The sequence below is a fragment of the Oryx dammah genome, unplaced genomic scaffold (genome assembly GCF_014754425.2).
Source record: "Oryx dammah isolate SB20612 unplaced genomic scaffold, SCBI_Odam_1.1 HiC_scaffold_20, whole genome shotgun sequence".
Taxonomy (NCBI): domain Eukaryota; kingdom Metazoa; phylum Chordata; class Mammalia; order Artiodactyla; family Bovidae; genus Oryx; species Oryx dammah.
This window is the reverse complement of record NW_024070204.1, coordinates 71,046,219-71,114,058: the sequence shown is the minus strand read 5'-3', so window position 1 is coordinate 71,114,058 and position 67,840 is coordinate 71,046,219. Positions and strand designations below refer to the sequence as shown.

The 67,840-nt window shown below is 41.4% G+C and overlaps 1 non-coding gene and 1 pseudogene across 1 annotated transcript; one reads left to right on the top strand and one right to left on the bottom strand.

The window, feature by feature from the left end:
* The first annotated feature begins 8,736 nt into the window (after nucleotides 1-8,736).
* LOC120879722 lies at nucleotides 8,737-8,843 on the top strand. The gene has a single exon (XR_005724868.1). It is a non-coding gene; the product is annotated as a U6 spliceosomal RNA (small nuclear RNA).
* Nucleotides 8,844-17,983: 9,140 nt separating this feature from the next.
* Nucleotides 17,984-43,894, bottom strand: LOC120879255 (annotated as a pseudogene).
* Nucleotides 43,895-67,840: the final 23,946 nt, after the last annotated feature.

Below are 67,840 nucleotides of genomic sequence, written 5' to 3'. Positions count from 1 at the left end.
GGTGAAATCACCAGGCAGGATAAATCCCTTGGACTTCCAGCAGGCACTAGGCTGCTTGGGAAAACCGCGCAGGTCTGAGCTTTATGAGAAGGGGTAAAGCGGTAAAAGGCTTGACCCCAAAGGCGAGGCCTTTCTGCGGCCGCCAGGTTAGGGGGCTCCAAGACTGTGCCGACAGAGAGGGCGGAAAACGTGGTTCCCTGCTCCGCCGAGTCCCGGTTCCCTTACCTGTGGTCCACACCCCTCCACTCCGCTCACTGGATGCCGATCGGTGGGGACCCAGGAGCGCAGGAAATGGGCGTTCCCAGCCGCAATGGCGAGCCCTGAGAGCACAACTGGGACGCCCCGCCCCCACGCTTCCAGGAGAGCCCCGCGGGCCTCGCTACTGCCGCCAGGTGAAGCACAAGGACAAGCAAACCCACCCCACAGAGACAATCCAAGCTTTTTATCAGCTCATCTGTCTATGATTCAGGGATAAAACTATGACTACAGAAAGCAAAGATGACCTGACCTAGGACGGCCATGATATTCTATAGAACCAGACAAAAGTGGTTACGAGGAAGCTTCTTTTTTTCTTGGAAACTGTAAAGCTGGTTCTTTTGCTTATGCAATTAAAAACAATTAGCTTGTTACAAAGGCCTGCCTAGGGCAACGCTTGAAGTTAACCTTTGCCACAGAATTCAACAGCTTCCCTGGTGGCTCAGACGGTAAAGCGTCTGCCTACAATGCGGGAGACTTGGGTCCAATCCCTGGGTCGGGAAGATCTCCTGGAGAAGGGACGGGCAACCCACTCCAGTATTCTTGCCGCCAACCCACCTCCCCGCCTCCCCCAGCCCCCCACCCCGCCCCCGCAAAAAAAAGGCGGCTCAAAGAAATATTTTAAATCTCAGGCGGAAAACTATAAGATCTCTTGCCTGTGTGTCTGGATTTATGTATGTCTCAGTGTGAGTCTTCTGTTTTTTGATAATATTGCTCAAGTACTGAGTTCTTATTTAAATGGTCTCAAGAAAAGGAAGCCCTTACAAATCAAACAGTTGGAAATACAAGAAAACATTGACTTAAGTGAATTTCAGATTCATGGGAACTGGGAAATAGTCAATATTAAATATCTAGTATTTTTTTTTCCCTACTCTACTATAGACATATTTAAGAGTCATGAACATTAAACACAAAATTTTCACAGTGCCTAGGTTTATTATAAGTTAAAAATTGCTATATTTTTATATCTGTCACAAGCTTGTCAACAAAGAAAGTACCGCTAAAAACAACAAACTCCTAAAAAATGTAAATGTGATACGAGCTTTTAGATAAACTATTAACAATAATTATACTCTAAAATATCAGTCTATAATAGTCTCAATTGAAAGCAAAGGAGAAGGGGACGACAGAGGATAAGATGGTTGGATGGCATCACTGACTCAATGCACTTGAGTTTGAGCAAGCCCCTGGAGTTGGTGATGGACAGGGAAGCCTGGCGTCCTGCAGTCCCCAGGGTCACAAAGAGTCAGACACAACTGAGCAACTGAACTGAACTGAATTTAAAATAGTGTCTCCAGATTTTGGTTTCTATCGTTGTGCTAAACTAAGTGACGACACTGTATTGAATAGCTAGGTCATTTCCAAATAAATGAAGGTTGTGAAATATTCAGTACTTGAAAGGACCTCCCTCTTACACAGAAACGAAACAGATTTTTGACTATCCATGAATAGTGTCTGGTGCCATCCTGACATGTTCAGTGTAAGAAAGCAATTTTTTTTTTTTTCTGTTATCACTGATACATACATTCACCAGTCTATACAATGCCAATGTAAAAGTCAATTCTTAGTTCCTTAAGGGGAATGTATGACTTGTTATTAAAGAAGGTATGAGGAATGAAATTGCATTTTATGAAGGAAAACAAAGTAGTTCTTTCTTACAGGTGGCAGTTTCAGGACGGGAGAAGCAAAGGAATGGATACAGAATGGGATAAGGAGGTTTTATAGAAAGTGGACCCCCAAAAAGAGTTTTGTGCCTAGTACACGTTTTCTCGAGATGTTGAACTGCCTTTGCTAATAGATTTTAGGTTTCTTTACTTCCTAAGTGATCGGTTCTAGGTTTACCTTTGAAATCTTTTGTTAACTTTGGCTAAGTGGAGAAGTATTGTTTCACGGTGACTTATGTGATCATCAGTTCAGTTCAGTTGCTCAGTCGTGTCCGACTCTTTGCGACCCCATGAATCGCAGCACGCCAGTCCTCCCTGTCCATCACCAACTCCAGGAGTTCATTCAGACTCACGTCCATCGAGTCGGTGATGCCATCCAGCCATCTCATCCTCTGTCATCCCCTTCTCCTCCTGCCCCCAATCCCTCCCAGCCTCAGAGTCTTTTCCAATGAGTCAGCTCTTCACATGAGGTGGCCAAAGTACTGGAGTTTCAGCTTTAGCATCATTTCTTACAAAGAACACCCAGGGCTGGTCTCCTTTAGAATGGACTGGTTGGATTTCCTTGAAGTCCAAGGGACTCTCAAGAGTCTTCTCCAACACCACAGTTCAAAAGCATCAGTTCTTCGGCGCTTTTGATTTCTTCACAGTCCAACTCTCACATCCATACATGACCACTGGAAAAACCACAGCCTTGACTAGACGGACCTTTGTTAGAAAAGTAATGTCTCTGCTTTTGAATATGCTATCTAGGTTCGTCATAACTTTTCTTCCAAGGAGTAAGCGTCTTTTCATTTCATGGCTGCAGTCACCATCTGCAGTGATTTTGGAGCCCCCAAAAAATAAAGTCTGCCACTGTTTCCCCTGTTTCCCCATCTATTTCCCATGAAGTGATGGGACCGGATGCCATGATCTTCATTTTCTGAATGTTGAGCTTTAAGCCAACTTTTTCACTCTCCTCTTTCACTTTCATCAAGAGGCTTTTTAGTCCCTCTTCACTTTCTGCCATAACGGTGGTGTCATCTGCATATCTGAGGTTATTGGTATTTCTCCTGGCAATCTCAATTCCAGCCTGTGCTTCTTCCAGCCCAGCATTTCTCATGATGTACTCTGCACAGAAGTTAAATAAGCAGGGTGACAATATGCAGCCTTGACGTACTCCTTTTCCTATTTGGAACCAGTCTGTTGTTCCATGTCCAGTTCTAACTGTTGCTTCCTGACCTGCATATAGGTTTCTCAAAAGGCAGGTCAGGTGGTCTGGTATTCCCATCTCTTTCAGAATTTTCCACAGTTTATTGTGATCCACGCAGTCAAAGGATTTGGCATGGTCAATAAAGCAGAAATAGATGTTTTTATGGAACTCTCTTCTCTTTCCATGATCCAGCGGATGTTGGCAATTTGATCTCTGGTTCCTCTGCCTGTTCTTAAACCAGCTTGAACATCTGGAACTTCACAGTTCATGTACTGCTGAAGCCTGGCTTGGAGAATTTTGAGCATTACTTTACTAGAGTATGAGATGAGTGCAATTGTGTGGTAGTTTGAGCATTCTTTGGCATTGCCTTTCTTTGGGATTGGAATGAAAACTGACCTTTTCCAGTCCTGCGGCCACTGCTGAGTTTTCCAAGTTTGCTGGCATATTGAGTGCAGCACTTTCACAGCATCATCTTTCAGGATTTGAAATGGCTCAACTGGAATTCCATCGCCTCCAATAGCTTTGTTCGTAGTGATGCTTTCTAAGGCCCACTTGACTTCACATTCCAGGATGTCTGGCTCTAGGTGAGTGATCATACCAACGTGATTATCTTGGTCATGAAGATCTCTTCTGTACAGTTCTTCTGTGTATTCTTGCCACCTCTTCTTAATATCTTCTGCTTCTGTTAGGTCCATACCATTTCTGTCCTTTATCGAGCCCATCTTTGCATGAAATACTCCCTTGGTATCTCTAATTTTCTTGAAGGATCTCTAGTCTTCCCCATTCTGTTGTTTTCCTCTGTTTCTTTGCACTGATTGCTGAGGAAGGCTTTCTTATCTGTTCTTGCTATTCTTTGGAACTCTGCATCCAGATGCTTATATCTTTCCTTTTTTCCTTTGCTTTTCGTTTCTCCTCTTTTCACAGCTATTTGTAAGGCCTCCCCAGACAGCCATTTTGCTTCTTTGCATTTCTTTTCCATAGGGATGGTCTTGATCCCTGTCTCCTGTACAATGTCACGAACCTCACTTCATAGTTCATCAGGCACTCTATCTATCAGATCTAAGCCCTTGAATCTATTTCTCACTTCCACTATATAATCATAAGAGATTTGATTTAGGTCATACCTGAATGGTCTAGTGGTTCTCCCTACTTTCTTCAACTTTAGTCTGAATTTGGCAATACAGAGTTCATGATCTGAGCCACAGTCAGCTCCCAGTCTTGTTTTTGCTGACTGTATAGAGCTTCTCCATCTTTGGCTGCAAAGAATATAATCAGTCTGATTTCGGTATTGACCATCTGGTGATGTCCATGTGTAGAGTCTTCTCTTGTGTTGTTGGAAGAGGGTGTTTGCTATGACCAGTGTGTTCTCTTGGCAGAACTCTATTAGCCTTTGCCCTGCTTCGTTCCGTATTCCAAGGCCAAATTTGCCTGTTACTCCAGGTGTTTCTTGACTTCCTCCTTTTGCATTCCAGTCTCCTATAATGAAAAGGACATCTTTTTTGGGTGTTAATTCTAAAAGGTCTTGTAGGTCTTCATAGAACCATTCAACTTCAGCTTCTTCAGCATTACTGGTTGGGGCATAGACTTGGATTACTGTGATATTGAATTATTTGCCTTGGAAATGAACAGAGATCATTCTGTCGTTTTTGAGATTGCATCCAAGTACTGCATTTCGGACTCTTTTGTTGACCATGATGGCTACTCCATTTCTTCTAAGGGATTCCTGCCTGCAGTAGTAGATATAATGGTCATCTGAGTTAAATTCACCCATTCCAGTCCATTTTAGTTCGCTGATTCCTAGAATGTCAACGTTCATTCTTGCCATCTCCTGTTTGATCACTTCCAATTTGCCTTGATTCATGGACCTAACTTTCCAGGTTCCTATGCAATATTGCTCTTTACAGCATCGGACCTTGCTTCTATCACCAGTCACATGCACAACTGGGTATTGTTTTTGCTTTGGCTCCATTCCTTCATTCTTTCTGGAGTTATTTCTCCACTGATCTCCAATAGCATATTGGGCACCTACTGACCTGGGGAGTTCCTCTTTCAGTATCCTATCATTTTGCCTTTTCATACTGTTCAGGGTTTCTCAAGGCAAGAATACTGAAGTGGTTTGCCATTCCCTTCTAAAGTGAACCACTTTCTGTCAGACTTCTCCACCATGACCCACCCGTCTTGGGTTGCCCTGCAGGCATGGCTTATTTTCATTGAGTTACACAAGGCTGTGGTCCTAATGTGATTAGATTGACTAGTTTTCTGTGATTATGGTTTCAGTGTGTCTGCCCTCTGATGCCCTCCTGACTGTTATAAACCCTTTTGATATCTATGAACAAGCCTGCCTAAATAATTGACTTCTAGCTAACTTTGGGATGCTTCAGAGGGCCCCTGAGATCACCCCAAGAGAGATATTAAACAACCTGAGTTCATTTGGCATGTTAAACTACATGGGAAGTGCTGTCAGGAAGAGTGGTGAATCTTCCCAAGTTATATTATATGGTGGATGTTACTGTAAGGTATAGTTTGGGCCGAGGCAGAAAAGAAGGAGAGAGAGATGGCATTTGTATTTGGGCAGGGGCTGATAAGTCCCAGATAGATACAACCAGCCTGGAGCCTCAGGGCAGGACCTAAAGTTCAGTTTTGTTTTCTCCGAAGTTGGATGATTCAGCAAGGGCCTTTGAGACTGTTGTTTTCTTTCTAGGCCCAAAGACTCCTTCAGTTACTAATATAGGTATCCTAGAAATGATGTGACATCCATGAAAATCTGATGAGTCCTGGAAAAAGCTGTCAGTTATCACTCTAGTTATCATAGCCAAGTGTTTCAAGTCACAGCAGTGACCAGACTGCTTTGTCAATTTCTATATAATCAGGTTTGAAACATCCCATCTATGGTTTCACACTGATGCCTTTGCCAAAATACTGCTACTTCAAATTATCTGTGGAAAAGACTTTTCTAAGCTTACCTGTAAACAATTTTGTCTGTTTCTTACCTGGTAAGCTGGTACCAGACTGGAATTTAGTCTCCTCTCTAGGTTAAGAGAACAAAGTTTCCTTAGAATGCAGCTTTCGATCACAGATGATGAGTTTCTTTACCTTTCAGTGATTTACATTTGTTTTTATCATCTGTTTTTTACTTCGGTAAAGAAAATAAGCATTGTTTAAGATTATGGTGCATGTAGGATGGACCAAGCTTTCCCTACTCCTGCAAATTCCCTTAAGCCCTCAGATTCTTCTCATGGGACCAAGGTCTCACTTCCCTCCAGAAGCACAATCTTAGCTTTTGATCAGCTGATCTGCCCCTGATATCAGAGTCCATTTGAGCATGAGTTGGTCTATAATTTAGGCATGAAACTATGACTACATAAAGGAAAGATGACTTTTTGATGCAGGATGGCCACGATATTCCTTGGACTTCAGAGAAAATTGGTTAAAATGAAACTATTTTTCCTTGGAAACTACAAAGCCAGTTCTTTTAGCATATGCAATTGAAAACATCTAGGTTGTTAGGTCAGTTTTCATTCCAGTCCCAAAGAAAGGCAATGACAAAGCAGGTTCAAACTGCCGCACAGTTGGACTCATCTCACACACTAGTAAAGTAACGATCAAAATTCTCCAAGCCAGGCTTCAGCAATACGTCAATCATGAACTTCCAAATGTTCAAGATGGATTTAGAAAAGGCAGAGGAACCAGAGATCAAATTGCCAACATCCACTGGATCATCAAAAAAGCAAGAGAGTTACATAAAAACATTTATTTCTGCTTTATTGACTATGCCAAAGCCTTTGACTGCGTGTATCCCAAAAAACTGGCGAAAATTCTGAAAGAGATGGGAATACCAGGCCACCTGACCTGCCTCTTGAGATATCTGTATGCAGCTCAGCAAGAAAAAGCTAGAACTGGACATGGGAACAACAGACTGCTTCCAAATAGGAAAGGAATATGTTAAGGCTGTATAGTATCACCCTGCTTATTTAACTTACATGCAGAGTACATCGTGAGAAACGCTGGGCTGGATGTAGCACAAGCTGGAATCAAGATTGCTGGGAGAAATCTCAATAACCTCAGATATGCAGATGACACCAGAAAGTGAAGAGGAACTAAATAGCCTCTCGATGAAAGTAAAAGAGGAGAGTGAAAAGTTGGCTTAAAGCTCAACATTCAGAAAGCAAAGATCATGGAATCTGGTCCCATCACTTCATGGGAAATAGATGGGGAGACAGTGGAAACAGTGTCAGACTTTATTTTTGGGGGCTCCAAAATCACTGCAGATGGTGACTGCAGCCATGAAATTAAAAGACGCTTACTCCTTGGAAGGAAAGTTATGAGCAACCTAGATAGCATACTGAAAAGCAGAGACATTACTTTGCTAACTAAGATCCGTCTAGTCAAGGCTATGGTTTTTCCAGTAGTCATGTATGGATGTGAGAGTTGGACTGTGAAGAAAGCTGAGTGCCAAAGAATTGATGCTTTTGAACTATGGTGTTAGAGAAGACTTCTGAGAGTCCCTTGGACTGCAAGGAGATTCAACCAGTCCATTCTAAAGGAGATCAGCCCTGGGTGTTCTTTGGAAGGAATGATGCTAAAGCTGAAACTTCAGTACTTTGGCTACCTCGTGTGAAGAGTTGACTCATTGGAAAAGACTAGGATACTAGGAGGAATTATGGGCAGGAGGAAAAGAGGACGACAGAGAATGAGATGGCTGGATGGCATCAGCGACTCGATGGATGTGAGTTTGAGTGAACTCCAGGAGTTGGTGATGGACATGGAGGCCTGGTGTGCTGTGATTCATGGGGTCGCAAAGAGTCGGACAAGACTGAGTGACTGAACTGAACTGAACTGAACTGAAAGGCGATGGCACCCCACTCCAGTACTCTTGCCTGGAAAATCCCATGGATGGAGGAGCCTGGTGGGCTGCAGTCCATGTTTTCGTGAAGAGTCGGACACGACTGAGAGACTTCACTTTCACTTTTCACTTTCATGCATTGGAGAAGGAAATGGCAACCCACTCCAGTGTTCTTGCCTGGAGAATCCCAGGGACAAGGGAACCTGGTGGGCTGCCGTCTAGGGGTCACACAGAGTCAGACACGACTGAAGCGACTTAGCAGCAGCAGCAGCAGCATAGCCAAAAAACAATTTAAAATATCAAAAAAAAAAGAAAAGTGGGGCAAATAAAGGTCAAGAAAGAGAAGGATGGAGCCTCCTCCTGGCCACCTGGCTGACCCCTTGTCAGCAACTCAGCAGCCACTCAGCATCAACACTCTCTCAGCATCCCTGCTGTCTCCATGGTGATTTAATGTGATTCTGATGGATGTGACTAGTTCATGAATGCTTCCTGGAGCTGGGCACTGTTGTTGCTAACTCCATTTCCCAGACGAGAAAACAGTGCTGAGATTGTTAACAGCTTGTCCCAAATCACTGAGTTACTAAAACTGTGGGATCAGGCCATTGAACCTAGGCTGTTTCAGGCCCAAGAGTGTGCTCTTGTTGAGCAAAGTAAAAAATAAGATGGTGTTTAATGGAGGAGAACGTGAACATGCATTGAGTACTTAATATCTGGCATGTGATCCTCACAACAGTCCTGCAAGGGAGGTATCATTCCCATTTCATAGATGAAGAAATTGAGGCTCAGTGCTCACTTTGGCAGCGCATATACTTAAATTGGAATGATACAAAGAAGATTAGCATGGCCCCTGCTCAAGGATGACACGCAAATTGGTGAAGCATTTCATGTTTTTATGGCAGAAACCATCGCAACATTGTAAAGCGATTTGCCTCCAATTAAAAAATAAAGTTAAAAAAGTATGAATAAAACAGGGAAATTTCTTTAAAAATTGAGGTTCAGAGAGGTTAAGTAACTTATCTAACGTTGCACTGCAAAGACCCGGTCTGGGGCACTTCACCTCCTCTGTGTCTATGCTGAGAGTTTTGTACTTTCTCTCTGAAATAAAGCCTGTTTGCTTGCTACCATAAAAAAGAAAAAGGCCAGGTCTCTCAGACTGCAAAGCCCATATTCCATTAAAATATATATATATATTGTTGTTTTGCTCCTAAATTTTATTTATTTATTTATTTGGCTTCTTCAGGTCTTCACTGCGGCACGTGGAATCTAGTTTCATGACCACGGATCAAACCCAGGCCCCTACACTGGGACTAGTGTCTTAGCCGCTGGACCACCAGGGAAGTCCCCCATATTCCTTCTTATTCTTTCTTCCAGATGGAATTCTCAGGAATTGCACGGATTGAACTAAGTAATTAAAAATCTCTCCTTTAGATAGTTTTAGTTCTGCATATCCAAACCAAACACCTAGGATATTTGTCAGAATTTGAAAGAAGTCTATTAAAGACTGCTTGCAAGAAAACCACTGTATAAACTATGTTATATAAGTTCTTCTGTTTTAATTAATTAGGTTTTCTAAAGTTCGGAGGAAAAACAAAAAGGAGACAGAAACCAGTTTTTAATGATTTAGAATTAGGATTCATGAACACACTGGATTCTTTCTTGGTACCGGGGGAAAGCAGAGAGTAAATGTGGTGGGAAACTATGAGGGTCCAGAGATTCAGACTTTAGCCTGGAAGAGACATTAAAGAGGTATTTCAGGGACTTCCCTGGTGGTCCAGCGGCTAAGACTCTGTCCTTCCAATGCAGTGAGTGTGGGTTCGATCCCTGGTCAGGGAACTAGATCCCACATGCCACAAGGAAGACTGAAGATCTCATGTGCTGCAACTAATACCCAGTGCAGTGAAATAAATACTTAATAAATAAAATAAATATTTAAAAGAAACCTCAGTTATTAAAAAAAAAAAAAAAGATGCAATTCTAATTTATTTTAGAAATAGCTTGAGTGACTGCTAGTCAACAGTAGAGCTAAGGCCGGAACTTGGGGTTTCCCAATTCTTAAACCATTGTTTTATCTTAAACATGAACCATGAATCACTTTAGAGAATACTCCTTTCTCCTCCTCTCTTAATCCAGATAGGGGGGAAAAAAGTGAGAAAGCTTAAAGACTACTAAAAAACAATCAGAACATTAAGAATCAAGTTATCCTGGAAGGAGGTCAAGACGGTAACCACAGAGGCTGGAGTTAAAGGGAGGAGCAACAGGCAAGATAAGGTCTTATCTAAAACAATTAGAGTAAGCAGGCAAGCTTTTGTTACTTGTATTTAGCTGAAAGCTGTGAACAGAAAGCTTCTTGAAACCCTTGGCTAAATCAAAACCTGGAAAGTGAGGACTTCTAACCTTCAAGAAAAAAATGCTGAGTGTGAGACAAAAAGTTATTTGTTTTTATACTTAATTTGGTAGGGAAAAGGAAAGAAAAAAACAAGATGTCAGTTCAGCTGGGTCCCAATTCCAGCCCCGGGAAGCCCAAAGCCCACCCCTCTTGGTTTTATTTTTAAGGATAGTGTTTTTTTTCCCTCCCTTGGCCAAGTTCAGTGTGTAGGATCTTAGCTCCCTTACCAAGGATCAAACCTTCACCCCCTGGAAGCATGAAGTCTTAACCACTGGACTGCCAGGGAAGCCCCGCCCTCCCCACCTTGGTTTTTGTAAATAGTCCTGAAGGGCTTTCTTGGTTTCTAGACTACTGAGATCTTGCTTCCATGTGTAAATTGAGTACAATTTTCTCAAGAGATGGAAGGCAGGCTTTACATCTTAGTAATAGGGAACAAATTTGATTGGGAATGGCTGGGTTACCATCTAACACTGACATGTCAATTTCCCCTGCCTGGGCTCAGCTTCCCTCCATCAGGCTTGCTTTTCTGGCTTTTCTTTCGTGGTCTTATTTCTTTCCTTTCCACCCTCTACCCCTCCTCTCCTCTCCTTGCAGGAGCAGAAACAAGAAACTCTTCCTCTAATCTCCAGCCGGGCAGGTTTTCCCTCCCCTGGAGTCCAGGTGCCTGTAGCATTTGCTCCTCAGTGGCTTTCCCCCAAGGAGACAGCTCCCTCCTTCCTCTTCCCAAAAAGGAATCGTGGGGCCAGCTGTTAAGATTTTTAAAAATTATTTTTTTCACGTCTTTACTCAAGATGGGAAAATCTCTGAAGTTTAAGGTGGCACCTGGCTGTCCTGTTGTGCTTGTATTTTTTCAAGGCTTTGTTCCATCTGGAATTTTATTATAACTAATGATGGGACTTCCTTAATGGTCCAGTGGTTAAGATTCTGAGCTTCCAATGCAGGGGGTCACAGGTTCAATCCCTGGTCAGGGAATTAAGATCCCACATGCCACATGGTGTGGCCAAAAAGCAAAACAAACAAACAACCACCACAACAGAAAACTAATGGGAATGAACATACCTTGATGTTTACATAATTTTAATAAATCATCTTCAAAATGATAAAGCATTAGTAATCAAATAGAGATTCACTCAGTCATGTCCAACTCTTTGGGACCCCACGGACTGTAGCCCGCGAAGCTCTTCTGTCCATAGGATTTTCCCAGGCAAGAATATTGGAATGGGTTGTCATTTCCTCTCCCAGGAGAATCTTTCTGACCCAGGGATCAAACCCGTGTCTCCAGTATTGGCAGGTGGATTCTTTACCACTGAGCCACATGGGAAGGCTACCTTCTATCAATGATTCATACCAAAAGGTGGTTCAATGAAGCAGCTATGATGAGGCAGTGCTAGTATTCAAAGGGCAATGAGGTACCCTTGAAACTCAAACCTAATAATAGTAGAAAACATCACCCACTCACAGCAATATACACAGATTTGAAACTCTTTCTTTGAGAATGTTTCTGTTTGGGGGGATAATTCTATTTTTTGAAGCCTCTAAGTAATGACAGGCAAACAGAGAAGATACCTCAGTGACCTGAGAGCCATGCCCTGGAGCGAGAGCCAAGAAAGGGGTGGCCAGCCTCTGGGATCTAATACCTGATGATCCGAGGTGGAGCTGATGTAATAATAATAGAAATAAAGTACACAATAAATGTAATGCACTTGAATCATCCTGAAACCATCCCCCCTTCTCCAATTCATGGGGAAAATTCTCTTTCATAAAACTGGTCCCTGGTGCCAAAAAGTTTGGGGATATTCAAAGGAATGTTCTTTGTCCTTCACACCAGCACTGTTTTTCTTCTAAGCGCCCCATCTCACAAAGCTTGAACCTCTCCTAGCGTCACACGCCTCTTCCCACTTTGAGGGGCAGGGTGCACACCAGTGCTCAGGCCTCAGGTCCTCCCTGGGGGCTGGTGATCTGTCCTTCTCATCCTGGCTTTGTAAGGCGCTCCCTTAAGCTTTTCCTGCTCCCCTGTTTCTCTAGTTCCTCCTGAATCTCCCTAGATAAACCTGTCTAAATAATGCAAGAACTTTCTCTCTAATGAATCTGTGATTTTCTCCACTTTAATCACACTTGGGATGTGTCTACCACACTCTCTCCACAGCTGCACTTGTCGTTTCTGTTTCGTTTTCAGCTTTCTATTTTACACTGGAGTACAGCCGATTGACAATGTTGTGATGGCTTCAGGTGGACAGCAAAGGGACTCAGACATACGTAGTCATGTGTCCATTCTGCCCCAGACCCCTCTCCCATCCAGGCTGCTATATAACATTAAGCAGAGTTCCCTGTGCTGTACAGTAGGTCCTTCATTATCCACTTTATTGTCAGATTTTATTTACTCCTTACTTTCTTTATATCCCCTAAATGAATTTCTTCAAAACCCAGTTCCTCTCATCTCAGACCCCATAGCTAGTATTTCATTTTCATAATCACTTTGCCTCATGTAGGGGTGTGGTGCGAGGGTGGGGCAAACTGGCGCAGTGGAGAGAGGGGGCCTTAGCCACCTGCAGCCTGCGGCCTGAACAGCCACAAGGCTCCCCCAGGGGCAGAGTGGTACAGACTCTGCCTGCCAAGGAAGGAGATTCAGTAGACGTGGGTTCGATCCCTGGGTCTGAAAGATCTCCTGGAGTAGGAAATGGCAACCCACTGCAGTATTCTTGCCTGGAAAATTCCATGGAAAGGAGGAGCCTGGCAGGCCACAGTCCGTGGGGTTGCAAAGAGTCAGACAAGACAGCATGCATGCACATCACAGACACCAAAGTGGAGTCAAACATCCCAGCTCACTTTCGGAGGGTTTAATTATGCCTTAATGCTCCTTATCATAATTAAGCAGAAATAGTGATTCTAATTAGCATATTTACAGAAACCACACAAGTATGGTTCCCTGGTGGCTCAGATGGTAAAGAACCTACCTGCAATGCAGGAGAACCAGGTTCAATCCCTGGGTCAGAAGATCCCCTGGAGGAGGAAATGGCAACCCACTCCAGTATTCTTGCCTGGAGAATTCCATGGACAGAGAGGCCTGGCTGGCTACAGTCCACAGGGTCGCAAAGAGTCAGACATGACTGAGCAAATAACACACACAAGTAGATCCATATAATCGCACACTTCACCTACTCGTAGCTTAATGGTGTTCCATCCTTGTTTACTTTGCCCTGGTTTCTTTTTCAACTTGAATGAGCACAACTTTTGAAGTCTTTAATTTATGACTGTTTTAACTTAAGCAAGCCCTGCTAGAGGGTGACAGATAGTGAATGTCAAAAACCCAGAGAGAGGGTTTCTGTTTAGCCTTTGATTTTTGTTTTGTTTTTTAAGTCAGAGAAATGTCCAATTGTGCTCATAGTTTGTCGGAGAAGGCAATGGCAACCCACTCCAGTGTTCTTGCCTGGAGAATCCCAGGGACAGGGGAGCCTGGTGGGCTGCCATCTATGGGGTCGCACAGAGTTGGACACGACTGAAGCGACTTAGCAGCAGCAGAAGGAGAAAATTATTTCTGTTCTCAAAACACTATAATAATAACAAAAGTAAAACAAAGAACATGGACTTCCTGGTGGTCTAGTGATTAAGAGTCTGCCTGCCAATGCAGGGGACACTGGTTCAATCCCTGGTCCAGGAAGATTCTACATGCCCGTGTGCCACAACCACTGAGCCAGAGCTCTAGAGTCTGTGCTCTGCAACAAGAGAAGCCTTTGCAATAAGACTCCTGAGCATGGAAGGTAAAGAACAGCCCCTGTTCACTGCAACTAGAGAATGCCCAAGGGCAGTAACAAAGACCCTTTGCAACCAAAAATGAATAAATACATAAATCCTTTAAAAACATCATTATCATCATCACCATGATGGCCCTGATGATGGTGGCAGTGATCACAGCAGCCACCAGCCCAGAGGCGCTTGTATGTGCCAGGCACTGTCTCAGGAAGTATTCCTGCGTTATTATTTTTTGAGGGGGGTTATACAGCGAGGCATGTGGGATCTTAGTTCCCCCTACCAGGGATCGAACCTGCACCCCTTACATTGGAAGCATAGAGTCTTAACCACTGGACCATCAGGAAAGTCCCATTCCTACATTACTTTATTTAACCTTCATAATAACTTTAAAAGGTAATCGTAACTGCTTCCATTTTACAGAAGAGAAAACTGAAGGTAGGATAAACTGATAAATTTTTCCACTACTACTATGAAGACATAAGCAGTAAGACCCAGGGTCAGAGTTTGAATCCGGGACTCTCCAGCTTCAGGCCACACAGTGAGCTTCTCTATCCTGTGTCGCCCCCTCTCCTGCCATATCATCATACAGTTATTCCACAACTGCAGTTAGTGTGTTCATACAGATATATGTTCTTAAAAACAGCACCCTGTTCTACCTATCTAAAACACAGAGACAATTTCCACTATGTAGGGGTAAACTATAGATTTTATCAATTATCAAAACTTCAGCCATTTCTAAAGAATTGGGAGATGAAAGTCTTTTTTTTTGGAAAGTCTATTTTCTAATTGCCCAAAATGAAAGTCTGGTTTTCTTGTATATAAAATTCGTAAGGGTTTTTATGCGGTTGTAGCCTAAGGGAAGTGGAGAAGGCAATGGCACCCCGCTCCAGTCTCTTGCCTGGAAAATCCCATGGACAGAGGAGCCTGGTGGGCTGCAGTCCATGGGGTCGAGAAGAGTCAGACATGACTGAGCGACTTCCCTTTCACTTTTCCCTTTCATGCATTGGAGAAGGAAATGGCAACCCACTCCAGTGTTCTTGCCTGGAGAATCCCAGGGATGGGGGAGCCTGGTGGGCTGCCATCTATAGGGTCACACCGAGTCGGACACGACTGAAGCGACTTAGCAGCAGCAGCAGCCTAAGGGAAGAGGTACTGCTATGTTGAGAAGCCATTAAAGGCTTAATTTTTGTTCTTTAAGAGATTAGGGAAGTTTTGCTCAGTAAATTGGTTTGCTTAAATTGTTTGTGAAAATTTAAAAATTCCCCAAGTTCCTCCAAGCAGAATCAGTTAGTTTCTTATCCTTGTTTCAACTGCTCTTTCTTTGTACATATTTCCCTTACAGGATAGTACTTCTTATTCAGTGTGGTAACTATCTGTTTGTCTGTGTCCTGGGCCATAGACTAGGCTCCCAGAAAGTGGGGTTAAGACCACTGTACCCTTGGCACCTAGCACATAACAGTATTTAATACATATTTACTGATTTAGTGAGTGATTGTAAGGAGTAGAGTAAGAAGACATTTTACTTTTATGTAATTGATGGCTCATTACTAGATTAGTATTCAGTGTTTTGTGTGAATCTTGGAGGAAGGCATGGCAACCCAGTCCAGTACCCTTGCCTGGAGAATCCCCATGGACAGAAAAGCCTGGTGAGCTACAGGCCATGGCATTGAAAAGAGTTGGACATGACTGAGCAACTAAGCACAGCATAGTGTGAATCTCACTTAAAATGGACATTCAAGGACTCCCCTGGTGGTCCAGTGGTTAGGACTCCACACTTTCACTGCCGGGAGCAGGAGTTCAGTCTCTGGTCAGGGAACTAAGAGCCCAAGTCAAAAATAAATAAAGTAAAATGAAAATAAAGTGGCCAAAAAAAATAAAGTAAATGAAATAAGATGGACATTCATTTCATTTTTCTGAGTTTATATCGAATGAGATCTATTTTTGCCGGAAGAGGTCTTGTTTAACACCACTGGTAATAAAGAATACATGATAATAGAAAAGCATTTTCAGGGGAGAAAATTTAGACATGAATGCTAGTAACTATATGCAAAAATAAACAGCATTAATTCTGAAAAGTACAAAATATTTGACCCATTAACAGAATAGAAAATAATGAAAACTGATGACTTTTCTGTTAAGTAAACAAAAACTTTGTTCCCTTTACCTAAAGCCGTTTGAGACTTTTTTAAATGGCAAATGTTGAAAAAATATTAAATCCTTTTGTTTGCATATATTGAAATAACCAGACATCTTTTCTCTTTTATTCTATGAATTAGATGGACTGATTTTTTAATATCATGCCAACCTTACTGTCCTTGGATACATCCCACTTGGTCATCATGTATTATTCTTTTTTTATATCTTACTGGGTTTAATTTGCTGATTTTTTCTTTAATAGAAAAACTGAAATTTATTATAACAAACTACTCCCTAAAGAAATGAAATACTAAGCAACAATGTGGCAATTTTCTTGTATCAAAACTATTCATCATCTTAAAATACATGTGTGTTAGTTGCTCAGTCATGTCCAGCTCTTTATGATCCTATGGACTGTAGCCCACCAGGCTTCTCCAACCATGGAGATTCTCCTGGCAAGAATGCTGGAGTGGGTGGCCATTCTCTTCTCCAGAGGATCCTCCCGACCCCAGGATCAAACCTGCATCTCCTTACCATCTGAGCCACCAGGGAAGTGCATAAATAGTTTCTGGAAAAAGAGTTATTGTTGAAGACCAAGTATTAAAATCAGTATTACATACAATACTCAAAACCTTTTTTCATTCTACAACCTGGTTAATCACTTTTCTCTCCTCTGCCCCAGAACAGCCCACGCTTCAGCTATTGAAGCCTTTCCCTGGCTATGAGTGACTTTGAATGAGAGTTAAGGAAAGCCTTGTGATAAAAGGAGTCATAGTTATCGTAATTTTTAAAATAATTCTTCCACCACTGCACTTTACATTTTTCTTTTAAAAAGAAATTCTCATGAAGAACAGCCATCATTGAAATCAGAAAGACTGCTTTTATCATTGTAATTATAACAATATTAATTATGAAGTTTATTACTATATTAAATGTAGAGGGTTTCTACATCAAGTAAACACAATAAAATGAAACATAAATGAGTATGTTAAGAGCCAACTATTCATATTTCAAAAGGATTCTTCAATTCAAAAAGGACTCACTGCAGCTTTTCTATTAAAAAAAATCCCTGTGGTTTTAAAAATAATTTAAAATTTTTAATTTACACATAATTTTCAGGAACTCTTCTACTATACAAAACAATGCACAACTCTGCATGTATATAGATCATGCCATAAAGAAAAAGCTCATAAAAATTTCCCATAAGTTATCTAATTAACTGTGACTATAAGAATGAACATAAACATTGGTTACAATGCATAGAAAACCACTAGAAAAATTTATGCTCATACTATTTACTGTTTACAATTCTATGAAAGGACTTTACATTGTAGTTTCTAAAGTGAAAAGAACTTTAATATGCCCATTATACCCTTTCCTAATCACTAATTTTTTGCAAACTTTTCTTTATTAATGATAGAAACATAAACTTCAGTTTGCCTGGTAGAATCACAGAAAATTTGAATTAGTTAAGTAAAATTTGATGACCCATAGATAATAAATACTGCACATTACCCACAGAATCCCAGTGTCAGAATTGTGTACTGTAGGTGTCAGAAACACAGAAATCCAGGAATCTGGAGAGAATGAGGAGCTCCAAGTCATAACCTGGGTGGAACTGTGGTTTGTGAGTGTCAAATGACTTTCAACTAACATGGATATCTTGAAAAGAGCTGTTAAGTTCTTAGAACAAGGGAATTTTGAAGTCATGGTATATTTCTTTTGAACCAATGGCCTTCTCCAACTTACTTCTAGAATTCCTAAGTAGCTGATATTAGTAATTCTTCTTTTCTCAAATTTACCTTGGGCTTGGTAACATGGAGTTCTTTCACCATTTGAATATAATGCTTCTTTCATACACCCTGCTCATAGGGAGTTGGGGAGACATTGATGTACCAGTTAAACTGTAAACATTTTAGCATCCAGAGCTGATCCAGTTCAGTTAAATTCTTCCAATGCCAGCTCACCTGGGAGAACAATGTTAAAAAACTATTCAGTTTACATGTCCACTTTCTCTAGGTCTTGAGCCATCACCCTGGTACTGTGAGAACTTCTTTTTTTTTTTTTTTCTGGGGTGGGTTGCCATGCCCTCCTCCGAGGGATCATCCTGACCCAGGGATCGAACCCACTACTCTGCACAGCAGGTGGGTTCTTTACCACTGAGCTACTGGGGAAGTGGATTCATGGATTCATTCATGAATGAATCAGAGCAAACATAATTTTAACTAGATAAACCACCCCTGGAATTCACAAGTAGTTTCTTTTTGGTCCTTTTCCTCCAAATCACAACCAACTTATTCTTACCTGAAGTGCTTCCTAACCAGGCAGGAAGATTTTTTTTTTATTTTAATTGGAGGATAATTACAACATTATGACGGTTTTTCCATACACTGGCCATAGGTATACATGTGTCCCCTCCAACCTGAACACCACTTCCACCTCCCTCCTCATCCCATCCCTCCAGGTTCTCACAGAGCACTGGCTTTGAGTACCCCTTTTTCTTTTCTTTTTTTTTTTTAATGTTAATTCAGACAGAATCCAAGTCAACTAATATTTATCTAGCACCTATTAACCATCCTCATCACAACCTGAAGGGTAGTTTAATTAATATTCTCCCCTTGTAAATGGGGAAACTAAGCTTTAGATAAGACTTTGGAACTTTCTAAAGATCTCTGGCTATACCAAAGCCTTTGACTGTGTGAATCACAATAAACTATGGAAAATTCTGAAAGAGATGGGAATACCAGACCACCTGACCTGCCTCTTGAGAAACCTGTATGCAGGTCAGGAAGCAACAGTTAGAACTGGACATGGAACAACAGACTGGTTCCAAATAGGAAAAGGAGTACATCAAGGCTGTATATTGTCACCCTGCTGATTTAACTTCTATGCAGAGTACATCATGAGAAATGCTGGGCTCGAGAAAGCACAAACTGGAATCAAGATTGCTGGGAGAAATATCAATCACCTCAGATATGCAGATGACACCACCCTTATGGCAGAAAGTGAAGAGGAACTAAATAGCCTCTTGTTGAAAGTAAAAGAGGAGAGTGAAAAAGTTGGCTTAAAGCTCAACATTCAGAAAACGAAGATCATGGCATCCGGTCCCATCACTTCATGGCAAAATAGATGGAGAAACAGTGGAAACAGTGGCTGACTTTATTTTTCTGGGCTCCAAAATCACTGCAGATGATGATTGCAGCCATGAAATTAAAAGATGCTTACTCCTTCAAATGAAAGTTATGACCAGCTTAGACAGCATATTAAAAAGCAGAGACCAACAAAGGTCCGTCTAGTTAAGGCTATGGTTTTTCCAGTAGTCATGTATGGATGTGAGAGCTGGACTATAAAGAAAGCTGAGTGCCAAAGAATTGATGCTTTTGAACTGTGGTGTTGGAGAAGACTCTTTAAAAGTCCCTTGGACAGCAAGGAGATCCATCCAGTCCATCCTAAAGGAGATCAGTCCTGGGTGTTTATTGGAGGGACTGAAGTTGAAGCTGAAACTCCATTACTTTGGCCACCTGATGTGAAGAGCTGACTCATTTGAAAAGACCCTGATGTTAGGAAAGATTGAAGGCAGGAGGAGAAGGGGACAACAGAGGATGAGATGGTTGGATGGCATCACCAACTCAATGGACGCAAGTTTGGGTAAACTCCGGGAGTTGGTGATGGACAGGGAGGCCTGCTGTGCTGCGATTCATGGGGTCACAAAGAGTCAGACATGACTGAGCGACTGAACTGAAGGATCTCTGGGAGTCTGCGTATGAAAGTTGTATGAAGGCTACAGAAACTCCAGTTGACACATTGCTCATTTTTTTCATGATATGCTTCTGTTTTCCCTCCATTCTTATGATTTAACTAAGTATATAAAGGGAACATAATGACTAATACTATATTGGTGTGTCCTAAGTAGCCTTTAAGATTCAACAGAGTATTAAGTATTTGTCCTAGGGACTTCCCTGGTGGTATAGTGGCTCAGATTCTATGCTTTCAGTGCAGGGAGCCAGGGTTTGATCCCCGGTTAGGGAACTGGATTCCACGTACTGCAACTGACACCTGGTGAAGCCCTATTAATACGTTTTTAAAAAAGTATTCTGTACATGCCATTTTCATAGCATTATGGTCAATCCTACATATCCAGCAAATGGTGGAGGTGACTCTATTATGTGTAGTAGTTTTAAAAATAATTTATTACAGGTTTTAAATAAGTCTTAGTGGAAACTAGAGTCAAGTCCATATATAAAGTTGAGACTAGGCATTCCATGTCTCTTATCAAGAATTGCAGATATGATAGCTAATCTTCACATTCATTTCATCCTTGGAAAACTGGCCTCTTTTTTCAAGCTTAACTCAATAATAAATAATGTTTGAGTGCCCCCAAAAGGAGCAGAACACTCTGTAATGGAACTCACTACCCATCCATCTGTTTATCTATCTGTCTCTCTTCCTCCCTCCTTCCATCCATTGTGTATGGAGTTTCTATTACATCCAGGATTATTTTATGGGCTGAAGATAAGACATGTAGGGGAGAGGGAAGCAGAAGGGGGCACAATTAGGAGAAACAGTAGGTTCAGGATCTAGATGGAGGAAAAGGCTTAGAGGATCTGATACAACACTGCAGGCAGAAACAGAGATCACACCCACTTTGTGCAACCCAGAGTGAAACTGCACTGCCCTGAATCCTCATATGGTTAATTAATTCATTCAAGATGTGGAGTTTGTGGGGGAGGGGATGGGGAGAAAATTTTTCTTAATTCTCACCCTTTTCCTCTTTTGACTTAGATCAGGTTTAGACCTGGGTAGTTAAGTTTCCCCCCCTGCACTGGGGATACATAAAATTTTGCTTTCTTTTTGATTTTTGCTGCTTTTTGTTTGTTTAAAACTAAACAGGAATGAGGAAAGTTGAGGGTAGGTAAGCTCTTTCAAAACTGTAAGATAACCCTCACCACATTTTTAAACAGCTCAAAGCTCATCTTGGTGCAGTGACTTTATTGTTTACTTTAAATCTAGCTAAAGAACAATTGCCTCACAGTCAGTTCTGGGAAATAAAATACAATGCTGAAATCTACCAAGATTGACATATGGCACACAGAGATGATCAGTTCGGTTCAGTTCAGTTCAGTCGCTCAGTCGTGTCCGACTCTTTGCGACCCCATGAATCGCAGCACACCAGGCCTCCCTGTCCATCACCAACTCCTGGAGTTCACTCAGACTCGCGTCCATCGAGTCAGTGATGCCATCCAGCCATCTCATCCTCGGTCGTCCCCTTCTTCTCCTGCCCCCAATCCCTCCCAGCATCAAAGTCTTTTCCAATGAGTCAACTCTTTGCATGAGGTGGCCAAAGTACTGGAGTTTCAGCTTCACCATCATTCCTTCCAAAGAAATCCCAGGGTTGATCTCCTTCAGAATGGACTGGTTGGATCTCCTTGCAGTCCAAGGGACTCTCAAGAGTCTTCTCCAACACCACAGTTCAAAAGCATCAATTCTTTGGTGCTCAGCCTTCTTCACAGTCCAACTCTCACATCCATACACGACCACAGGAAAAACCATAGCCTTGACTAGACGGACATTAGTCGGCAAAGTAATGTCTCTGCTTTTGAATATGCTATCTAGGTTCGTCATAACTTTCCTTCCAAGGAGTAAGCGTCTTTTAATTTCATGGCTGCAGTCACCATCTGCAGTGATTTTGGGGCCCCCAAAAATAAATTCTGACACTGTTTCCACTGTTTCCCCATCTATTTCCCATGAAGTGATGGGACCGGATGCCATGATCTTCGTTTTCTGAATGTTGAGCTTTAAGCCAACTTTTTCACTCTCCTCTTTTACTTTCAACAAGAGGCTATTTAGTTCCTCTTCACTTTCTGCCATAAGGGTGGTGTCATCTGCATATCTGAGGTTATTGATATTTCTCCCAGCAATCTTGATTTCAGCTTGTGTTTCTTCCAGTCCAGCGTTTCTCATGATGTACTCTGCATATAAGTTAAATAAGCAGGGTGACAATATACAGCCTTGATGTACTCCTTTTCCTATTTGGAACCAGTCTGTTGTTCCATGTCCAGTTCTAACTGTTGCTTCCTGGCCTGCATACAGATTTCTCAAGAGGCAGGTCAGGTGGTCTGGTATTCCCATCTCTCAGAATTTTCCACAGTTTATTGTGATTCACACAGTCAAAGGCTTTGGCATAGTCAATAAAGCAGAAATAGATGTTTTTCTGGAACGCTCTTGCTTTTTCCATGATCCAGCAGATGTTGGCAATTTGATCTCTGGTTCCTCTAATTTTCTAAAACCAGCTTGAACATCAGGGAATTCACGGTTCACGTATTGCTGAAGCCTGGCTTGGAGAATTTTGAGCATTACTTTACTAGTGTGTGAGATGAGTGCAATTGTGTGGTAGTTTGAGCATTCTTTGGCATTGCCTTTCTTTGGGATTGGAATGAAAACTGACCTTTTCCAGTCCTGTGGCCACTGCTGAGTTTTCCAAATTTGCTCGCATACTGAGTGCAGCACTTTCACAGCATCATGTTTCAGGATTTGAAATAGCTCTACTGGAATTCCATCACCTCCACTAGCTTTGTTCGAAGTGATGCTTTCTAAGGCCCACTTGACTTCACATTCCAAGATGTCTGGTTCTAGATGAGTGATCACACCATCGTGATTATCCAGGTCGTGAAGATCCTTTTTGTACAGTTCTTCTGTGTATTCTTGCCATCGCTTCTTAATATCTTCTGCTTCTGTTAGGTCCATACCATTTCTGTCCTTTATTGAGCCCATCTTTGCATGAAATGTTCCCTTGATATCTAAGATTATCTATTTCATATCACATCTCCCTGGAATGGTAACATTCTCATTGTGAAAAACATGGAAAATTCTGAGAAACCTGAAGAAAAACAATACCCAGAACCTGTCAATCAGAGATGACCAAACATTATCAACAAGCTGGTAAAGTTATTTTCCTTTCTGTTTTTCAGGTATATAGGAGAGCAAAATTGGGAAACTGCATGCAATTTAAAATCATGCTTTCTTCATTTTAACATAATAAGCATCTCTGCTCTTCCAAAACATGTTTTCTAATGACTGCCTAATAATTCATTATATGGCGGAATGATACTCTATTACTGGGCATTTAAAACACTGTTTTTTAAAAAAACAAATTGTTTTCAATTTTAGAATAATATGTGTACATCAATACTAAATTCAAAGATACCAAGGGGCACACTGTAAAAAAAGTAAAAAGAAAAAGAAAAAAGCCTCTCTCATCCTTGTCATCTAGCCACTCATTTCCCTCCCTGAATGTAACCACTGTTACTGGCTTCTTGTGTGCCATTCCAGAAGAGCAACAAATATGGATACATTCTTTTATTCTTCCAAAGTGGTAGGACAATTCTGCACCTTTGTTGTTTTATTGATGATATATTAAGGAGATAGTTGCAACCAGTCTGCTATTAGCAGACATTTCCATTGTTTCCAACCTTTTGCTACTACAAACAATGATGCAATATTCTTATAGAGACATAAATCTTGCATGTGTTAAAGTATACCCATCAGACAAATTCCAAGAAGTGGAACTACTGGCCAAAGGTAATCTTATTTTTTTTTCATTAAAATTTTTTTAAAGTTTTTAGCCATGTCTCATGGCTTGTAGGATCTCAGTTCCCCAACCAGGGATCAAACTCACACCCTCTGTAGTGAAAGCCACTGGATTGCCAGGGAATATCCAGGAATCTTTATTTAAAAATTGGGTACTACCAAATTGCTCTCCTTGGTGTTTGCATCAATTTATCTATGAAGGCACAACATATGAAGGTGCTCGTTTCCCCACACCCCTAACAATATAAAATATTATCATTAAAAAAGAAACTAAAAAAGAAAAAAAGAAACTCAATCCATCTGAGTCACAAACGATGGCATGAAAATGAGGCTAAGCATTTTATCTATTTTAGAAACATCTGCTTTTCTTTCTGTGAACTATTTGTTCACTTCCTTTGCTCATTTTTCTGCTAGGCTCTGCTTTTTTTTTCTTCTTAATGTAGATTTATAGTCGTTCTTTAAAAAATAAGAAAGTCACCCCTTTGCTGGCAATATGTTTTTCCCCCATTAATTTTAATTTTGAGGGCCACACTGCAGCAGCTTGTGAGTTCATAGTCTCCCAGCCAGGGGCTGAACCTGAGCCCTCATCAGTGAAATCACCGAGTCCTAACCACTCCCAGGGAGCTCCCTCCTGTTTACTGTCTGTGTTTATTTACAGTTTTCTTTTCGATGGAGAAAATTTTAACTTTTATAATCACAACTTAAAATCTTGCTTTCTTTATTTATAAAGCATATACAATATATATACAAAATATATAAAATAAATAAAGCAAGATTTTAAGTTATACATTTTGTTTTGAGGCTCTGAATATTATAGATTACTCATAAAGTCTTCCTTCCCCTAGATTTCCTTTAATTACATTTTTTTTCCCCTTTAGTCATGCCTGGTGGCTTACAAGATCTTAGTTCCCCAAACAGGGATTGAACTTCTGCCCTCAGCAATGAAAGAGCAGAGACTTAACCACTGGACCAGGGAATTCCCTCCTTTGAGTAGGGAATGGTTTCCCATAATTTCATATCAGTCTTTTATCTTTCTAGAATTTTTTTCCAGATACTGCCCGATTGTCCCAACACCAATTATTAAATACATCATCTGTCTTACTGCATTCATTTTCTTAATTTTAAAAACTAAAGTTACCATATGAATGCACAGTAACAGGTAATATCTGGACTTTCTAGACTATGAAAAGAAATCAACAAAATGACTATCAATTTTATATCTTAAAAAATATACTTGAACACACCAGGAAATTATTTGTAAGAAAATAATGGTCAGATGCTTTTCCAACCTGTGAGCACATGTGCCCCCTCTGAACTCCTTTAGTCTCACATGCTTCTGTTTATTTATCACATTAGCACCTTATTTCATGCTTTTCTATTTATGAATGGCCTGCACTCTACACTTTACGTTTTACTATGGTCCTCGGCTGTGCAATATAAGACTATTTGGATGATGAACCATTATATACATATGTATATATTTCCCCTCACTGTCTAGTACTATTTTATGGACACTTAGCGATGGCTTACTTTTTCTGCCCTTTGAGCACTAAGTGCACAGCCAGACACAAAGAGATGGGGCCAATCCAAACTGTGCAAACGAAATGTGGTGAGCATCTTGGCAGTGCTCAGGTCTGTATGCGTGCTTTCTTTTTTCCCTCAAGTTTCAGTGTTTTCTAGGCTGTCTTTACAAAACACCGAACCCTGCTTCTTTATCTGTGCCTGTGCACAGCGACAAAGGCTTCGGGGGTCCAGGAAAGAAAAGATGTATAAAGATAACACCTTTGGGAGCTTGTAGTAAAATCCAGAGCTTCTGCTGGAATTTTCTCCTGAAGCTTTCGACAGCAGAACTTTTGCTGTGACAGGGAGCAGCGTTCTAACAGGACTGTCGGGATTCTTTTCCTCTGAGTGTCCGTCCATTTGTCAAACTGGAAAAAAAAAGCAAAGCAAAAAAAAAAAAAAAGCTCCAGGTTTAGTCTGACACCAGAGACGCATTATGAAAGAGATAAAGAACTGCATAGAAAGTGAGTTTAGTAACATATTCTTAACGAATTGCATGCATTTCCTTCCCTAACAAGTACACCCCATGTTTTGCCACCTACCTCTTCTTTCTCACATTTGTGTGTGTGAGCCCAAGCAAAGCCAGTGTGGACATAGATGTGCACTTGACCTCAAAACTTGGAGTTACAGAAAAATTTGGGAGCTGGTCATAGTCATAAACTGAGAAAATATACAGACTTGTAAAATGTAGATCTTTAACTTCTGATGGGGCTATATCCCAATTAATCCATCATAAATTGAAAATATCATAAATTTAAATGCACGTAATACACTTAACCCACCAAACATCCTAGCTTAGCCCAGTCTACCTTAACGTGCTCAGAACGCTTACATGAACCCTGATGCTTGTTGCTGTTGTTTAGTCACTCAGTCATGTCCAGCTGTTTTGCGACCCCATGGACTGTAGCTCACCAGGCTCCTGTGTCCATGGGATTCTCCAGGCAAGAATACTGGAGTGGGTTGCCATGCCCTCCTCCGTGGGATCTTCCTGACCCAGGGATCAAACCTGAGTCTCCTGCATTGACAGGGGTATTCTTTATCACTGAGCCACCAGGGAAGCCCTCACATGAACCTACAGTTGGGCAAAATCATCTACCACAAAGCCTATTTTATAATAAAGTGTTGACTAGTTCATGTAATTTATTGACTGCTACACCTAGAAAAGGGAAAGGCAACCCACTCCAGCATTCTTGCCTGGAGAGTCCCATGGACACAGGAGCTTGGTGGGCTACAGTCCATGGGGTTGCACAGAGTTGGACACGACTGACGCAACTTAGCATGTACACAAGCACATTGAATGTGAAACCAGAATGGCTGTCTGGGTACTGATGGTTTTAAGTGTATTTGGCCTGTACTCTTGTGACCGAGGGGCTGACTGGCAACTGTGGCTCACTGGCTACCCAGCACCATAAATGAGTATCCTACTGCACACGGCTAGTCACCCCTCCCAAAAAAACCCAAATACAAAATTTTAAATATGGTGTCCATTGAATGTCTATCACTTTTGCATCACTGTAAAGCCAAAAAGTTGCTAAGTCAAGGCATCTTAAGCCACGGACTGTCTGTACAACCTTAAGAGAAGACGCCTGGGCAGTCAGTCTCCCCCTCTCCCCCCAGTTTCTACATCAGCTCATTAGTGATTAAAACTCCAGGACCAGAAACAAACCTTTGTGTTTACAATTAGAGCTAAGGCAATACAAGCAAATATCTCTGAGAAGGGGGAGTATATAGGGTTAAAATCCTGTGTGTGTGTGTGTGTGTGTGTGTGTTCTCAGTCACTCACTCTTGTCTGACTCTTTGCTGAGCCCACTAGGCTCCTCTGTCCATGGAATTTTCCAGGCAAGAATACCGGGATGAGGAGCCATTTCCTATTCCAAGGGATTTTCCCGACCCAGGGATCGAATTTGTGTCTTTTGGATCTGCTGCATTGGCAGGTGGATTCTTTACCACTAGCACCACCTGGGAAGCCCCAGTTAAAGTCCTGCTGCTGCTGCTGCTGCTAAGTCGCTTCAGTCGTGTCCGACTCTGTGCGACCCCAGAGACGGCAGCCCACCAGGCTCCCCCGTCCCTGGGATTCTCCAGGCAAGAACACTGGAGTGGGTTGCCATTTCCTTCTCCAATGCATGAAAGTGAAAAGAGAAAGTGCAGTCGCTTAGTTCTGTCTGACTCTTAGCGACCCCATGGACTGCAGCCTACCAGGCTCCTCTGCCCGTGGGATTTTCCAGGCAAGGGTACTGGAGTGGGGTGCCATTGCCTTCTCTGAGTTAAAGTCCTACTAATATGTAAATGATTGATATGATTGGAAAGGAAAAGTTGATAGGAAGACCTGGGGGGAAAAAAAAAAAGAGTGCCAGAGACAGGAAGTACATGCCAAAGCAATCTGGGGCATACCAAACAAACGCCTGGGTTACTTCACAATTTTCCCCAGTGATGACCCCAAACCAGTCCCAAGATTAGTGACTGATCAAAGATGAGAGCGTGAGAGCTGGCCAAAATCAAAAGAAAGGTTCTTATGGGAACAGCTAGCAGCGGAAGGAGCTGTTATCAGAGTCTAAATCTCTGTTTTTCTTCTTTAGTCCATTAGAGAAGAGAAAACAGGAAAGTTTGGGGCTACTTGTATTTTATCAAAGAAGGCAATGGCACCCCACTCCAGTACTCTTGCCTGGAAAATCCCATGGATGGAGGAGCCTGGTGGGCTGCAGTCCATGGGGTCTCTAAAAGTCAGACACGACTGAGCGACTTCACTTTCACTTGTCACATTCATGCATTGGAGAAGGAAATGGCAACCCACTCCAGTGTTCTTGCCTGGAGAATCCCAGGGACGGGGGAGCCTGGTGGGCTGCCGTCTATGGGGTCGCACAGAGTCGGACACGACTGAAGCAACTTAGCAGCAGCAGCAGTTATTATAAAGTAATCAGAATTTTATAACACTTTAGTTTTAATCATAAAATACATTGACCACCTAAAAAGGCATGAAAGTGAAAGTGAAGTCGTGTCCAACTCTTTGCAACCCCATGGACTGTAGCCTATCAGGCTCCTCAGTCCATGGGATTTTCCAGGCAAGAGTGCTGGAGTGGATTGCCATTTCCTTCTCCAGGGGATCTTCCCAACCCAGGAATCGAACCCGAGTCTACCCCGTTGAAGGCAGACGCTTTTACCGTCTGAGCCACTAGCGAAGCCCTAAAAAAAAAAAAAAAAAAAAGGCATATAAAGTAAAAATGTATTTTTGACAAGCCTTATGACAAGTCAACTTCTTTGTAATCATAGGATCTATTTTTTTAAATTAGTTGGAGTACTTCTTGATTAAAACCAGTCACTGTGGGACTTCCTTGGAAGTCCAGTGGTTAAGAATCTGCCAGTGCAGGGGACATGGGTTCCACCCCCGGTCTGGGATGATTCCACATGCTGCAAGGCAAGTAAGCCTGAGAGCCACAACTACTGAGCCCACACGCCACAGCGACTGAAGCCCAAGCACCCTGGAGCCTGTGCTCTGAACAAGAGAAGCCACAGCAGTAGGAAGACCGCGTACTGCAAGCAGAGAGGAGTGGTCCCATGCTCACACCAACCAGAGAAAGCCCGCACACAGCAACGAAGACCCAGCTCAGCCATGGACAAATCAATAAAAAGAATCTGCCTTCCAATGCAAAGGGCTAGGGTTGATACCTGCTCGGGGAACTAAGATCCCACATGCCACAACTAGAGAAAGCCTGGGTGCTGTGACAAAGACCCAGTGCAGCCAAATCAAAGAATTTTAAATAAAACAAAAACTAGTCACTGTTACCAGTGCTCATCAGTCTCACTTTGGACATTATTATTCAAGGGGGCGGGGGGACTCTCAAATGAAAATTTAAAAAATCAGAAACCTTAACTTACAAATAAGTGAATAAAATGTATTCATGTATGAATGTTCCCAGATTTCCTCTCGGCCTGTTTCTGCACAGTCTATATTTCTAACTAACATAATATGAGACTTCTTTCCTTTGGGGATGGGTTATTAGAGCGATAGAGAAGCTAGACCAGAGTGGCGAGGGCCAGAGGAAGGACCAGCCCACGATGCCGCGGTGATCTCTGAAACAATAGCCAGTGCGGGGCATATGGAGACAGGAGAGCTGCAGGGTTTGGCGTGTAGGCAGTTTGTGGCGGTTCAGACTGTAACTGCCTTTCCAGCAGTTATACATTGTGAGAGAACTGGGGGATGAAGAAAGGGGGTCTGGTAAGTAGTGTTATGAGCTCTGAATTGGATCCCCTGTGATTTTCTTTGACAGACAACATGAGAATTGGTATTCGTCTTTAAAATTACTTTGGGCAGTGCTACGTGCTACTCTGTAGAAACTGAGCTACGTGGGGACCCAGGATGATTAGGGACAAAATCTTTATGGGATATAATTATCACTACAGTAAACCAGAAATAACCCCAAATGCCTCACAATAGTGAATCAGCTCCGCAACATGATAAGAGAAAATATGGCATTAAGGATGCATGGGGGCTTTGGGAATGAGGCCAGAGTCTCACTAAGAATCTCTTAATTTCTTCCTTTATACATTGATTGAATATTTATGTCTAAATTTAGAGAGAGTTACTGGGAAGATTAAATAAATAAAAATATGTATAAAATTCCTAAAAGAGTGCATGACTCATTGTACTCATGGTAGCTAATATTATAAACAGTGGTCCCCAAACTTTTTGGCACCAGGGACCAGTTTCATAGAAGAGAATTTTTCCAGGGACTGGGGGAACAGGCAGGGAGGAATGGCTTCGGGGTGATTCAAGCGCATTACATTTTGTTGTAGTTAAGTCTCTCAGTCATGTCCGACTCTGCAAGTCCATGGGCTGTAGCATGCCAGACTTCCCTGTCCTTCGCCATCTCCTGGAGCTGGCTCACACTCACCTCCATTGGGTCAGTGACATTTTCCTACCCTCTGGTCCTCTGTCATCCCCTTCTCCTCCTGCCTTTAATCTTTCCCAGCATCAGTCTTTTCTAATGAGTCAGCTCTTCACATCCGGTGGCCCAAGTATGGAGTTTCAGCTTCAGCATCAGTCCTTCCAATGAATATTCAGGACTGACTTCCTTTAAGATTGACTGGTTTGATCTCCTTGCAGTTCAAGGGACTCTCAAGAGTCTTCTCCAACACCACAGTTCAAAAGCATCAATTCTTCATCGCTCAGCCTTCTTTATGGTTCAACTCTCACATCCATACATGACTACTAGAAAAACTACAGCATTACATTTATTGCACACTTTATTTCTAATGTGATGCCACTGCTGATCTGATGAGAGGTACCAATGGGCCTGTGGCCCAGAGGTTGGGGACCCCTGTTACAAAATATCATAGTGATGTTAAAAATAATAAGCATGCAGGGTAAATCATTAGATATACAAAAATTAAATTACAAAGCATAAAGTTACCATGTTTGTACATTAACAAGGACAGGAAGCACATTTGCAAGGATTGAGGTCAGCTCAATTATTGTCATGGAGAACAGGACAGAAGGAGAGAACAGGCTCAGATTGAAGAACAGTGATTCAGAATGAATATAAAAGAACATTAGGACTATAAAGTCCTGAAGAAATCTACAAAAGAACATATTCAAACCTTTTCCTCTAGAGATTAAAAAGATAATTACAATGGTTTCTTATTTATTTCCCTGATTATAACAGTCAAAGATAATTTATATTTGGCTTTGATAGGTGTTCTTTGCCTTAGGGGTTTCTCCTTTCTAATTGTGTTTATTTAGTCTAATAGAAAATGAATTTGCATTCCTTGAACTTCTACCAGTTGAAGGTGGGTAGATGACTGAGAAGAATGCTTAACAGCTGGGGAAAATCCCCTTGGAATTTAAAAGGTGCTGGGAATAATCCAAAAAGTAGATAATCCATGGAAGAATTAACTGTACATGAATTTGGTAATCGCCCAGTATCTTTCTCTTTTCAATTTCTTTTTAAATTGAAGCATTGTTATTTTACAGTGTTTTAGGTATCTAGCGTAGTGATTTATATATGTATACACACACACACACAAACACACACACACATATATTCTGTTTTAGATTCTTTTCCACTGTAGATTATAATAAGATATTAGATATAGTTCCTTGTGCTATACAGTAGGTTCCTGGGTTGTTTTTTTTTTTCAAATCTATTATATATATATAATAGTATATATATATCTGTCCCACATCTCTTGCTTCAGCTCTTCAAGAATAAAGAGCCATACCATCACAGCCAGGGATCTAATGTGTGAGGCAGGAGAGCAGCTAGGACCGTCTTCTTATCCTAGTACCATGTATGATACCTTATTTTACAGTTAGTTCCTTTTTAATATTAATATCATATAATTAGTATATGACATTGTGCTATATTATTTTATGCTATACTATCTTATATGACCATCACTGGTGACTCAGTGGAAAAGAATACGCCTGCCAAGCAGGAGATGGGGTCAATCCCTGGGTCAGGAAGATCCTTTGAAGAAGGAAATGGCAACTGGCTCCAGTATTCTTGCTTGGGAAATCACACAGACATGGGAGCCTGGTGGGTTTACAGTCCGCTGGGTTGCAAAAGACTCAGACACGACTTAGTGACTAAACAGCAACAATACTATCTTATATCATATCATAATTATATTTTATAGTTCTTTTTAATGCCTTTTGGGATTTCTTGACAATAGGATTGTGAAAATCCCATTTTCAGAGTAGTTGTCACAAGGATTCTTGCTGCACTTTCAAGATGTGAGGACCATTGCTAGGGCATCAGCACCACTCACCTCACACCAAATGGCGAGGAAAGGAAAGTTCTCAGGCAGTGAGGTCAAGATGAAGGAAGAGGCTGTTGTGTTTTGTTTTGTTTTGTTTTGTTTTGTTTTTTTGCTTTTTGGTTATATTATCCTGGGCTTCACTGGTGGCTCAGCTGGTAAAGAATCTGTCTGCAATGCAAGAGACCTGGGTTTGATCCCTGGGTTGGGAAGATCCCCTGGAGAAGGAAGTGGCAACCCACTCCAATATTCTTGCTTGGAAAATCCCATGGACAGAGGAACTTGGCTGGCTACAGTTCATGGGGTCACAAAAGAGTCAGACACGACTGAGCATGCACACATGGCTAAATATAAAATACTTTTTGGATTGTCTATCATTGAATAGGTTTCACATTACATCTTGCCCCTTACTATCCAGATTGTTTTTAAAAGTGACTTTACTTCTAATATGAGATTGAGCTTTAAAGCCAATACTTGACTCCTGCAATGAAAATCCCAAGTAATGCTAAGTTTAAAAATCAGTATCCTTGGGATTCCCCGGTGGCTCAGTGGTAAAGAATCTACCTGCCAACGCAGGTAACATGGGTTTGATCCCTGGACTGGGAAGATCCTACATGCAGCGGAGCAAGTAAGCCCGTGTGCCACAACTACTGAGCCTGTGTTGATCCCACGTGCCACAACTTAAACGAGAAGGCTCTAGAGCCCAGTCTCTGCAACAAGAGAAGCCATGAGAAGCTTGCACACCACAACTAGAGAAAAGCCTGTGCAGCGAGGAAGACTCAGCACAGCCATGAGTAAAGGAAAATTTAAAAAAATCTGTATGCTTACTTCTCTCCTTTTTCTTTTTTATTGAAAATGCATTCCTTATGCTATCAATCTGTTATGTTGTTCATAAAACACACAGACAAATAAAGCCTAAAACCTAAAATGGAGAGAGAAAACTGAATAAAAATAAACTGCAAATATCCCCTTCAAACTTAATTCCTGTGGCTTCCATGGAGGTATAAAGATTACCATATGATCTAGTGAATTTATGGAATAAGTTTGTTGTTGGGCAAAAGAGAAAAACCAGTGAGAATCATTTTTTCATTTAGAAGATATTTATTAAATGCCTGATAGCATCAAGCAATGTACAACACGGAGAATGGTAAAACCATGCCTGACCCTATAGTTTGGCTGATTGGAGTAGAGAGATAATTAGTGATCTTTGCAAATATCAGTGACCTTTGAAATATATGCTTCTATTAGTTATGGTAAAAGAAAAGAATTAACAAGATCTTTTTAAAAGTTTGAAGACCTTGAATTTTATCCAGGGTGATATTAAAAATGTTTAACAACTGGCAATGCTACCAACCAATCAAAATAGGCAGAGGCTGGTCAGCCATACCAATGAATTCTGCCTGAATATTAGCCCTGGTTATATTAATTTAGGGATTTCCGTTCATAGTAAGTAGAATGAAAATGCAAATATAGTCATTTTAAATATGTCCCTTTTTATTTTATCTATTTGCTTTTTTTATAAGTCTCTTTTTTAAGTTGTTGGTAACAAAGTTAGTTTAAAAACACAAATACAATATGAGAAAAATTTAGCTAGATTTTAAATTTCAGGTATTTCTCATTTTGCCATTTTTAGTGAATTTATTTTATAAAATTTTACTATTATTTTGAATAGATATTACCTTCACATGATTAAAAACATTCACATGATTAAAAATTCAAAAGGCACAAAAGGCTCTTCAGGTAAGAGCCTCTTCCACCCTTTAGACAGTTTTCCTGTCTGAAGGAAATCAATATTGCCCCTTTTCTTGTAAAAGTAAAAGTAAAGTGAAGTCGATCAGTCATGTCCAACTCTTTGCGACCCCACGACTGTAACCTGCCAGGCTCCTCTGTCCATGGGGTTTTCCAGGCAAGAATACTGGAATGGGTTGCCATTTCTTTCTTCAGGGGATATGTAAAGTCTTCCAAAAACATTGTGTACATGACTTTTTTTTCCTTCTTTAGATTAGTAAATATCTTTAGACTGGAGCTTGCAGACCAGCACAGAAAAGAAGTGATGACTAAATCAGACAAACAAGAACAGTAAGATACAGAGCTTTATGATGGATTGAATGTTTATGTCACCCCTAATTCCTAAATTGAAAGCCTAACCCTGTGGTAATGACCCAGGGAGGTGGGTGGGGCCTTTGAGAGGATTAGGTCATGAGGGAGAGCATTCATATATGGGATTGTGAGCATCCATGCTCAGTCGCTCACTTGTGTCCCACTCTTTGCAACCCCGTGGATTGTAGCCCGCCCGGCTCCTCTGTTGATGGGATTTCCCAGGCAAGAATACTGGAGTGGTTGCCACTTCCTACTCCAGGGGCTCTTCCTGACCCAGAGAGCGAAGCAGAGTTTCCTGATTGGCGGGCGGATTCTTTTCCACTGAGCCACCAGGGAAGCCCTCATGAGTGGGTTTAGTGTCCGTTATTAAAGAGACTACAGAGTGACCTGTTAGCCCTTTTGTCACGTGAAGACACATGGATATTCTCTGAGCCAGAAAGCAGGTTCCCACCAGACACTGAGTCTGCTAGCACCTTGATGTTGGACTTTCCAGCCTCTAGAACTATGAGAAATAAATTTTCTGCTGTTTATAAGCCCCTGCTCCCACCAGTGTTTTGTTATAGCACCTGGAATGGACTAAGACATACGGGAAAATGAATCTCAGTAACTCACAGGGTAGGATATTCTGTCTACTGCTATATTCTGGGGCAAAGATGCTCCCTTCAAAGGAAAGAAGGCTTTGACTGTATGCTTTAAAGATGGACTATTTCAAGTTCATTATATACATCTAGAGTTAAAGAAATCAAAGCATAATTTTTTAAAAGGGATCCTGATTTGTTTTTTTTTAATTAAGGAACAATTCATACACCACACCACCCAGCATTTTCGTATATTCACAAAGCTGTAAAGCCAGCACTACTGTCTAATTTCAGAACGTTTTCATTACCTCCCAAATAAATTCCATACCCATTCCAGTCAGTCACTCCTCCCCTGCTCCCTGGCCCCTAGAAACCACTCATCTACTTTCTGTCTGTATGGATTTGTCTATTTTGAATATTTCATATAAATGGAATCATATACTAGATGGCTTCGGTGTCTGATTTCTTTCACTCAGCATACTATGTTCAGAGTTTATCTATGTTGCAGCATATATCAGCACTTCATTCTTGTTTCTTGCCCGTGCTTTTTAAAATTTGACCATTTTTAAGTGTCCAGTTCAGTGACATGATGCACACTCACTCCCAGTGTTGTGCAACGTGCCCACTATCCGTCTGCAGAACTGTTTTTACAACTCAAGCTGAAACTCCACCCGTTAAATAACGTCCCTATTTCTTCGTAACCTCTATTTTACTTTCTTTCTCTGTGAATTTGCCTATTCTAAGAACTTCATAAAAGTGGAATCAAACAATATTGGTCCTTTTGTGTCTGGTTTATTTCACATAGCAGTTCATGTGAGTAGCTTGAAACAGAACTGCCTTTCATTCTAAGCCTGAATACTATTCCATTGTTTGGCTAGACCCCATTTTGTTTATCCATTTCTCACCAAATGGACGTTTGGGTGTTTACATTTTTGACGATTATGAATAATACCACTGTGAACACTAGTGTACACATTTTTGTATGACCACGTTTCCAGTTCTCTTGGGTGGAAGAGACTCTCAGTGAGACTGTAGAGGAATTTGATGAGTAATACACATCAGCCAGAGATGGATAGAGTCAGTCCCCTCATACAAACATCTGAGTTTCGAACTTTCAAAGATACAAATGTGTGTTCGCATGTCCAATCACATTAGTTCATGTGTCTGGCATGCACGGTCACATGTGTCCATCCTCTACAGGTGGCTGTGCTTTTGTGTACTTTACAGTACAATAGAGCAGTTTTTTAATTTCAAGCCCAGGATGTCTGGAAGCAAGCTTACAAACAGCGGGGTGTAGCCAGTTGTGTTAGTTGGGTACCAAGGATGACTGTGTTGGATTTATGATCAAATTGGACCTATGAATTCGCTTTAGAAACAGAACTCATTCATAAAGAGTGGACTTACTGTACTTTGATCATGGACAATGGTCATTGAGACTGTTTCCTTTGAGAAAGTGTGAAAGTAACTTAGATATGGATATATAGATTTATATACATTCCTTTGTTAATGTTCTTTTTCATTAGGATTTATTCCAGGATACTAGATATAGTTCCCTGTGCTATACAGTAGGACCTTGTTGTTTAGCCATTCTAAATGTAATAGCTTGCATCTACCAACCCCAAACTCTCGGTCTGTCCTGCTCCCTCCTCTCCTCCCGCTTGGCAACCACAAGTCTGATCTCTACGTCTATGAGTCTGTTTCTGTTTTGAGGGTACGTTCATTGGTGCCACAGTTTAGATTCCACATATAAGTGATATTCATATGGGGTCTGTCTTTCTCTTTCTGACTTAGAATCAAGTATACTTTAAATAGTTTTCCAAGCAGAGCTCTTCTTTCTTCAAATACCTATAATTTTTTAAAAAAAAGATAGAATGATTTCATATTTTGTGGTTCAAAATACCCATTAAAAAGACATCATTAGGACTTCCCTGATGGGCCAGTGGTTAAGTATCTGCCTGCCAATGCAGAGGACATTGCCTCAATCCTCGGTTCCTAAAGATTCCACATGCCTAGGTGCAACTAAGCACAAGTGCTACAAGTACTTAAGCCTGCCTGCCCTGGAGCCCCTTCTCCCCAACAAGAGAAGCCACCGTAATGAGAAGCCTGCTCACTGCAGCCGGAGAGTGGCCCCTGCTTGCCAAAACCAAAGCAAGCCCGTGCATAGCAATGAAAACCCAACACAGTCAAAAATAAAATAAATAAATTTTAAAAAGACATCATTAAAGAATCAATCACTAAATATTGCCAGTCTTTTCCATTTTATCAACTGAGTAAAAGAGACAGATTTTGTACCTGAAAGGGTAGCTTTATTTATAACTTGGGCAAACTTTCCTTTTTCTCAGTTTCTCCATGTGAGACAATTCATCTTAGAGAATAAATAATTTTTTAAAGGCAAGAAATAAGAAAAGAATGGAACTATAAAGTGAAATCATTTTTGGAATTTGAAAGGCGATGACAAAACTGACAAAGGAAAAATAGGAAAACGGACAACCTCCCTCCAAATATTTCAGCATTACTAGTATTAGAACTTGTGAAATTTATGAGTGAGTAGCTCTGTTTTTTTATTTCACGAGTTCACATACCAGTGGGTGTACATTACATATATGTTTGCATATGTGCACCTCTGGGCTTATAGCTCAGTGTTTATCTGTATAGGTTTGTTGTTATATACCATTGAGGACAGAAATTATATCTTATTCACCTTGACTTCTCCACTGCAGAGTGCTGTACATGGTATATTACAGGTGCTCAAGCTTGCTGGAAGGGATGAATATGCTTGTGACAAATGAATATCCTTTGGATGTATCGCTACCATGTGAGTGTATTTACATATTAGTGGAGAGGTGTTTTCCTGAGCTTCAGTCATTTGTGTATCTCTCTGAATGGGTGAGGAAGGGACAACTCGAATGAGCTTTGGCAGAGGAGGGCAAGCTGGAGCCAGGAAGCAAGAGACAGCAGGTAACAGGTGTGACTGTCTCTCTGGCGCCCACCCTGCACTCTGTCAGCTTTCAAAACTGGGCTTCATGTTTTCCCTTCCTCCTGGCACTTTCTAAATTTTCTCGCACTGTCAGAACATTCCTATTTAGAAACTAGCTCAGGGCTATTTTTTCCTTTTTGTGGAGGAGGAGGAGGAGCTGGTTTCATGCTTCCAACAGATCTGTTTTCCTTCCTTTGTTTAGACTCTCAAATTCTGCTTTCAAAGGGCAGGCAAAATGGAGACTGAAATAATTGATTCAACAACAACCTCAAGGCCTGGAAAATGCCATCTTTGCTACTAACCAGGTAATATCATATATCACAGGTAGACACTTTTTATACTTTAGAGAAGAAGAAAAAGAATACCATTTTCTCCTCCCTCCTAATTAACTGCCCCCTGAGCCACTAGGACCCTCAAATAACAGTGACAGATAATCTCAGAATTTTTAGATGACAATAGAAGAGGGGATTTCCCTGGTGGTCCAGTGGTTAAGACTCTATGCTTCCGCTGCAGAAAGCAAGGGTTCAATCCCTGGTTGTGCAATTAAGGTCCCACAAGCCAATGGAGTGGTCAAAACAAGCAAACAAAGAAAAAGATAATAGAAGAGAGCCTATAAAATAAAATTTTAAAACCTATAGAATTTTTCAGAAGACTGAAAAATCAGGATTCAGGGTTTTCATGGTGGTCCAGGGGTTAAGAATCTGCCTGCCAATGCAGGGCATACAGATTCCATTCCTGGTCGGGGAAGATTCCACATGCCTCGGGGCAGCTGAGCCAGTGATCCACAACTATTGATCCCGCACGGCCCAGAGTCCACGTACTGCAGCTAGAGAGTAGCCCCCGCTCGCTGCAACTAGAGAAAGCCCTCGTGCACCAACGAAGATTCAGTGCAGCCAAGAAAAAATAAAGAATAACAAAAAAAGAGAAAAATCAGGATTCACACATTTCCTGAACCCTTCTCTTGTGTCTAACAAAGTCTTATCAAGCATCTAATTCCCCTCCTAAGTCTCGGGCACCAGCAATTCTCTGGCACCCACTGGTCTCACTCTTCCCAACTCCTCCTCCAATTGCAGCTCATGCTCCACCTAGCCTTTCTAGGATTCGCTATTGCCCGCCAGGTGATTCTGTTCATTTTCTCTTCCCAGGTAGATTACAGCTACTTTACCTTATACAATCCACAGGTTCCAGGGGAAGCTCTCAACAAAACACCTGCTGACTGAACAACAACAAGAGATTCAGATGTCATAGGATTTTAGGGCTAAAAGGAATCTTAGGATCTTTTTGTTCACTTTTTCTGTTTTAGAGAGGATAAGCAGAGGCCCAAAGGGTTACCTTTATAGATTTTAAAGAAAAATCATTGGTTCCAGACTGTATGTTCAACTGAATAATATACTTGGTTCCTCACGAAAAAGCCATGTGGTGCAAGCGTGCTTAGTCATGTCCAAGTCTTGGAGACCCCCTGGACTGTAGCCTGCCAGGCTACTCTATCCATGGAATTTCTCAGGCAAGAATACTGGACTGGGCTGCCATTTCCTACCCCAGGGGAATCTTCCTGACCCAGGGATCAAACCCACGTCTCTCGCATGTCCTGCATTGACAGGCAGATCCTTTATCACTAATGCCTGGGAAACCCTGCTAGAACCATGGTCTTCCTATTCTGACCCCCAACCTTGATCTTCCCTATTCTGACCTCAAGCCCTACATTCTCAATGAATTGCTGCCCATGGTTTGACCTGACAGTGGGAAAAAAAACAATCAGGTCCCAGAATGACAACCTCCTTTCAAAAGGAGGTTGGGAGGACCATCGTGGTGTCCAGTGACAACAGAAGGCATCAGAAAGAAAGGGGCACTGACCTGAAGGGGTGTGGAGAGTCAGCGAGAAAGTGGCAGGGGGACTTCCCTGGTGGTCTAGTGGCTGAGACTCCACACTCCCTATGTAGGGGGCCCGAGTTCCATCTCTGGTCAGGGAACTGGATTCCACTTGCTGCAGCTAAAAAGATCCCACACGCCGCATCTAGAGACCCTGCATGCTGTAACAAAGACCCAGTGCAGCCAAATAGATAAAGAAAATAAATATTTAAATAAATAAATAATAAATAAAGTCAGTCATTGATAACAAAATAAAATAAAGAAGGTAGGAGATAGGGTCTTTAGAGGGCCAATGACCAAGTCTAAGCAGAGTTCAAGCAAATCCAGTTCTTCACCAAAAGGCGATTAGAGTCAGGTAGGAACTGATAGGCATGAGGGGCAGAAAGAGAAACACTAGACAAACTCAGATCTGTTTCTGACTCTACCCTTGACAAGAAGTATAATTTGGAACAAATTATTTAACTGTCAGGCCCTGAGGCAGACTCAGAATCTTATAGTCTCTGGTTGGGAGCAAGTCTTCATTCCAAGGATTTGCAGTCAGATTTTTGATCTTAAAAAGCTGGAAGAGGATAAATTGGGAGTTTGGGATTAACATATACAAACTGTTATATATAAAATAAATAACCAACAAGGACCTACTTATAGTACATACACTACTCAATATTGTGTAATCACCCATAAGGGAAAGAATCTGAAAAAGAATAGATATGTATAACTGAATCCCTTTGCTGTACACTTGAAACTAACACAACATTGTAAGTCAGCGCTACTTCAATTAAAATAAAAAAAGAGTCCGGAAACAGTATCACTCAAGTGGAAAACATTAGAGAGAATCGTCTTTCCTTGCAGAATGTTGCAGTTTGTTTACATCACAGTTTACTCAGAGCCTGCTGTTAAGTCAAAATCCCATGGTTGTTATTTTAGTCTGTTGACACTGTGGTTGCATATTTCACCATGTGACGTCATTACCATGGAGGCATAAGACATTTTGGGGCTCCTAAATTATGACCGATGGATGGTGGTTGGGTGCTTTTTCTCAGAACACCCTTTTAACTACATGTGTACTGAACTACATGTGTGAACCATATTAAAAAAAAAAAAAAGAAATGTTGATCACTTTCAATTAAAACACTAGATGGAAAAAAAACCCTACACTAGGCAGCAAAGAAATACATACTTATAAAACATTCCTCCTCTCAACGTTTTCACAAGGCCTGAATTATCTTGTAATCTGAGGATGCTATAATTTTGGCATCTACATTTGAATTCAATCTCTGCTTAAAGCCTCTTGTGAAGTTAAACTCCTATGAGGTTTATTTTAGACTGAAACAGTTTCATATTTTTCATTTTACTACAGAATAGAAAAAAGGTAAAATTAAAACAAAAAAAAACAGGGACTTCCCTAGTAGTACAGTGTTTAAGACTCTGCGCTTGCAATGCAGGGTGCCTGGGTTCTATCCCTGGCCAGCAAACTAAAATCCCATATGCTGTGCAGTGTGGCCAAAACAAAAAAAGAGGACCTCAAAATTACGCTGATCATTGGCAAATGCCCTGTTGTAGAAGTGTAGAAAAGCCCTTGAAGTTATCATATGGACATGGTCTGCCCAGCTGTAAACTTAGGTATCTATTTTGAACCCCTTTCACAGTGTCAGAATGTTAGACCTGGAAGGGGCCTTTGAGGTCATCAGATCCAAGCCACTCAATTTCCAAAGGCAGGTAGCAAAGATCAGAGGCATAAGAGACTCACTGATGTCAAGCAGGAGATTATTTAGTATAGCTGATCTGGAACCTGTGTTTTTCAATTCTCAGCATTACTGTTCTTTGCTCACTTTTACTTATATTTGTTTTTTAAATTGTTAAATATCATCGCACTGTATATGGTAAAAAACAAAAACTCTCTCTTCCAACAGACTTCCCTCCCACTCTTCCATGTTGCCCAACTTTTCAGGGGAAACCACTATTGATAGTTGGGCTTCTCTGGTGGCTCAGCCGGTAAAGAACCCATCTGCCAATGCAGGAGACATAGAGAGACGTGGGTTTAATCCCTGGGATGGGAAGATTCCCTGGAGGAGGGCATGGCAACCCACTCTAATATTCTTGCCTGGAAAATTTCATGGACAGAGGAGCCTGGAGGGCTACAGTCTGTGGAGTTGCAAAGAGTCGGACCAGACTGAGCACATGTGCACACACTATTAACAGTTTGCTGTATACATATGCAAATTCCTTGTGTGTGTCTGAGCACTGATACATTTATTCACATACATATGGGTATATACACGGGCCAAGATTTTTTTAATTTGTATTATATTTAATTTTATTGAATTATAATTGACATAATATAATGTTAGTTTCAGGTGTACAACATGGTGATTTGACAGTTTTTTAATTTTAATTATTTTTTTATTGAAGGATTTTGCTTTACAGAATTTTGTTGTTTTCTGTCAAACCTCAACATGAATCAGCCATAGGTATGCATATATCCACTCCCTTTTGAACCTCCCTCCCCTCTCCCTCCCCACCCCACCCCTCTAGGTTGATACAGTGCCCCTGTGTGAGTTTCCTGAGCCACTCAGCAAATTCCCATTGCCTATCTATTTTACATATGGCAGGCTAAGATTTTTGAAAATACTTTTACTCCAAACTAGAACCTAACTAAACCAAAATAAAAATGGGGGGGGGATAAAATGGGAGTTCTGAACAACAAAATAAATATCATTTCTAATAGAAATTATTATTTCTCTTATCATTGCTCATCTAGAAATTACATGAAATTTTAAAGCATTTTTATTTATTTGACTGCACTGGGTCTTAGTTGTGCCATGTGGGCTCTCTAGCTGCAGCATGCAAACTCTTGCAGCATGTGGGATCTAGTTTCCTGAACACAGATGGAACCCAGGCCCCCTGCATTGGGAGCACAGACTCTGAGCCACTGGGCCACCCGGGAATTCCCTAGAAATTCTCATAAAATTTGACAAAAGCTATTCAGGCTTCCCACGTGGAGCCAGGGTTAAAGAACTCACCTGCTGGGACTTCCCTGGTGGTCCAGGGGCTAAGACTCCATGCTCCCAATGCAGGGGGCCTGGGTTTGATTTCTGGTCAAGGAACTAGATCCCACATGCTGCAACTAAGGGTTCACATGCTTCAACAAAAATTGCAACCAAATAAATTAAAAAAAGAAAACTCACCTGCTAATGCAGGTGATATAAAGGACACTGGGTTCGATCCATGGGTCATGAAGATCCCTTGGAGGAGGTCATGGCAACCTACTCCAGTATTCTTGCCTGGAGAATCCCACAGTCAGAGGAGCCTGGCCGGCTATAATCCATAAGTCTGACACGACTCAGTGACTAACACACATGAAGGGTCCTCAGTGCTCTGCACGGTGGGTAGGGTGGAATTTATCCTTTGGAGCAGTCTGTTATCACTTTTGCTTCATAGGATTAGCTTAGTATTTTAGAAAGATTGTTCTGGGACCAGAATAGAGGACAGATTAGAGACAGTGAAACCAGCTGAGGGGTTACTGCAATGTGCCAGGCGAAGGGGGGTGAGTGTGTGAACTGAGAACGTGGAGCTGGATGTGCACAAGTCAAAGGAGAAGAGGGGTCTGGATGAAGAGGGGTCTGGATGAAGAGGCCTCGGAGGAAGACTCACAGAGCCTGAAGACCTGGTGGATACGGAGGTGAAGGGGAGCTGGTAGGCAGTCCGCCTTCTCATCTCCTAAATCTTTTTAAAAATATTTATTAATTAATTTGGCTGTGCTGGGTCTTAGTTGCAGCACACACGGTCTTTAGTTGCAGTATGTGGGACCCAATTCCCTGGCCAGTGACAGAACCTGGGCCCCAGCCCTGGGAGCAAAGAGTCTTAGCCACTGGACCACCAGGGAAGTCCCTAAGATCTGTCTTTCTAAGCAGGAACTCTGTATCTCTTGCCAACTCTGGCCATGTAACTGGGGCTCAATTAAAGTTTTCTTTATTTTTGTTCTAAATTTATTTTGGTTTTTTTCAATTAAAATTTTTGAAGAAATCCTTCATTTTTTTTTATCCACTATATAATCCTCAGCAATTCCTGTTCATGTTTTGATTACCAAAATTTTAATGTTTTTTTTTCCTTTAAAGCATGATTTCAACTAATAAAATAGTTATTACTCACCCGGTCATTCAAAAGCTGATGGTTTAGGGGTGTCCAGGTACTCATCTTTGTCTGCATTTTGGGCCATTTGTGTTTTTTGGAGGTGCAAATGCCATCATGAAATAACTGGATATTCTTCTGTAAGAAAAACTACACCTGCAGAAGAAATGAATCATACAATCTTCAGAATACTCATACCATATAATCTTTTTTAGTACACTGGGACAGGGACTAGGGGGAGAGTAACATTTACTGGGAGTCTTTTATATGTCAGGCACTTAACAGGTTTGCTCAATTAAAACCCATAACAATATGATAAGGTGGTGGGTTTTAGCTTATTTTACAGATGAAGAAAATGAGGCTCACTGAAGTTACATGCTTTGCCCAGAGTTATACAGACAGTAGGTGGTGAAACAGGGAATCAGATCCAGGTCTGTTTAACTCTGTTTGATTTTCACTGGACCAAGGGGAAAAAATCAGAATCACTCTTAGCTAAGAACATACCATATTGGTCAGAAAGAAGTATTTATAAAATCACTGTGCAACCTGAACTACTCCATTTTGTCCCTCGTGACCTCCTTCTTCCTCTGTTAACTTTCTGACATCTAGCTAACATGGGCTCTAGCTTGCTACCATATTTAAGAAGTAGAATAGTACAATAGACAAGGCCAAGAATTTACATATGGACAGATTTGGGTTTATTGGGAAAAATACATTGGGCAAAATATACAGTAAACCCAGTAGTGTATACGTCTGCCTTCATTTTTGTGGCCTCACAGCATGTGGGATCTCCGTTCTTCCACTGGAGATGGAACTCACATCCCTTGTATTGGAAATGTTGAGTCCTAACCATGACTGCTCTTGTTCAGTCACTAAGTTGTGTCCAACTCTTTGCAACTCCATGGACTGAAGTACACCAGGCTTCCCTGTCCTTCACTGTCTCCCAGAGTTTGCTCAGACTCATGTCCATTGAGTTGGTGATGCCATCCAACCATCATATCCTCTCTTGCCTCCCTTCTCCTGCCTTCAATCTTTCCCAGCATCAGGGTCTTTCCCAAGGAGTCGGCTCTTCGCATCAGGTGGCCAAAGTTTGGGAGCTTCAGCTGCAGCATCAGTCCTTCCAATGAATATTCAGGGTTGATTTCCTTTAGGATGGACTCATTTGATCTCCTTGCTGTCCAAGGGAGTCTCAAAGGTCTTCTCCAGTACCACAATTAAAAAGCATCAATTCTTCAATGCTCAACCTTCTTTATGATCCAATTCTAACCATTGGACAGTCAGGGAAGTCCCTATGTCTGCCTTCATTGGATTAAAGCACTCTAATTTCCATGAGGGATTACTTTTCCCTCGGTGTGTAGGGTCTGCTTGGTTAATCAAGGTGGCCTCCCCTTGCCCAGTCATGAGACTAAGCTAGGCCAGGTAACTGAAGCTGGCTTATCCTTGCTTTACAGCCAAGGTGATCATTCAAAGGACCGTAGATGCTCTGAGTAGATTGTTAAGCTGTTCTTAGACTCTTCTTGTAGGGGCTTCCTAGGTGGTGTTAGTAGTAAAGAATCTGCCTGCCAATGCTGGAGACATAAGAGATGCGGGTTTGATCCCTGGGTCGGGAAGATCCCCTGGAGGAGTCCATGGCAGCCCACTCCAGTAATCTTGCCTGGAGAATCCCTTGGACAGAGGACCCTGGCAGGCTATGGTCCACAGGGTCACAAAGAATCAGACATGACTGAAGCAACTTAGCATGCACGCATGTCCTTTCTTATCCATTTTGTGAGACACCTGATAGCCTTCAATAAATTTCACCTACATTAGCTAGAAGACCCTTCTTGTAGGGGCATCCCTGGTGGCTCAGATGGTAAGGAATCTGCCTGCAGTGCAGGAGACCTGGATTCGATCCCTGGGTTGGGAAGATTCCCTGGAGGAGGGCATGGCAACCCACTCCAGTATTCTTGGCTGGAGAATCCCCATGGACAGAGGAGCCTGGCCGGCTACAAAGAGTTGGACACAACTGAGTGACTAAGCACACAGCACGCACACATTAGCTAGAATCTATTTCTGTTATTTGCAACCAAAACTTTTTACATTACACAGTTTGGATCCTGGCTCTAAAATTTACTGGCTTTGAAACTTTTTTGCAAGTAGTCACTCAGTCATGTCCGACTAACCCCATGGACAGCAGCACGCCAGGCTTCCCTGTCCTTTACCATCTCCTGGAGGTTACTCAAACTCATGTCCATTGAGTCAGTTATGCCATCCAACCATCTCGTCCTCTGGCATCCCCTCCTCCTCCTGCCTTCAATCTTTCCCAGCATCAGGGTCTTTTCTAATGCGTGGGCTCTTCGCGTCAAGTGGCCAAAGATTTGGAGCTTCAGCTTCAGCATCAGTCCTTCCAATGAATGTTCAGGACTGATTTCCTTTAGGATTGACTCGGACAGGTACACACTGCTATATTTAAAATGGATAACCAACAGGGACCCACGATATAGCATAAGGAACTGTGCTCAGTGGCAGCCTGGCTGGGGGAGAATGGATACGTGTATATGTATGGGTAAAACCCTTCATTGTTCATGTGAAACTACCACAACACTGTTAATTGATTATACTCTAATACAAAATAAAAAGTTTTAAAAAATAAAATCAATAACATCACCGCAGACTTTCTTAGAACTTCCTGTTATTTACAGAGTTCTTCAAAGCCTGTCCTTGAAGGGGGCACAACAAAATATTTTAAGGTAAAAAATATTTAAAGCAGATTGATGGCATTTTCAGTATATATCCTCAGTGTTTCTGGTTGTTTGTGCCTTCTTCCTCTCTGAAGGTATGTTTCATATCCAAAGCAGTGGTGCTGAGTTGGGGACTGCATAGGATTTGCCTGCCTGACCCAGGGCTCCAAAAATTATAGCAACAAATATAAGACAATTTTAAAAAATATTTATTTTTATTTATTTATCTGGCTGAGCCAGGTCTTCATTAAGGCATGTGGGATGTAGTTCCCTGACCAGGGATAGAACCCAGGTCCCCTGGACCACCAGGGAATTCACCTGGACAATTTTTTGATCCACATGCCACAACTAAGACCTGGCACAGCCAAATAAAAATAAATATTTTTTTTAATTAAAAAACCATTCGTTTTTGACTTACAGAGGATTCCCCCAAATGCTAGATCTGAAATTTTGTGACTCTCACTTGACATGTAATATTCCCTCTCAGGTTTAAATTAGAGCTGAAGAGAAGCCAATGTTTTAAAACCTCAGGGTTTTAAACCATAGATAATATCTTCCTGCAGTTGCCTGCTGATACCACTCCACTGGAATAAGGGGGAATTAAGGAGGTTCAGATGAGCCCTCACATTCTTAGCTCCTAACAGCTAAGTTGAAAAGGTGTAAGAAATGATTTCATTACAGTATTATTCAGTTCAGTTCAGTTGCTCAGTCGTGTCTGACTCTCTGCAACCCCATGAACTGCAGCACGCCAGGCCTCCCTGTCCATCACCAACTCCCAGAGTTCACTCAGACTCACGTCCATCGAGTCGGTGATGCCATCCAGCCATCTCATCCTCTGTCGTCCCCTTCTCCTCCTGCCCCCAATCCCTCCCAGCATCAAAGTCTTTTCCACTGAGTCAACTCTTCGCATGAGGTGGCCAAAGTACTGGAGTTTTAGCTTTAGCATCATTCCTTCCAAAGAAATCCCAGGGCTGATCTCCTTCAGAATAGACTGGTTGGATCTCCTTGCAGTCCAAGGGACTCTCAAGAGTCTTCTCTAACACCACAGTTCAAAAGCATCAATTCTTTGGCGCTCAGCTTTCTTCACAGTCCAACTCTCACATCCATACATGACCACAGGAAAAACCATAGGCTTGACTAGATGGACCTTAGTCGGCAAAGTAATGTCTCTACTTTTGAATATACTATCTAGGTTGGTCATAACTTTTCTTCCAAGGAGTAAGCGTCTTTTAATTTCATGGCTGCAGTCATCATCTGCAGTGATTTTGGAGCCCAAAATAATAAAGTCTGACACTGTTTCCCCATCTATTTCCCATGAAGTGATGGGACCAGATGCCATGTATTATTAATTGGCTGCTATAAAAATACACATGAGCAGGCAAATATATAAAGCACGGTCACTGAGTCTAGATCTGCTCAGTTAAAAATCACATTATTTCCTTTTTTATAGCTATTTATTCATGTTTGATGTTTCTTCTATTTAAACTGATTGAAGTTGTGTGTGTATTTTAATTTTTATTTATCTGTTTAGGCCAAGCCACTCGGCTTGCAGAATCTTAGTCCCCAACCAGGGATTGACCCTGGCCCTCGGCAATGAAAGTATAGAGTCCTAACCTCTGGACCGCCAGGAAATTCCTTAAACCAATTGTTTTCAATCTTTTTATTTTTTTTCAGGGCTATAAAACTCTTTGAGGATATGATGAAAACTATGAATCTTCTCCCTAGAAAAATGCGTATTAATATTACATTTTGCTTATACCAGGTTAAAAACTTCTGTTGTAAGCTCAGAAACTCTCTTTTCCCAGTTCGAGTAGAAAACAAAAACTGATTCTAAGCAGGATTTCTGATTAGGACAAAGTAGCTTTTCCAGGGCTTCCCTAAGGTTTTGCATTGTTGGTTTTTTTTTTTTTTTTCCTTCCTGGTTCTTCAGAGCTAGAAATTATTTGAATTAGGCTTTTTTTTTTTTCAAATCAACTTGAATAAAGTTTGGTTTTCAGGAGATGAGCCTGGCTGAGAAAAAGAGCCCTCTTGGTAATAATCTTCCTGAAGCAGGCAAATGGAGGTATCCTGCCTCGTTTTTTGTCATTATCCTTTTACAGTTTTTTCCTCTGTCCACTCTAGAAGACGGGCAGTGTGCATATCTGCATGCCCACACTGGTTCACAGTATAGACCACTCAGACGCTTTCATACAACATACAAAACAATTACAAGACAAAGCAAGTTGCCTTCCCTCCTTCTACATACAAACCTTGCTGTTGTTTTTTGATGACTTCTTTCCCCTTAATGGCTCTCCTTGCACGTTCCCCTTTAATTTTTCTTTGGATAAAGGGGAAGGAAAAGGGCTTATGGCCCTTACCCCCAGTGCGTGCTTCTAGTGTCATGTTTAAAGGCAAGGATAGGTCCTCTGGTAAAGTTCCAGTGGTTACACACCTCCAGTCCCATCTTCAAAGCCATTCTTCACACTGTCACCATTGCACAACTTCACTAAAGACTTATTAGGTCTGTATTAGAGGCATAAAGACAAGTCTTAACTATAATGGAGATTACAGTCTACTACAAGAGGGTTTTAACAAATAAAAATGTATATATTTAAGGTGATGTTTTAGCATATGTACACACTGTGGAATGCTTACCACAATCAAACTATGTAACATACCCATCACCTCCCATAGTTACTGTGTGTGTGTGCATGTGTGCGTGTGTGTGCATGTGTGCGCTTCTGTGTGTGAGATTACCCTTGAGATCTGCTCTTCTAGCAAATTTCAAGTATATAATATATTATTATTAACTATAGTCGCCATGATCCCTGGGCAGGAAGATCCCCTGAAGAAGTAAATGGCAACCCACTCCAGTATTCTTGCCTGGAGAATCCCATGGGCAGAGGAACCTGGTGGGCTACAGTCCATGGGGTTGCAAGAGTGGGACACAACCAGCGACTAAACTACCACCACCATCACCACATAGTCACCATGCTGTACATAAGGTCTCTAGAACTTACTCACTTTATAACTGAAGGTTTGTACTCTTTGATCAATATCTCCACATTTCCCTACTCCCCAACTTTGGCTAACCACTACTCTATTCAGGGAAGTATTTTTCAAAAGGTCTGTTAGTCATTTTTCAGCTCAAAAACCTTCAGAGACTCGCTAATGGCTACAGAATCCTTTGCATGCTAATCTAGGTACACCATGAATTTACCTTTTTGGTTCATCCTCCTTCCTCTCCCTTCATGCACTATCTGTACAGACACACTGCACTTCAGATCAGAGAATGCGGTACAAAACTGGTGCTTTAATGTGGTTTTCTGAATGTGCTCACCTGAATCCTAAACTCAGTAGTACACAGTAGGTGCTCAATAAAAACTTGTCTAAATCAGCGGAATGAATGAACACAATAGTGGAGGTGAGGTGGTTTAAGGATTAAAGAAGGTAAAACTCAACATTAGGAACCGAGCATTGGGGTTAGACTCAGGATAATCGGGTTTTTATTTGGCGTTTACAGAGCAGAACACGGTTGAGTTTCTCCACTAACACATACCTCACCCATTGTGCCCTGCAGTATATCAGAGAAGGAGATAGAGATTACCAGGAAATGATCAGGAAATAGGGTTAGATTTAAATATGAATTCAACTTATATTCAACTAGGTGGAAACAAAGAGAAATTATAAGACAGTGCAAAGACCTAGTGCTTTGATAAGCATACAAGTAATTATTTGTTGGTTGTTAATTTCATATATATGATGCACCTGGTAATTTAACTGCTAACACAGAGCAAAATGTAATTCCCGGGGTCACTATCAAAGCTCGTGAGAAGCCCAGGAGGACCTGAGAGAAGAGCTCTCAAAAGAGTCCCCATCTTTCTCACGCAGGGATCACTGCTCTCACCTCAAGTCCTTCTCCTCAAGCCTCTAGCGCCGGTGTTGCCATAGCTCCCGTTTCTGTGACTCGGTCTAGCCCCAACCCCTTCCAGTAGGCCAATCACTACCTATAAATCTTTTGGCTGGCATCCGGGGTCTCTTAGGCAACAATGTGTGGTCTCTTGATTGGCCGGGAGATCCTAGAGGGCTGGCTCCAAAATTGGGCACACGGATAAAATGGAAAAGTGGGAGCGCCCAGAAGGGTGGGAAAGGCTGCCATCTCTCAAAGTAATGCTAAGACGAATATGCAGCCAATCCTGAAACAAACAGCATTAAATGCCCCCATTCAAGCCGTAAGTATGTTCCAAATCAGGCCAACCTACTGAGCATGCCCAGTTATATCGTTCTGGTCACTCCAGGGTTCTGAAACGTAAACTCCATTTCTCCGGGTTTTCAGAGTGGCCAACAGGTAAAAGAAGGTTGCAGGAAAAACAATTCTGGAGAGGTTCAATGAAAGAATAGCACTTGCACACAGGAAGTGGAAGAACGTGGGAAAATTGCCCAACACACAAACTCAGCAATGCTTCAACACGAATTTTAATTTATTGGATTAAGGAATTCAGGCCGACCAACAGATACACCAGGGAACCAGCAGATGGCATGCCTGAATAAGGATAACTCCAAATTTGGGAAATTTTACGATCTGGTCTAATTTAATTAACGAAATTTATGAAGCATCTACCATGTAATGAGAGGCAGAGTGAGAATGCAAGAATAAAAAAAGAAATCTAATGAGGAGGATTTGAAAATGCAATGTAGAAATAACTGCTGGGATATAACTGTAAACTAATGCTGGAGAAAAACAACATTTCAGAAGGGACATCTGGGAAGTGTGAAACAGTTCTTATGGGCAGCAGCTAACCAAATTAAAAAAAGAAGACTTTTCTCATTATCTCACGTTTTCTAAAATAAAAATGTACTTTCTTCCAAGGTAAATAAATGTAAACCCTGTGTTTATATTGTTTCATTGTTTTGAAATAGGCAGCATTCGTATATCTCCCATTTAAAAAGCAAATGAAAAGTAAAGCTCATAGAGGTTGCTGCTTTCTTTAGAGTTGACAAAGGCTCAGTAAGTGGCCAAATTGAAATGAGAACTTATGTTGTCTAAATTCCAGCCCAGTGGTTTTAAGTATGGTTGTATGTTTTATGATCAGGTTGTACGTAAAATGAATAAACAAAGACTTTTGCAGGGGTGGAGGCCTGGGGGAGGTAAGTAGACGCAATACTAAATTACCATGTATTACCAGTTAACATGGATGGTTTCAAAATGGGTTCATCCAGGAAGAAACCAGTTTTAACAACTCCCTGGGAGAATGTTGGGTCTCGGTGAAGTTCCTGAGCTACCAGGGAAGCCCTAAAGACTTTCTGTTGGTGGTTATAAGATTGAGTGAAAGAAAGATGGGATTAAAGAGAGCCTGACCCTTTATCCCTGTTAGATCTGAATATTTTTATCCCTGAAAATAAGATCCCTTTCATCGATCCTCTCAACTAGCATCCTCGGGACCTCTCCTTGTTCAGCCCGTCATCAGTGTGACTGCTGATCCCCCAGTGAACACCACCATTCACGTGTGTTCACGGTGAGCACATTGGCTCAATGTCCTTGAAAATTTAACATTACTTCCCTTTAAATGTTTTAAACATTCCTTTAAAAAATATTTATTTGGCTGCACTGGATCTTAGTTGCAGCACACAAGATCTTGGATCTTTAGTTGCAGTTTGTGGGATCTAGTTCCCAGTTGGTCTTCAGTCGCTAAGTCGTGTTTGACTCTGCAACCCCATCAACTGCACCACTCCAGGCGTCCCTGTCTTTCACTAGTTCCCAGACCAGGGATTAAACCTAGGTCCTCTGCATTGGGAGGGTGGAATCTTAGCTACTGGACCACCAGGGAAGCCCCTCAACATTATTTTTAAAGGAAACATTTCAACCATAAAGAAAAGTTTATAGACATGCCTAAGAAACACTCTTTTCTCCCTGCAGAGATTTTTTTAAAATGTTAACATTTTGCTTTGTGTGGGTGAGTAACAGTTGAAGCCTCGTTTACATGCTGCCCAGATCTCATTTTCCACCCTGCCTGCCTAGAGGCATCCACTGTCATGAAATTTAATGTGCTGCCTACCTGTCCACTTTTTATGCTTATTACATATACATGTTTGGCCTTGTAAACAGTGTGACTGTTTTAAAGAGCTGTCGTTATCTACATACTTTGTAGTTCGCTTCTTTCACTCAGTGGTTTATTTCTGAGATGTGATCATGTTGATACATACAATGATAATTTATACATCATTCCCACCTCCCACTAGGAGCCAAGATATGTTCTATGCCTGACAGTTTTCACAAGACCATGTGTAAATTGCATAAAAATGTGAGAGCAGCACATCTCTAGAGGATCTGAAGGTACCAGGGATCTAGAAGTACCCGAAGCAGGTCCACACTGATTTTCATAAATGCTCTTAGCTGCTTCACTCACCCTCAGTAGAGGCAGTGTTGGCTCTACAAGACACAATGACTTGATAAGAATCAGGCAATGGCACCCCTCTCCAGTACTCTTGCCTGGAAAATCCCATGGATGGAGGAGCCTGGAAGGCTGCAGTCCATGCGGTCGCTAAGAGTCGGACACGACTAAGCGACTTCACTTTCACTTGTCACTTTCCTGCATTGAAGAAGGCAATGGCAACCCACTCCAGTGTTCTTGCCTGGAGAATCCCAGGGACGGGGGAACCTGGTGGGCTGTGTCTATGGGGTCGCACAGAGTCGAACACAACTGAAGTGACTTAGCAGCAGCCTAAGGATCAACATTACTTTTTTTAAAAAAGAAAGTATTACTGCATTAGTATTTATTAATGAAATTGAAAATGTCATTTCAGATCCCTTTTATGATGCAATTCCCATAGCTCATCTTTTGACACTAAACTATATTTATGATGGTCTAAGCTCAGTGTTTATTATCATTTAGGGAGCACCTTTAAAAAAGATTGTTTCACTGGTGGCTCAAACAGTAAAGAATCTGGCTGCAATGCGGGAGACCTGGGTTCCACACCTGGGCCGGGAAGATGCCCTGGAGAGGGGAATGGCAGCCCACTCCAGTATTCCTGCCTGGAGAAGTCCATGGACCGAGGAGCCTGGTGGGCTACAGTCCACTGGATCGCAAAGAGTCGGACACGACTGAGGGACTAACACTTCCACTTTTCTTTGTAAAAAATAGTTGCCTATAATTAAAGATGCCACAGAGATGTGTCCCAAGGGTTTGGACAAACCAAAGATTATATAGCTGCTTTTGGTCAGTCTCCTAACATGGGGTGGCAAAGATTCAGACAGAAGATTATATTAAAATACGCCATTTTAACCAAGTGTACAGTTGCATAACAGTCATACTATGTACAGTCATACTATGCTACAAGTTAAGTACAGTCATACTATGCTACAAGATCAAAGTATTTCTTTCAGTCCTGTGTGCTACCATAGAACAAAATGATGCCTGTGAAGTCTAGGTTGAAAAGGGAGGAAAAGGAAGAGAAAGGAAGGTAGGTAAAATGATGGAGGCAAAGGTAACAGCTTTGGCTTGAAATGAGTGAATCCAGACTCAGCACTTAAAACGCTGCCTGGCTTTGGCTAAGTCTTTTTAACCTTTCTGGGCCGTTCTTTTCCGCGTCTGAATAATGTGAGGTTAGGTTTAGATGATTTCTAAGGAATCTTTAAGTTCTGAAATAGCTTATGTAGAAAAAAATAAAATCACTTACGAAGAAAAAGAGAGACGAAACATTTCCCAAAGAACAGAAGATGGGGAATGCCACCGATAACCTCAAGCCCCACCTGCTCGCTAAAGTGGGTGTTGGTAAAGAGGGTATCTGCTCTGCTGTTTCAGCCTGGAGCTCTGCAATATGAAAGCTGACTACCTCTATCTGCACCCAGTACCACTCTCAGCATCCGCCTCTTAACCAATTCCGATCTCCGAGTCCCCAGGGGGCACGCTGGTTCTCAAAACAGGTTTTGGTGGTCTCGCAATAATAGCGTTCCAGGCTTGAGTGATGAGAGTCGCTGCACTGTCTCAGCAGGGAAGGGAGGGAGAGCTTTGCAAAGGGGACTGAGGGCATTTAAGATAAGCTTCCAGAGCTCGGAAAGACTCCGCCAGAGCAGGACAGGGCCAGGCATCAGCCTCGGCACAAGGTGAAGAACAAGGAAACCTGCAGACCCCTATACAGAAGCTGGGCTCAAAATAGGAGCGCTCGGCCGAGCGTGCGCAGCCTGCCTGCACCGTGCGTGCGTGCGCACGCGCCCCGGCCATCGCGAAAGCTCGGGGTCGCTCCGAGGCGCACGACGGCGGTCCTCGCTGGCTCCGTTTACCTGACAGACCTGCGGCCGCCCCCGGACACGACTGAAGTGACTTAGCAGCAGCAGTACATATATAATTTTGTAACAGTGATTCTTAATGGCAATTTTAATGCCTTTTTATATGTCATAGTCATTCTTGGCTGTGAGGAGCTCAACACTAAGATGGCAACTGTAACCTTTGGAGATATCATTGAGGCAATCTCAAACCACAATATAATTGCTAATAATTTCCTACTAAAATTAAGAAGGAGTCCCAGGTGGCTCAGTGGTAAAGAATCCAGCTACCGTTGCAGGAGACTCAGGAGACATATGTTCAATCCCTGGGTAAGGAGGGTCCCCGGAGGAGGGAACGGCACCCCACTCCAGTGTTCTTGCCTAGAAAATTCCATGAGCCAAGGAGCCTGGCAGGCTACAATCCAGGGATTGCAAAGAGTCAGACATGACTGAGCGCGCGCGCGCGCGCACACACACACACACACACGCAATCAAGAAACCGATTATGTTTGAAAAGAGTTTTGCTATCATTATTTACTTCTCTGTTACACATATAGTGTATGTAGAGTTGTTCTTAGTCACCTAATTCTACTCCTATCCAAATTAATTCTTCCCTCAGGTACAGCTCTAACTTCAGGGATGCAAAAATTCCTTGGTTTACATTTTGTTCAGCCAGAAGCAAGTGTTAATTTTTTAACAGGCCTGCTCCTCAGAAACATGTGAACTAACATCCTTTCTCTCTTCACCCACATAACAATTTAAACCTGAGTTTGGGCAGCTGCATTATTAATTGCAAGGTGGGTAACCGGAAATATCTCCTGGTGCTTCATTAAAAATGGAGATTTTAAGTAATCAAAAAACATTTTAAGGAGAAAATGTATGCCTCAGATACAAGTGAGAAAAAAAGAAGTCATTACTTAGGTTTTTCCTGGTGCCTCTCCTTACATGAAAACAATTTTATGTTGGCAAATACTACCCAGAAGTTGATCTTTTTTTAGAATATAATGGTCTGTTCCTCAAACCTAGAGTAGTATGACACAGAGTTCATTGCATGGTCTGGTATTAAAGCACATTTGAGCTCCCCGCTGCTGTGAGAGTGACCAAGAGAGTCAGTGGGTGGATGAACACAGCGCTGCTATACATGTAAGGGAGCGCTTTCAGTGACATAAAGACCAATACTGTGATACTCTATCACAATCAGTACTGAGATAACCTAGTAATTATGCTCGGCATCAATTTCATAAAGCTACATGAATAATCATTTTATATAAGAAAATTTTAGGCATAAATATTAACATATTTTACAGTCTCATAGAGAAAAAAAAATAAAGAGGGTGATTTTAAAGTACAATATACATACAGAAAAAAATTTCATCTAAAACTTTCAAAAATGGAAAGATTCTTGCACCCAGAATCAAAAAAAAAAAAAAAACAATTACTAGATTCTCAGAAACTGTCCCTACATCCATCAGAAATTGATTTTCCATATGATATGTGAGTTTGTATATTTTTAAGGTACAAAGTAGTGAGAGTATGTAGCTTTTACACTTCAATGTCTATGCCTGGCTTTTTTTCACTCAAGTTATGTTTGTGAAGTTTTCCCATGCTCTTGTATGAGGATGTAGTTATTCATTCTCATTGCTGTGTACTTTTTCAGCATACAAACATCATAAAGTCATTTGTCTAATCTAAAGCAGGAGTCAGTACGCTTGATCTGTTAACTTCTATTGGAGCTGTGACACACCATTTATTCATGTATTATGGATGGCTGCTTTTGTGATAGAGGATAAAATTGTTTTGATATACCAAGATTTTATGGCCTACAAACCCGAAAATATACAGTGTTAAATACTTTCAAGAAAGTATGCAAAGTCTTGATCTAATGTATTAAAAGAAATGAGTTGCTTTTGGTGTTATGCTACTGTGATTAATACAGTGGTGATCCTTTCTAGGCATGCGTTTTGGGTACATATTCACTCTGTACTCTTGGACATACTTCTAAGAATGAGAATTTTGGTCCTGTTAGATAGTTAGAATAGGGAAAAGGAGTACAGAATGGCAGTGGCTAAAAGGCAAGGAAAGGAAACACCCTCGAAAATAGAACAAAGGAAGGTCCCAGGACCAGAGTGAGGACCTCCTGGCTAGCCCAATTTACATAGAGCAGGCCCAGGGGGAGGAAAAAACATATAAAAAGAGGAGCCAAAGGGCCAGGGGTCTCTCTCTCTCCTGCATGCGTGCTGGTTCTCTCTCTCTTCTCTTCGCATCTTTTGGGTCAACATGCCCTTCACGACTCAAGGATGTATTTTCCTTTATTTTCTAAATAAAACTGATCTGTTCTGAGAGCTATAACATGGTCTGAGAGGTGTAACGCGCCGAGGGCTTTAACATCCATCACTTCAAATCTTTGTTGTGACGAGACAGAACCGAGGCAATTACACTCCCCTGACAGTCGTAAGACATTTATAGGTCCAGCTACAGGTGACTCAGACATAGAATTTTTCCAAGTGCAGTGTCAAATCTCAATCTACTGTCAATGCAGAATGTTAAGGTTGTTTTACATCCTCAACAGTAGTAGATATTTGCTTACTATTTGATATGTAAAGAAGCACTTCTGCCTTTTAGTAAATGTCAACACAACTCAACAGTTTATTTCACTTCCATTTACTTGAGCACTAATAAAGTTGGATATCCACTTCTATAATTTAAAGTCTGCAGCCTCAAACCATGAGCTACTCCAGAATTTGTGACCTCCAGAGGAAAGGATTTTGATCTGGAGTCAGAGAGAAGGCTTGATCACTTGAAGCTTTCATGTAATAAAGTTTTATTAAAGAATAGAGGGATAGAAGGAGCTCTGACATAGACATCAGAAGGGGGCAGAAAGAGTGGCCCCCTTGCTAACTTTCAGCAAGGAGTTATATATCTGTTAAAGAATCACCTCAAAACTGAGAGAGTTGCATCAGGCTCCGCTCCCACAACATGCATTTTGAGACAGCATGGGGCACAAGGTGAGTCATCCCCAGCCATAAAACAACTGACATGACCTTAAAGAAAGGCAGATTTCCAAGCAAATACATAGTTTCATTAGCATAGCTTAAGAGAACATTTCCATGAATAAGACATACGGATTTGTTGAGTCATTATCACTTCAAGGTTTCAGAAGAGTTAAGTCCAGGCTGGTATTCCCATCTCTTTCAGAATTTACCACAGTTTATTGTGATCCACACACTCAAAGGCTTTGGCATAGTCAATAAAGCAGAAATAGATGTTTTTCTGGAACTCTCTTGCTTTTTCCATGATCCAGCGGATGTTGGCAATTTGATCTCTGGTTCCTCTGCCTTTTCTAAAACCAGCTTGAACATCAGGAAGTTCACGGCTCACATATTGCTGAAGCCTGGCTTGCAGAATTTTGAGCATTACTTTACTAGCATGTGAGATGAGTGCAATTGTGCGGTAGTTTGAGCATTCTTTGGCATTGCCTTTCTTTGGGATTGGAATGAAAACTGACCTTTTCCAGTCCTGTGGCCACTGCTGAGTTTTCCAAAGTTGCTGGCATATTGAGTGCAGCACTTTCACAGCATCATCTTTCAGGATTTGAAACAGCTCAACTGAAATTCCATCACCTCCACTAGCTTTGTTCGTAGTGATGCTTTCTAAGGCCCACTTGACTTCACATTCCAGGATGTCTGGCTCTAGATTAGTGATCACACCATCATGATTATCTGGGTCGTGAAGATCTTTTTTGTACTGTTCTTCTGTGTATTCTTGCCACCTCTTCTTCATATCTTCTGCTTCTGTTAGGTCCATACCATTTCTGTCCTTTATTGAGCCCATCTTTGCATGAAATGTTCCCTTGGTATCTCTAATTTTCTTGAAGAGATCTCTAGTCTTTTGTTTTCCTCTATTTCTTTGCATTGATTGCTGAAGAAGGCTTTCTTATCTCTTCTTGCTATCCTGTGGAACTCTGCATTCAGATGCTTATATCTTTCCTTTTCTCCTTTGCTTTTCACCTCTCTTCTTTTCACAGCTATTTGTAAGGCCTCCCCAGACAGCCATTTTTCTATTTTGCATTTTTTTCAATGCAACAGTTAGAACTGGACATGGAACAACAGACTGGTTCCAAATAGGAAAAGGAGTACGTCAAGGCTGTATATTGTCGCCCTGCTTATTTAACTTCTATGCAGAGTACATCATGAGAAACGCTGGGCTGGAAGAAGCACAAGCTGGAATCAACATTGGTGGGAGAAATATCAATAACCTCAGATAGGCAGATGACACCACCCTTATGGCAGAAAGTAAAGAGGAGCTAAAAAGCCTCTTGATGAAAGTGAAAGACGAGAGTGAAAAAGTTGGCTTAAAGCTCAACATTCAGAAAATGAAGATCATGGCATCTGGTCCCATCACTTCATGGGAAATAGATGGGGAAACAGTGGAAACAGTGTCAGACTTTATTTTTGGGGGCTCCAAAATCACTGCAGATGGTGATTGCAGCCATGAAATTAAAAGACGCTTACTCTTTGGAAGGAAAGTTATGACCAATCTAGATAGTATATTCAAAAACAGAGACATTACTTTGCCGACTAAGGTCCGTCTAGTCAAGGCTGTGGTTTTTCCTGTGGTCATGTATGAATGTGAGAGTTGGACTGTGAAGAAGGCAGAGCGCCGAAGAATTTATGCTTTTGAACTGTGGTGTTAGAGAAGACTCTTGAGAGTCCCTTGGACTACAAGGAGATCCAACCAGTCCATTCTGAAGGAGATCAGCCTTTGGAAGGAATGATTTCTTTGGAAGGAATGATGCTGAAGCTGAAACTCCAGTACTTTGGCCATCTCATGCGAAGTGTTGACTCATTGGAAAAGACTTTGATGCTGGGAGGGATTGTGGGCAAGAGGAGAAGGGGACAACAGAGGATGAGATGGCTGGATGGCATCACTGACTCAATGGACGTGAGTCTGAGTGAACTCCAGGAGTTGGTGATGGACAGGGAGGCCTGGTGTGCTGTGATTCATGGGGTCATAAAGAGTCGGACATGACTGAGCGACTCAACTGAACTGAACTGAAGTCCAGGCTGAACCAGGGGTCCTCCTGACAACCCAAAATTTAAAAGAAACCTCCTTTTAATTTTGTATAGAGAAGGGAAAAAAAAAGTCTCCCACTTGCAGTTTATTTCTTCTGCTTCGGGATCCCTAGCCTTCCTGTCTGTTACCCTCATAAGGAATCCATGAGATTTTGAACTTGGATAACAGGGTATGTAAAACAGCTGTTTTTGAAAGTTTTTGTCCTACTGAATCTCACAGTGTATTTATGGCATCATGTAATTGACATTTCAGGTTGAGTGAGAGTAAAAGTCACTCAGAAATGTTCGACTCTTTGTGACCCCATGAACTACACAGTCCATGGAATTCTCCAGTCCAGAATACTGGAGTGGGTAGCCTTTCCCTTCTCCAGGGGATCTTTCCATCCCAGGAATCGAACCGGGGTCTCCTGCATTGTCATATCAAACCCAGGTCTCCCACAATTCAGGCGGATTCTTTACCTGCTGAGCCACAAGGGAAGCCCAAGAATACTGGAGTGAGTAGCCTATCCCTTTTCCAGGTGATCTTCCCATCCCAGGAATCGAACCGGGGTCTCCTGCATTGCAAGCAGATTCTTTACTAACTGAACTATCTGGCCTGTATGTTCTGATCAATTCTTTGATTGAATGTGAAGTGACCTTTTTTTAAAATCAATTCTTTCCTATTATAGGGATGAGTTTATACAACAGTAGAGTCATATTCTATAGAGGCAGATCATATCACCTGGAAAGAACCTTAGAGGTAATTTAGCTTAAATCCCTCTTCTACACAGGGTGATCTGAAGAATAGAAAGCAAGAGTGAGGTATTTAGAGTGGTGTTCCTGCCTGGTTCGTAGCATGGTTCTAACTAAAGAGAAAGACATCTTGGGACGTTAAAGATTTCTACCTCTAACTTTAACCCAGATCCTCCTACTTATTGGTGTATTGAACATTACTGCTGTTCTGTTTGTAACAAGTATACTTGTACAGCCTATAACAAGTATGAGTGTATGTTTCTCTGTATTAGACATTTACCAAATCTAACGTCGCCTTGCCTTGTTTCAGTTCAGTTCAGTCATTCAGTCATGTCCAACTCTTTGCTACCCCATGGACTGCAGCACGCCAGGCTTCCCTGTCCATCACCAACTCCTGGAGCTTGCTCAAACTCATGCCATTGAGTCAGTGATTGCCATGTTTATGCTAAAGTATTTCAGCGCAAGGATGAAGAAAGGGGTCAAGATACAGGAATTTGACTGTAATATTAAAACATTACATATGTCATTGATAAATTGTATTTGCATAATGATATTTTCTAAGAGTCATTGGTGCAAGTATGAGGATAATATGATGTGAATATATTAAAATGGTAAAGAATGAAGAATACTGAAATTAACAGGCTAGAATAATTTTTATGATGTATTGTTCCCTTTTTTTGTCACAGATTAATATCAAGAAAGATGAATCATTTTGCCCAAATTCTTATCTGACTTAGAAAGTATCTAAAAATAAAAAGTCTCCATAATTTCTCATTTATTTCTTCAGTTTGAGAAGAGGAAGCCTTCAATCAACCGAAACTGTCAGTTCTATTTTTGGAATTCCATTTAATGGGCTTAAAATTCTCTTCTATTTACATATTACTCACTAGATACAATAAAAAGGGCTAGTACTCATATTGAATCAATCTTTAGATGCTGACATAAAACTGATCATAAGTATGAAGATAGATTAATTAGATCCATGTTTATTAATCTCTGAATTAATGGTAACCCATGGACACAGGAGCCTGATAGCTACAGTCCATGGGGTCGCAAAGAGTCGGACACGACTGAACGACTTCCCTTTCACTTTTGTTGACACCCTATTTTGATTAACTGTATTTCTGACCATGTTTGCTGCCATGTTGCTGCTCATAAGCAACAAGCCAAAAGAAGTTTGAGTGAACTAATACAGTATGCCAGGAGTACACACATATAAGTCTTTCATATTATGCAAGAATTATCCTAATTTTTTCATCATGAGTGTTTTCTTAACATGTCATAGTGTTTAACAAATACCACCCTCAACAACAGAGGAATTATGTAGGCTTTATTTTTTCATTCTGAAATATTGTCACATAAGGACATTTTACAGTGGCAGCTAAAAAATTGAAGATCATCAGAGGCTTTTAAAATGGATAAATATAAGTTGCTTTCAGTACATTATGGTATTTTAAATACATGGTCACATCCTAGCTTTCTCAGCAAACTAATTTAGCACTTTAGCCTTCAGGACACCGGATCAAAGGCAGATGAAAGAGCCAAATAGCAATAACTTAGAAACTTATTCTTTCTAGTAAAATTAATAAGCATGTATTTATAGTATGCTATCTTAATGTCCAAAACCATTTTATGCACCTTCCAAACAAACTTGTGTATATGCGTTCAATATGTTAACTGTATTCTGATATACATTTTCAAGCTACTTATCAAACTCTCATTTAATTTTGTATTAAAGAAAGTGAAAGTGAAGTTGCTCAGTCATGTCTGACTCTTTGAGACCCCGTGGACTGTAGCCTACCAGGCTCCTCAGTCCATGGAATTTTCCAGGCAAGAATACTGGAGTGGGTTGCCATTTCCTTCTCCAGGGGAACTTCCTGACTCCAGGGATCACACCTGTGTCTCCCACATTGCAGGCAGACTCTTTACCATCTTGACCCACCAGGGAAGCCCAATTTTGTATTGACATATAATTGTATTGACATATTATTAGCAGTGAAAAAGTGTTGTCTTCTATTTTTTGTTTATTACATATTTGTTTATTTGACCTTTCAGGCAACATGTAGTGTTTTGTTTACATAATATAATGCTCAATCTTTAGCAAAGAACTCTGGAGAAGGAAATGGTAACCTACTCCAGTATTCTTGCCTGGAGAATCCCATGGAGAGGAGCCTAGCGGGCTACAGTCCATGGGGTCTCAAAAAGTCGGACACGACTGAGCAAAAAAACCTACCTACCTACTGATAAACAAGGTGATATAAAGTTATCTTTTAAATAGGTGTTTTTTTGTGAACCACAAAGAGAAAAAGAGGGGTATTTAACCGGAGCTGAGAATAGGAAAAAGGAAAGGAAATTGGTGTGGAGAGAGTCACAGAAAAATCGATAGTTGATAATGAAGCACAATTATATACTTTACCATGATTCTGTCCACTGTCTCTTATCTTCTTTTACTCTTTTTTTTCAAGCTGTATTCAGATAAAATTGACAAATAATATGCATCTGGTATAGGGCATGAATATTTAATATATGGTACACTCTGAAATAATTACTACAATGAAGTTAGTTAACATATTTATCAATTTACATAGCTATCATTTTGAGTGTGCATACCATGAAAACCCTTAAGGTCTACTCTCTCAGCAAATTTCAGTCTTACAATACACAACTGTTAACTAGAGTCACAATGCACATTAGACCCCTAGAACTTATTCATTGAGTAACAGAAAGTTTGTAAACTTTGACCACCATCACCATTGCTCCCACCTTTCAGCCTGTAGCAACAGCCAATCTATTCTCTATTTCTGTGTTTGAACAATTGGAGTCTTCCTCTATGTGAGACCGTAAGTACTTGTCTTCCTCTGTCTGAATTATTTCAATTACCATATGCCCCTAGTGGTTCTTCCATATTGTAGCCAATAGGACTTCTTCTAACAGACACGGACTCGTACACTTCAAGATCGGAGGAACTGTCAGATCCTCTCCCTGCTATTTTTTCTTGTAAAAATGGAATCCTTTTCTGGTTTGACTGCATATCCAAAGATGCCATGCCTTTAGACTGGTTTTAGATATTTTTGCTTTTGAATAATAGACCACCATGTGTTATCTCATGATGAATTTCAGGCTTATCATGATTTACTTGACTGTTTAGTTAATACAATATTAGTACTTGCCTATATTTAATAGCATTTAAGATATAAAACTCAGCAGTGGCCACAGGACTGGAAAAGGTCAGTTTTCATTCCAATCCCAAAGAAAGGTAATGCCAAAGAATGCTCAAACTACTGCACAGTTGCACTCATCTCACACGCTAGTAAAGTAATGCTCAAAATTCTCCAAGCCAGACTTCAGCAATACGTGAACCGTGAACTTCCAGATCTTCAAGCTGGTTTTAGAAAAGGCAGAGGAACCAGAGATCAAATTGCCAACATCTGCTGGATCATGGAAAAAGCAAGAGAGTTCCAGAGAAACATCTATTTCTGCTTTATTAACTATGCCAAAGCCTTTGAGTGTGTGGATCACAATACGCTCTGGAAAATTCTGAAAGAGATGGGAATACCAGACCACATGACCTGCGTCTTCAGAAATCTATATGCAGGTCAGGAAGCAACAGTTAGACCTGGACATGGAACAACAGACTGCTTCCAAATAGGAAAAGGAGTGCATGAAGGCTGTATGTTGTCACCCTGCTTATTTAACTTATATGCAGAGTACATCATGAGAAACGCTGGGCTGGAAGAAGCACAAGCTGGAATCAAGATTCCCAGGAGAAATATCAATAACCTCAGATATGCAGATGACACCACCCTTATGGCAGAAAGTGAAGAGGAGCTAAAAAACCTCTTGATGAAAGTGAAAAAGAGTGGAAAAGTTGGCTTAAAGCTCAATATTCAGAAAACGAAGATCATGGCATCTGGTCTCATCACTTCATGGGAAATAGATGGAGAAACAGTGGAAACAGTGTCAGACTTTATTTTGAGGGGCTCCAAAATCACTGTAGATGATGACTGCAGCCATGAAATTAAAAGACACTTACTCCTTAGAAGGAAAGTTATGATCAACTTAGACAGCATGTTAAAAAGCAGAGACATTACTTTGTCAACAAAGGTCCGTCTAATCAAGGCTATGGTTTTTCCAGTGGTTTTTCCACGTGTATGGATGTGAGAGGTGGACTGTGAAGAAAGCTGAGTGCCAAAGAATTGATGCTTTTGAACTATGGTGTTGGAGAAGACTCTTCAGAGTCCCTTGGACTGCAAGGAGATCCAACCAGTCCATTCTGAAGGAGATCAGTCCTGGGTGTTCATTGGAAAGACTGATGCTAAAGCTGAAACTCCAATACTTTGGCCACCTCGTGTGAAGAGTTGACTCATTGGAAAAGACCCTGATGCTGGGAGGGATTGGGGGCAGGAGGAGAAGGAACAGCAGAGAATGAGATGGCTGGATGGCATCACCGACTCGATGGATGTGAGTCTGAGTGAACTCCAGGAGTTGGTAATGGACGGGGAGGCCTGGTGTGCTGGGATTCATGGGGTAGCAAAGAGTCAGACACGACTGAGCGACTGAACTGAACTGAACTGAACTGAGCTTAACTGAGGTCACATAGGGATGAAGAGCCCATATACTTGACCTTAGCTACTTAGTCATTAGTACCCCCTCCCTGAGATCAGACTGATACAGCCTTGCCAGGCCTCCATGCCAACTTAAAACAGGAAGGGCAGCAGTGAGAAGATAGCCCTCGTCCAAGGTAAGAAGCAGTGGCTGCGCTTTGCTGGAGCAGCCGTGAAGAGATACCCCACGCCTAAGGTAAGGGAAACCCAAGTAAGATGGTAGATATTGCAAGAGGGCATCAGAGGGCAGACACACTGAAACCATACTCACAGAAAACTAATCAATCTAATCACACTAGGACCACAGCCTTGTCTAACTGAATGAAACTAAGCCATGCCCGCTGGGCAACCCAAGACGGGTGGGTCATGGTGGAGAGGTCTGACAGAAAGTGGTTCACTGGAGAAGGGAATGGCAAACCACTTCAGTATTCTGGCCTTGAGAACCCCATGAACAGTATGAAAACGCAAAATGATAGGATACTGAAAGAGGAACTCCCCAGGTCAGTAGGTGCCCAATATGCTATTGGAGATCAGTGGAGAAATAACTCCAGAAAGAATGAAGGGATGGAGCCAAAACAAAAACAATACCCAGCGGTGGATGTGACTGGTGATAGAAGCAAGGTCCAATGCTATAAAGAGCAATATTGCATAGGAACCTGGAAGGTCAGGTCCATGAATCAAGGCAAATTGGAAGTGGTCAAACAAGAGATGGCAAGAGTGAACGTCGACATTCTAGGAATCAGCGAACTAAAATGGACTGGAATAGGTGAATTTAACTCAGATGACCATTATATCTTCTACTGCGGGCAGGAATCCCTCAGAAGAAATGGAGTAGCCATCATGGTCAACAAAAGAGTCTGAAATGCAGGACTTGGATGCCATCTCAAAAACGACAGAATGATCTCTGTTCGTTTCCAAGGCAAATCATTCAATATCACAGTAATCCAAGTCTATGCCCCAACCAGTAACGCTGAAGAAGCTGAAGTTGAACGGTTCTATGAAGACCTACAAGACCGTTTAGAACTAACCTCCAAAAAAGATGTGGACTGGAATGCAAAAGTAGGAAGTCAAGAAACACCTGGAGTAACAGGCAAATTTGGCCTTGGAATGCGGAATGAAGCAGGGCAAAGACTAATAGAGTTTTGCCAAGAAAATGCACTGGTCATAGCAAACACCCTCTTCCAACAACACAAGAGAAGACTCTACACATGGACATCACCAGATGGTCAACACCGAAATCAGACTGATTATATTCTTTGCAGCCAAAGATGGAGGAGCTCTATCAAGTCAGCAAAAACAAGACCAGGAGCTGACTGTAGCTCACATCATGAACTCCTTATTGCCAAATTCAGACTTAAATTGAAGAAAGTAGGGAAAACCACTAGACCATTCAGGTATGACCTAAATCAAATCCCTTATGATTATACAGTAGAAGTGAGAAATAGATTTAAGGGACTAGATCTGATAGGTAGAGTGCCTGATGAACTATGGACTGAGGTTCGTGACATTGTGCAGGAGACAGGGATCAAGACCATCCCCATGGAAAAGAAATGCAAAAAACCAAAATGGCTGTCTGGGAAGGCCTTACAAATAGCTGTGAAAAGAAGAGGAGCGAAAAGCCAAGGAGAAAAGGAAAGATATAAGCATCTGAATGCAGAGTTCCAAAGAATAGCAAGAAGAGATAAGAAAGCCTTCTTCAGCAATCAATGCAAAGAAATAGAGGAAAACAACAGAATGGGAAAGACTAGAGATCTCTTCAAGAAAATTAGAGATACAAAGGGAACATTTCATGCAAAGATGGGCTCGATAAAGGACAGAAATGGTAGGGACCTAACAGAAGCAGAAGATATTAAGAAGAGGTGGCAAGAATGCACAGAAGAACTGTACAGAAAAGATCTTCACGACCCAGATAATCATGATGGTGTGATCACTAATCTAGAGCCAGACATCCTGGAATGTGAAGTCAAGTGGGCCTTAGAAAGCATCACTATGAACAAAGCTAGTGGCGGTGATGGAACTCCAGTTGAGCTGTTTCAAATTCTGAAAGATGATGCTGTGAAAGTGCTGCACTCAATATGCCAGCAACTTTGGAAAACTCAGCAGTGGCCATAGACTGGAAAAGGTCAGTTTTCATTCCAATCCCAAAGAAAGGCAATGCCAAAGAATGCTCAAACTACAGCACAATTGCACTCAGCTCACATGCTAGTAAAGTAATGCTCAAAATTCTCCAAGCCAGACTTCAGCAATACGTGAACCGTGAACTTCCTGATGTTCAAGCTGGGTTTAGAAAAGGCAGAGGAACCAGAGATCAAATTGCCAACATCTGCTGGATCATGGAAAAAGCAAGAGAGTTCCAGAAAAACATCTATTTCTGCTTTATTAACTATGCCAAAGCCTTTGACTGTGTGGATCACAATAAACTGTGGAAAATTCTGAAAGAGATGGGAATACCAGACCACCTGACCTGCCTCTTGAGAAATCTGTGTGCAGGTCAGGAAGCAACAGTTAGACCTGGACATGGAACAACAGACTGCTTCCAAATAGGAAAAGGAGTACGTCAAGGCTGTATATTGTCACCCTGCTTATTTAACTTCTATGCAGAGTACATCATGAGAAACGCTGGGCTGGAAGAAACACAAGCTGGAATCAAGATTTCCAGGAGAAATATTAATAACCTCAGATTTGCAGATGACAC